This window comes from Gossypium raimondii, chromosome 7 (genome assembly GCF_025698545.1).
Source record: "Gossypium raimondii isolate GPD5lz chromosome 7, ASM2569854v1, whole genome shotgun sequence".
NCBI lineage: Eukaryota > Viridiplantae > Streptophyta > Magnoliopsida > Malvales > Malvaceae > Gossypium > Gossypium raimondii.
Genome location: NC_068571.1, coordinates 32072870 through 32144958, shown reverse-complemented (window position 1 = coordinate 32144958; position 72089 = coordinate 32072870). Strand labels below are relative to the sequence as shown.

The following is a 72089-nucleotide window of genomic DNA, read 5'->3' as shown; positions in this document are numbered from 1 at the left end:
GTCTATAGTATATCTAAAATACATATAAAAGAATGTATATTTAACTAATACACATAAGCAGACATATGTATAGACATTATATGCATATAATCAAGTTACCAACATAATCATTAATCGCATATCTTGATTTCTAGTGTATTTTTCGTTCGCACTTCATCGGATCCATTTATATATAAATTTCCAAATACATATACCAATAACATATTTTTATACTTATCAATTACAAGTGCCGAATACACTTATACAATTATAATCCACATATGTCAAATGCGTTCATATATATATATCCAACAATTTCATGACAACCAATATATGCACATACTCAATAATCACAAAGATTCAAACGTTTATACACTCATCAAACACATTGAAACAAATGTTCATATATTTGTCCATTACATATAATCAAAAGCATATATATATTTTTATACCCAATGCATATAATCACTTAATTTAAACAGATTCACTAGCAATTCATCTACTAGGTTTAAAGTCTAATTCAGTTCACCGGCACTTAGCCTGCTAGGCTTATAGCCTGATTCAGTTCACCGGCACTTAGCCTACTAGACATATAGTCTGAATAATTTCACTGGCAATAAATCCGATTGATACTGAGCTTTAACAAAAGAATCTCAATTCACAGAAGTTGTATCTCTTATTTGTATATAAAATCCACACAAAATTCAGCTCAATATTCATAACTTATATCTTTAAAAACACACGGATAAATATAAATTCCAATCATCAAATCTAACTTAAATAACTCAATAATTCAACCAAAACACATTTATGTATATATAACCTCATACTTTAGATTCCACTTCTAATATCATAAAATTTAACTTATAATATACTAGGTACCTTTAACATTTGAATTCCATATATACCCATACAATTTCATATACCATCTCAATACAGACCTTATACATGTACATATATGCATATTCGAATCTAACAAACATATATTACTCTATACTTATATTCAAACAAGAACATATACCTATGTACTCATACATATTCAATTTAACATATATATATATATAATTTCATACTTATACTCAATATAAATATTTATTCATAAGTATACATACTTATTCACTCCAACTTATACAACTATTTTATACTAAATCCACACCTTATTCACACACACATACATATGTTCAATATATCTCATACCTTTGTAATTTCATACCTAATCTCAATACAACAATTTTTATGTATATACATGTATATTCGAATATAATTTGTACATATATGTTCATACCTAAATTTATTTCAAGGACATTCATATGCATATTTACATATTCATAGTCATTCGAATCTAGCATATATATATAATTTCATACTTTTAATTCCAATTTTTATACTTTTAAAATCAACTCAACACACATACCATTGATATACATACTCATATGCTGATTTAATAAAATTAAATAGCTAATAGACTTACCTCGGACGATGGAAAATCAAAATCGGACGATTATTCGACTAATTTGGCTTTTCCCCGATCTAACTCCGATTTCTTTGGTTCTCGATCTAAATATATTCAAAATAAGATAATTTATTTATTAACACATTCAATTTAATCTAAAAACACATAATTTGGCAAATTACTATTTTGCCCCTAATATTTACACCTTTTTGCAATTTACTCCCTATTGCATAAAACACAATTAATACAAAATTTGCCCATACCACACAAGGGCTGAATATTCATGGTTCTCATACAAGTCCACACATTGCATTTATTTCACATTTTAGTCCCCCAAAAATTTAATTTCACAATTTAGCCCTATTTACTCAATTTCACTAAAAATTCCAATACAAAACATATTAATCTATCATATATCTTTCATTTTTCATCATCAACTATCACAAAATCCAAGCATTCATCAATGGCACATTTAAAAATCATCAACAATTCACAAAATTAAAACATGGGTTTTGAAGAACACAAAGCAACGATCTCAAAAACGTAAAAATTATCGAAAACTGAACAAAACACATACCCGAATTAAGCTCCCAAAGGTGCCGAATGTTTAAAGCTTCCAAAGCTTTATTTTTTTCTTCTTAGAATCGGCCAAGAAAGATGAACACATGCATGACCATTATTTATTTATTTAATACATATTAATATACATTTTACAATTTTAACCTTAATGATTTAATTAGAAAACTATTTAATGGTTGTCTATTTTTGTCCATGCATAATTCTAATGATTAAATTACAACATAAGGACTCCATATAATAAAAATCATAGCAAATAGGTACCTTTGCATATAGCATGCTAATTTTTCATTTTACACGATTAAATCCTTTTAATTAAATCGAGCACACCAATGATAAAATTTTCACACGAAATTTTCACACATATAAATTAACATACTGTAGACTAAAAAATAATATTAAAATATTTTTCTGACTCGAATTTGTGGTCCCAAAACCACTATTCCGATTAGGGTCAAAACCGGGTTGTTACATTAGGAATACTTTATCACCCACCTGAAATTCAATCTCTTTTCGTTTAAGATCAGGATATGACTTTTGACGATCGGAAGCTGCTTTTAGACTATCCCGAATCAGCCTTACTTTTTCTTCTGTTTCCCGGATCAAATCAACCCTATGTATCTTCTTTTCACTAAGCTCTGTCCAATATAACGGTGTTCTACATTTTCTACCATACAAAGCTTCATACGGAGCCATTTTAATACTGGATTGATAACTGTTATTGTAAGCAAATTCAATCAAAGGTAGATACCTTTCCCAATTACCTTGAAACTCTAATATACAACATCGGAGCATATCTTCCAATACTTGAATTACACGTTCAGATTAGCCATCTGTCTGAGGATGAAATACAGTACTAAAATGCAACTGAGTACCCAAAGCTTCTTGTAATTTGTCCTAAAAATGAGACGTAAATCGGGGGTCTCTATCTGATATAATGGAGACAAGCACTCCATGTAGTTTGACAATATCAGATATGTACAATTCAGCCAATTTATCTAAAGAATAATCCATACATACCAGAATAAAGTACGCAGACTTTGTCAATCGGTCGAAAATTACCCAAATGCCATCTTTCTTCTTCGAAGACAACGGTAAGCCAGATACAAAATCCATAGTAATTCTTTCCCATTTCCATTCCGGTATAGTGAATGGCTGAAGCAACCCTGAAGGTACCTGAGGTTCAGCTTTAACCTGCTGACATACTAAACACCTTGATACAAACTCAGAGATATCACGTTTCATACCTGGCCACCAATACATCTTTCTCAAGTCATTATACATTTTATTACTCCCCGGATGTTTAGACATAGTATCGCTGTGGGCTTCATGTAGAATCTTCTGTATAAGCTCAGAATTCTTCGGTACACATACTCTACCTCTGAATAATAAACAACCATCAGCCCCAATTTGAAATTCTGAATCATTACCTGACTCACATTGTACCCGTTTAGCTTGTAACTTCTCATCATTTTTCTAAGCTTCACATACTTGTTGACAGAATATCGATTTAGCTCTCATTTCAGCTATGATTGAACCATCATCAGTCAGTGACAACCAGGCATTCATAGCTCGTAAAGCAAACAGAGATTTTCAGCTCAAAGCATCAGCTACCACATTAGCCTTACCCGGATGGTAATCAATAACTAAATCATAATCCTTTATCAATTCAAGCCACCTGCATTGTCTCAAATTCAAATCTTTCTGTGTCATCAAATATTTCAAGCTTTTGTGATCAGTGTAAATATTACACTTTTCACCATACAAATAATGCCGCCATATTTTCAATGCAAATACAATAGCAGCTAATTCGAGATCATGTACCGGGTAGTTTCTTTCATGTGGCTTAAGTTTTCTTGAAGCATAGGCTATTACTTTATCTTCTTGCATCAAGACACAACCTAAACCATTTAATGATGCATCACTATAAATAATAAATTCCTTACCCGATTCAGGCTGTACCAACATAGGTGCTTTCGTCAACAACTCCTTTAATCGGTCAAAACTTTGCTGGCATTTATCTGTCCATTCAAATTTAACATCTTTCTGTAATAAACGGGTCATCGGAGAAGCTATCATAGAAAACCCTTGTACAAATCTCCGATAATAACCAGCTAAACGCAAGAAACTTCTAACTTCAGATACATTCTTCGGTGGACACCAATTGACAATAGCTGAAATTTTACTCGGATCTACCCTGATGCCTTCTGCGGATACAATATGTCCAAGAAAACCCACCTCTCGAAGCTAGAATTCACATTTACTGAATTTAGCATAAAGTTTCTTTTCACGCAGAATTTGCAGCACTATTCTCAAATGTTCTGCATGCTCATTTTTATCTCGAGAATATACTAAAATATCATCAATGAAAACTACTACAGACCTGTCTAAATACAGTCTAAATATCCGGTTCATCAAATCCATAAATACTACAGGTGCATTAGTCAGCCTAAACGGCATAAATAGAAACTCATAATGCCCATACCTGGTTCTGAAAGCTGTCTTTGGCACATGTGACTCTTTTACCCGTAACTGGTAATAACCCGATCGGAGATCAATCTTCGAGAATACTGTAGCACCTTTCAGCTGATCAAATAAGTCATCAATTCGAGGCAGCAGGTATTTATTCTTTATAGTTACCTTATTAAGCTGCGATAGTCAATACACAATCTCAAGGACCCGTCTTTCTTTTTCACAAACAGAACTGGAGCACCCCAAGGTGAATGACTTGGACGAACAAAACCTCTGTCAACAAGTTCCTATAGCTGTGTGTTTAACTCTTTTAATTCTGTAGGAGCCATACGGTACGGAGCTATGGAAATTAGGGTAGTTCCCGAAATTAGACCTATTGAAAGTTCCACTTCTCTTTTTGGTGGTAACCCCGGTAACTCCTTTGGAAACACATCAGAAAATTCACATACAACCGGCACTGCTTGTATCTTTGACCAGATACCTTGGTGTCTAACACATATGCCAAATAAGGATCATACCCTTTCTAACACACTTCTGAGCTGTCATAACTGAAATCACATCAGATAATTCATCTGTCTGATCAGATTTAACCCGAAGTAATTCTCCAGTCTGGCACTTCAACACAACATATTTTTTTTACAGTTTACTACTACATCATGTTAAGTTAACTAATCCATGCCCAATATCACATCAAACTCATCAAAAGGCAATAACATCAAGTCAACCGAGAAACAAATACCTTTTACCATCAGTGGACAATTTTTACAAACTTTATCCACTATCACAAACTAGCCCAGGGGGTTCAAGACTTTAACCACAAATTCAGTAGGTTCAATAGACAATTTTTTAACAAATACTAATTTTGTGCATATGTATGAATGTGTAGAGCCAAGATCAATTAATGCAATAACATTAGTGTCATAAAGAGAAAATGTACCCGTAATTATATCAGGAGAGGACGCCTCTTCACGAGCACGAATAGCATATGTTCTTGCGGGTGCTCTAACCTCTGATCTAACTGCTAAATCTCTGGATGCACCCCTGTTACTCACTTCCCCTCTTGGGTTTCTCTGTGGTCTACCCCTGGTAGGTGCATTTCTTGATCTCGCAGTCATTATCTATTCTCTTTTAGTTGTTTCAGGACAATCTCGAATAAAGTGATCTGACACTCCACATCTAAAACAAACATTTTCACCTGTTCTACACTCTCCGGGGTGGCGTCTCCCACATTGAGGACATTTCGGCCTAGGAGGTCGAGTACTGCCCGTGCTTGCAACTGTATTGGGTTTAGTTCTAAAACCCTCGAATCTTCTGCCCCTGCTTCGGCTAGAATATCTAGCTGGAAAATGTGATCCGCTAGAGAGCTCCTTAGGCCTCTTAAACGTAGACTGAAATGATTTACTCTTTTGCCTCTTCTTTGTATCCTGCGCTTCAGCTTCAGCTTTGCCTTTCTCTTTTTCTTTTATCAAATCTTCTACTTTACAGGCTCTCTCAACTAAAACAACAAAATCTCTAATTTCCTAGACACCCACTGCTAATCAAATATCATCATTAAGCCCTTCTTCAAATCTCTTGCAAATATTAACTTTAGTGGACACAAATTCCCGGGCATACTTACTAAGTCTGACAAATTCGCGTTCATATTCAGTCACGAACATCTTACCTTGTTTTAGCTCAAGAAACTCCTTCCTTTTCTGATCTATAAATCTCTGGCTGATATACTTCTTTCGGAACTCCTCTTGAAAGAAATCCCAGGTAACCTTCTCACTCGGTACTACTAACACAAGGGTCTTCCACCAATGGTACACTGAATCTCGAAGAAATGAAACAACACACTTCATACATTCTTCCGGTGTACAAGATAATTCTTCAAAAACCCTGATGGTATTCTCAAGCCAGAATTCTGCTTTTCCGCATCATCATCTTTGGTAGCCCGAAATTCTTCAGCCCTTTGCTTCCTAATCTTATCAACAGGTGGTCTCTTCCTGATAACTATACCTGCAGCTGGGAAGCTACATGGGGAACCTGTGAATCATGAGGGGGTGGAGGTCTCACAGCCGGACTCGTACGAACTCGGCAAACCAATCATTCATGGCTTGGAAGAAGGCTTCTCTAGCTCCTCCTCCCTGACTAACTGATGCAGGCCTTTCACTAACATTAACATCTGGTGATGCTGTCCCTTCTGCGGGAGTTGGCGCATTACTCTCTACTTCATCTGTACCAGCTTGTTCAGGATCCATAACTATAAAATAAAACATTTTAAAATCATCAGGAGTCGTCACACTATCAAAATGTATGACATGTATAGGTAGACTCTTATTCATACTACGTATTTCTGAGAACCGACTAAACTGGCTCTGACACCAACAAAATGTAACACCCCTTACCCGAGACCGTTGCCGGAGTCGAGCACGAGGCATTACTTAGCTTATCTTACTAATTTGGAGCATAAAAACTTGTTTTGAAAATTAATTTCACTATTTACAGTAAATCTGTCCAATTGAGCAGTAGTTACTAAATTGATTATAACTCGACATACGGGACTTGAAATTTAATTTTGTAAATTTTCCCTGAAACTAGATTCATATATATTCCTACCATAAAATTTTTAGAATTTTTTGTTTAGCCAATTAGTACAGTTTATTAGTTAAAGTCTCCCCTATTTCACCACTTACCTATCCTGACCTCTTGTCACTAAAAATAAGTTTTCTCACTGTAGGATTTTCATATGAAGTTCTTACTTGTTTCTAAAAAAAATAGACTCAATAAGGAATCTAAAAATGTAAACTATAACTCATAAAATTTTTTTTATAATTTTTAATAATTTTCTAAACTCAGAACAGGGGACTCCAAAAACAGATCTGACCCTGTCTCACTAAACTTCACATATCTCAAAATATAAAATTCCTTTTGTTAAACCGTTAATTTTCCATGAAAATAGACTCAATAAGCTTTCAATATATATATAATTCATCTTCTAACTCATTATATACTATCCTAGGTAATTTTTAAAAGTCACATCACTGTGCTGCTTGAGTTCTATTTCTTTGCAAAATTTTACCCCTTTCATGATTTCCATGCATAATTTATCACCTAGACTCTTATAACAACAAACACCTTCATACTTAACCATTTTAATAACCATTCATCATCAAATACTTACACACCATTCTTTAGCAAAATCATAATTACAAACATGCAAAATAACTAAATCCCTATACATGCCATAACTCAAACGTGTTTGATAGTGTGGACGATCTCCGACTTCTTTAGGATCCTTGAAGTAGCTTTGCAATACTATAAGAGAAAGAGAAATAAAAGAAGTAAGCATAAAGCTTAGTAAGTTTACTAGCAAATAAATAACAATATTAGACACAAATAATTAAACTCAAGTGTCTATATCTCTAGATTACTCTTTAGTTAATCTCATTCTAGTTCTCTTGCTTCATTACTTAGTATACTTGTGTGCATAACTTACTCTTGTTTTGCTGCATCGTTGAATATCAATTATTAATTTAATAAAGTCTTAACTCTTATAACTCACCTAAGCTTGCCATTTTTTCTTTTAACTGAACTTTCATGTATATGATTCGTTTACTAGCCCGTTGAGCCACATTGGAATAATAAGGATACTTGGGTCTCTTCTGATCATAACATGCCAAAGTCATGTCCCAGACATGGTCTTACATGGGATGTTCTTATATTGGTGCCTATGCCATGTCCCAGACATGGTCTTACGGGGGACCTCTCATCTCGGTGCCAACGCCGTGTCCCAGACATGGTCTTACATGGGACCTCTCATCTCGGTGCCAACTCCATGTCCCATACATGGTCTTACATGGGACCTCTCATCTCGGTGCCAACGCCATGCCCCAGACATGGTCTTACATGGGACCTCTCATGTCGGTGCCAACGCAATGTCCTAGACATGGTCTTACATGGGACCTCTTTACCCAAATGTCATGATATTTGTATCCGATACATTTCTCATGTTTCAACGGGGCTTTTTAACACCAATTCTCTGTCATCTCATACTTGAGTCAACATTAAATAAATTCATAAAATAAATGTCTAATTGCTGGAAAATAACAATATTTATAATAATTATTGAACTATTTTATTTATTTACCGTAAACTTACCTCGGTACTAAATATCATTCAATTCACCAACTTAGTCTTCATCTTTATTCTTCCTTTTGTCTAACCTCGAGTTTCGTTCTTCTTGATCTAAAATAGAAAATTTAACTTATTTAATACTCACATTCATCAAAACAGCCCTTGACTCTAAATTTGTCAAAATTATGATTTTACCCTTAAAATTTTACATAATTACATTTTTGCCCCAAGGCTTGGAAATTAAACTTCATCTATTATTCTTATGTTTTATAACGTGGTGAACATTTTTCTCTTCTATGACAACATCAAATTCCCACTCTAACATGTATTTATGAACATTAGGTATTTTACCGATTTTGGGATTTTACTCGTTTTTGCTTAAAATCGACTAGCAAAAGTTGTTTAACATAATTTCTAGCTTCATATGCTATCATAAAACATCAAAATAAACACTTTTCACCTATGGGTAATTTTCCAAATATAAACCCTAGGTTAAATTATTGCTAGAATAGGCTAAATTAAGCTACAGGGATCTAAAAAACGTAAAGAACATTAAAAACGGGGATTAGAATCACTTACTATGAAGATTGGAACCTTGAAAAATCCTAAATATGGCTTCCCCCTTGCTGATTTCATTCACTATGGAGAAGATGATATTTTTGGCCATCTTTTTCCTTTTTTAACTCTTTTTATTACTAGATTACCAAATTACCCCTAAATTAAAAATTTCCTATTTCACTTATCTCATGTCCATTTTTGTCTACCAACTTAAAAATGGTCTAATTACCATATAAAGACCTCCAATTTAAAGTTTCATAACAATTGAAAACCTCGAACATATAGAACTCAACTTTTGCACTTTTTACAATTTAGTCCTTTTGACTAAATTGAGTGCCCAAATGTCGAAATTTTCGAACGAAATTTTCACGAAATCAAATTTGTTGTCCCAAAACCATTGTTCTGATAACCTTGAATTTAGGCCATTACAACCATGATCAGAATGAATCAAATGCTCCTAACTAGACATGTATGAATGACATTTGAATGAATGCAGAATTTTATTTATTTATTTTTTCGAGAATGATCCTGCTTAGGTAGCCATTAGTCAAAGTTTATTATGGTTTTATCACTAACGTGCTACAACGCCTTCTTACTCGGCTGGCTTTTCTGAAAAATCACCTAGGCAGATTGCCCCCACTGTAAACCTCCAAGTTCAATCCACTGGGATACAAAATTTCTTCCATCTTCCTCCCGCTAAAACCCAAGGGTAGAAATATATGGCTTTTCCTCAATCCTCTCCTATCATAATTCAAGGATACAAGATCTAAATCTATTTGGTCCCTTACACCATTCCCAAGGTGTCGTACCCAAGGCTTATGCACAAATGAAGGCTTTCTTCTCCGAGGAAACCTCTTCCTATTGCCTGGTGATCATTGTTTGCTTGTTTATTTATGCTTTGTCGTCAACACGACATCTTGTCATTTTGTTCAATCAATGTTTTTGACAACAAAATCCAAAGAGAAAGTCCTAATTTAGATTCTTCCTTTTCAGATTTCCAACCTTTAAACTTTGTGCGTTCTAAACAATAGTTCTGTTTCAGGTTTCTGTATTATTTAGAAACTTCTAGAGTAATATGCAAAAATTCCCTTGTGAAAGTTTTATTAGTCCATTAATCATTATTCCAATGCAACATGCTTGCAAAAAAGGTCATAACAATGGATAAGAATAAAGTTGGTTCTGAGCATAGCTTGAATGGAATAAATTACCAAAAATAGTAAAGAAGGATAACAAAGAAATCGATTGGGAATGTGTATCTTGGAAAAGAATAAAGTATTCCAAGAACAACAAATTCAATATAAATAGTATAAAAATTAGGCGCCCCAGATATCGCAGCTTGAACTTCTCTGTACAAACTCTCTGAAGATCATTTTGAGTTTGACATGTGTTTAGGAGACCTACAGTACTTTGTCGATGCCCCAAGAGGTCGCCTACCCTTTCTTGTTGATTCAAGCATAGCAAGATCACCACATGCCCCAATCTAATCAAAATTCAAGTTGCTCTGATCACTTCATACCCCATTCTGATCAATATTTGAGCCGCCCTTCTCGAGTTTTCAACTCAAATCCCCTTTGGTCTCAAGGCACCCTTTACGGGTTTTCACCTTGGCCTCTCCATTTTATTTTTTCTTTTTGGTTTATTTTTTATTTTTTTGGACTTAAAGTGCCCTTTGTGGGTTTTCACCTTGGTCTTTTTCGTTATTTAGGAATCAAAACGCCCTTTGCGGGTTTTCACCTTGGTCCCTTCTCCTTCAAGTGAAGTATTTCTTGACTGAATCTGAGTTTACAGGATTTGACAAGTTTTTACCATCCATCTCACTTAGAATTAAAGCTCCTCCGGAAAAGACTTTCTTTACAACATAAGGACCTTCCCAATTTGGCATCCATTTTCCTCTAAAATCTTTTTCTATAGGAAGAGTTTTCTTCAACACCAGATCCCCTTCATGGAATTCTCTGGGACGAACCTTTTTGTTATAGACTCACATCATTCGTTTTTGATACATATGACCATGCTGAATGGCTTTTAACCTTTTCCCTTCTATTAAGTTCAGTTGATCGTATCGAGATTGAACCTATTCTGCTTCATCCAATTTTAATTCAGCCAATACCCGGAGGGAAGGAATTTCTATCTCAATAGGTAAAATGACTTCCATCCCATAAACTAGAGAAAAAGGTGTTTCCCTAGTAGAGGTCCTAACAGATGTTCGGTAGGCCAAGAGAGAAAATGGTAACTTCTCATGCCAATCCTTGTAAGTTTCAGTCATTTTTCCCATAATTTTCTTAATATTTTTATTGGTCGCCTCCACTGCACCATTCATTTTTGGGCGATATGGCGACGAGTTATGATTTCTGATCTTAAATTGACTACAAACCTCCGTTATTGTGCTATTATTCAAATTCAATGCATTATCGGATATGATCCATTCAGGCATTCCATATCGACAAATGATCTCCTTTTTCAATAATTTGCTAACCGCTGACTTCGTGACATTTGCATATGAAGCAACTTCCACCCACTTGGTAAAGTAATCAATGACCACGAAGATGAAAAGATGCCAATTTGAAGCCTTCGGCGATATTGGCCTAATAACATCCATGCCCCACATGGAGAACGGCCACGGAACAGTCATAACGTGAAGAGGTGAAGGAGGTACATATATTTTGTCTCCATAAATTTGACATTTATGACACTTCTTGGCAAATAATGCAATCTCCTTCCATGGTGGACCAATAGTATCCAAATCTCATGATCTGTCTGGTCATCGTGAAACCATTTGCATGAGTTTCGCAAAAGCCCTCATGGACTTCTTCTAGGATCTTTCTAGCCTCCACGGCATCCACGCATCTTAGTAGTACTTGATCCTTCCCTATTTTGTATAGCACTTCCCCATCCAAGACATATTCAATAACTATTCTTCTCAATGTTCTCTTGTCATTCTCTGTCGCTTGATCAGGGTACTCTTGACTCTTCACATATTGTAGGATACTCTGATACCAAGGATGATCATCCTTTCCCTCCTCCTCAATACTGTAACAATGTGCCGGAGTCTCATAGATGCTCATCTGAATAGGCTTCATGACCTCTAACCTATTCACCTGAATCATCGAAGCTAGAGTAGCTAATGCATCAGCCATCTAGTTTTCGTCTCATGGGAGGTAACAGAAAGAAATGTCATCAAACTTATCAATCAATTCGAGAACCATCTTTCTATAACTGATCAACTTAGGGTCCCTAGTTTCCCATTCTCCTTTGAGTTGGTCTATCACCAATGCGGAATCCCTATATACTTTTAGCACTTTGATTTTACGTTCAATAGCTGCACGAATGCCCATAATACATGCTTCATATTCTGCCATATTGTTTGTGCAATCAAAGTCCAACTTGCTAGCAATAGGATAATGATCTCCACTTGGGGATACCAAGACTGCCCTAATTCCATTACCCATAGCATTTGAAACTTCATCGAAATTTAGCTTCCATATGTGATCCATTTGGGGATTTTCTTCAGTGTTTGCCACATAGATCAAATTCTCATTTGGAAAATCGAAGCTCAAAGACTCATAGTCCTCTAAGGCTCTACTGGCTAGAAAATCAGCTATTGCACTTCCCTTTATAGCCTTCTGACTTACATAAACTATGTCAAATTTCGAAAGCAGAATCTGCCATCTAGCTATTCTCCCATTTAAAGCAGTTGATTCCATCATATAATTTAAAGGATTCAACTTTGAAATCAACCAAGTCGTATGATATAACATGTACTGCCTTAGTCTTCGAGTTGTCCAAATCAAGGCACAATACAACTTCTCAATAGATGAGTACCTCATTTCACAATTAGTGAATTTCTTACTGAGATAATATATTGCCCTTTCCTTCCTTCCTGACTCATTGTGTTGGCCCAATACACATCCCATGGAATTATCAAACACCGTTAAATACAGTATCAAGGGCCTATTTGGACTAGGCGGTGAGAGCATCGGAGTATTAGCCAGGTATTGCTTTATCTTGTCAAAAGCCCTCTGACATTCCTCGTCCCATTCACCTGGATTATGTTTCTTCAGAAGACGGAACACTGGATCACATTTCTCAGTCAACTGTGATATGAACCGAGCAATCTAATTCAGTCATCCTAGGAAACCTCCGACTTCCTTCTGAGTGCGTGGTGGAGGTAAGTCTCGTATTACCTTAACTTTATCTGGGTCAACCTCAATCCCCTTCCTACTGACTATGAAACCTAGCAACTTCCCTGATCTAGCTCCAAATGTGCATTTTGTTGGGTTGAGCTTGAGCTGAAATTTTCTCAATCTTAGGAATAATTTTCTCAAGACTCGAACATGTTCTTCATCAGTTCTAGATTTTGCGATCGTATCATCAATATAGACTTTAATTTCCTTATGCATCATGTCATGAAACAAGGTCATCATGGCCCTTTGATACGTTGCCCCCGCATTCTTCAATCCAAAGGGCATTACTTTGTAACAAAATGTTCCCCATAAGGTAATGAATGTGGTTTTCCCCATATCTATAGGATGCATCTTTATTTGATTGTATCCAGAAAAGCCATCCATGAAAGAAAATAATGAGTAGCTTGCCGTATTATCTACCAAAGTATCAATGTGAGGCAATGGAAAATTGTCTTTTGGACTAGCCTTGTTCAAGTCCCTGTAATCCACGCACATTCGTACCTTCCCATCCTTTTTAGGAACAGGAACGATGTTTGCTACCCATTCTAAATATTTGACCTCTTGTAAGAATCTGGCATCGAATTGCTTTTTAACTTCTTCTTTTATTTTTAGCACGATATCGAGTCTCATTCTCCTGAGCTTCTGCTGAACTGGTTTACAATCTTCTTTTATAGGAAGACAATGCACCACAATGCTAGTACTTAGCCCGGGCATATCTTGGTATGACCATGCGAAAACATATTTGAATTCTCGGAGTAACTCAATGAGATCTTATTTTGTCTTTGCGGTGATATCAGTTCCAATTTTCACCTTTTTTCCTTCATCTAGGCTCACAATTTTGAATGATTCCTTATGAGGTAAGATTTGTTTATCCTCTTGTTCCACCATTCTCAACAAGTCCGGAGATACGCCACATTCTACGTCATTTTCAAAGTTATGAGATCCCTCTAAACACATGTCTTGCTCAAAATAAGATTTCGTATTTGAAGCAGCATCACTCATGTCATTGATATCTGAGGACCTATGGGGGGTACACCAAATAATATACAAAGAATATATAAATTTATGGATAATTATAAGGTTATAAATGTAATGAAAGAATAATTTGGAAGACAATCTCAGTCAAATGAAAAAGATATTTACTTGCATGAAAAGAATAAAAGAATAATTGCTCGAAATGAATGCAAAAATGTATTTTATTAGAATAATGATATTCAGACTTGAGCCTATTTCACAAAGGATTTCCTATCATTTTTAGGCTAAAAACAACAAGAATTTTCTGAATATTACTCTGAATAAGCTCTAAAGACTACAGAGATTTCTTCCGCAGTCCAATTGTTTAGCTTGCTCCCAGGTTCGTAAGGGCGGATCTCCAATAAGGTCCTTCCTTCAGTTGTTTCTATGGCATTGATATGAACATTTTCCAACATTTCTTCAATGCCTTCTTTTCCGAACACCCTTCGTTCAGGATAAATAAACCCTCTTGACACAAAGGTTTTAGATATGTGGGGAAAGGTCAAAGGCTCCCATTTGACTTCATCTCCGCTAAACCGTGCCCTTCTTCTCACCTATCTTTTTTCCACTTCTTTCCTCTTCTGTTTCATATCTAACTTGTAACCTAAGCCAAAACGATCAAACTTGTCCCTCAGCATTGGTGCCTCAATTCTTCCCTGTAGATGTTTTCCCAATCTTTTCCCTGGCAAGACTCCTCTTCCTATCATCAATTGCAAACCCATCTCTGTGGTCTTGGATATTTTTGGTACCGGAGTTCTGTTTCTTTCGGCAATAAACGTTGCGTTCACAAACTCTAAGGGTCGGAAAGAGCATTCCACTGCCTCATCATTGGTCTCAACATAAGGTGCATCACCAGCTACCATCGCAATGATATCCTCCTCCGCACTTATTGTTACCAATCGACCTTCTGATACTAACTTCACCTTCTGATGTAGCGATGAAGGTACTGCCCCTGCCGAGTGTATCCACGGTCTCCCCAATAAATAGTTGTAGGAATACTTAATATCCATTACCAGGAAGTCCACCTCATAAGTAGTTGGGCCAATCATTAATGGTATTTCAATTCTTCCCATAACCCTCCGTCCTATTCTATCAAATGCCCTTACTATATTCTGGCATGTTATCATATACGAACTATCCACAGGTAGTCGATTAAGAGTGGATAAAGGCAATACGTTCAGTGCAGATCCATTATCAATCAAAACCCCCGGCAGTGTGTACCTTTTGCATCGAGTAGTAATGTCCAAAGCTTTAGTGGAGCCCTTTCCTCCAAACGGTATTTCATCCTCATTGAAAAAGATAAAATTATCGGCACTTATATTATTGACCAAGCGATCCAGCTTATTGACAGAAATATCATTGGCCACATATGTTTCATTTAATACTTTCATCAATGCACTTTGATGTACTTCTGAGCTTAAGAGCAAAGCTAATACAGATATGCGAGCTGACTGTTTGTGTAATTGCTCCACAACACTGCATTCACTGTGTTTCAAGAATTTCAAGACTCTTTTGCTTCTTCTTCTTTTATTGGCTCATTAACCAATGGCTCAGATTCAACTGCCTCCTCCTTCCTCTATTCTACTATCAAAGTTTTTTCTCTTGTCAATTCTATTTGGGTATCATAACGCTTCCCATTATGCGTATAAGAACCCGTTTCCTAATTTTCTTTTATAATATTGACCGCAACTTCTTTTCCCGAGATTGTCACATTGCATCCATAATTCTACGGGACCATTTTACTATCCTTATAAGAGAAATTTGATGGTTTCTGAATTATAATTTTTGGTGTTACCTGAACCCTAGCCTCATTATTCTTAGGGCGTGAGATAATGACCACAGGATGATTTATTTTCGGGGTCCTTGTTGTCGAGTCCGATGCGCATATACTTCTTTTTTCTTCTACTTCTTCATAGAACTTCATCTCTTTGTTATCCATCATATTTTGGACCAAAGCTCTGAATTCTTCACATCTCTGGATTTCGTGTCTCGTTTCATGATGGAATTCACAATAATTTTCATTCTCCCAACCTTTCTCGGAACCCGTAATGACTAACCCTCTTCTTGCCATCTCTTTCCAAACCCATTTCAATGGAATTTTTACTTCAACAATGTCGGTCTTGACTCATTCTCCTATATTTTCACTCATCATATTCACTCCCTTATCAGTATGATTGGGTAGCGAATTTTCTGTGCTAGATGAGTCATCCAATTTGACAACACCCACACTGATGAGTCTTTCAATTTCTTTCTTGAAGTCAGTGCAATTCTCTATTGAGTGCTCCGTAATTCCCGCATGATAGTCACATTGTGCATTTACATCATACCATTTGGGATACGGGGGTTGTAAAGGGTTCAAGTAATGAGGAGCAACAACATGTACATTAAATAAATTTTGATACAACTCCTTATATGTCATTGGAATTGGCGTGAACTGGGGCTTCTCAGTATTTTGCCTCACTCCTAATTCTTGTTTCGATAAGCCTTGTTGATTAGTAACCACCTTTCTTGGTTGATTTACTGTAATTGACTTGTTGTATGCGCTCACATTGTCCACTTCGTTTTCTTTTTTCTTTGGGGTTGACCTTATATTATTCTCCCCACCATTTATTCTTCCACTTCTAATAGCATTTTGAACCATTTCACCGTTCATGATTATATCTGAGAAATTCTTTGAAGCACTTCCCAACATGTGTGTAATGAACGGGGCCTTCAATGTATTGATAAAGAGCATCGTCATTTCTTTTTCTAAGAGTGGCGGCTGAACTTGAACCATAATCTCTCTCCACCTCTGTGCATACTATCTAAAACTTTCATTCGATTTCTTTTCCAAATTTTGCAAGGTGATTCTATCAGGCATCATTTCTTTTACATGACTGTACTGCATTATAAAAGCCTGCGCCAAATCCCTCCAAGTATCAATTTTGGTTCGACTCAACTGATTGTACCATTTAGATGCCACCCCAGTGAGGCTATCCTGGAAACAATGTATTAATAGCTGATCATTGTTTATATACCCAGTCATTCTCATACAGAACATGGTAATATGGGCTTCAGGGCAATTGGTCTCACTATATTTCTTAAATTCTGGCATCTCGAACTTATAAGGAAGCACCAAATCCGAGACCAAACTCAGATCTTTAGCATCTATTCCATGATAGCTTTCAGTGCTCTCCATTACCCTAAATTTCTCTTAAATCCATTTCCACTTCTCCTCAAACTGTTTTGGCAATTCTTCCTTTACTTTATCCTTCTCCGCTACTTCATCGAAATCTGGGATAGCAAGATTAATCGGGTTATCCCCGGGGTTAGAACCTGATCCAGCCTGGAAGTTCATCGGCATTGAAACACCAGCTTGAAACTGTTGAGGCCTAATTGAAACAGAGGATCTGTGCGGATGTACCTCAGCCTGAATTTGCACATGTGAAGGCGTAAAGCCTAGAGGATATAGAGGTCCATCCTTGTCTTCTTCTTCATCATTACCCACAGGACCCTTCCCCTTCTTTACTCCACTAGTCAGTAACTGTGTCAGCTTAGCCATCATATCCTTTTGAGACTCTAGCATCCTTTTTGTCATATCCTGTTGAATTTTTTTCCAATTGCTCCTTCATTTGCATCTGGAGCTGATCCTGCATTTCCTTTTAAAGTCGCTCAAGCTTTTCCAATCTTTGATCCATAATTTTCGACTTTGCACGGGTACCGTAACGATGCTTGGTTGGTAAGTTTTTGTTGGTTTCCAGATTAATTGAGGCATAATTTTAACCAATTAAAACCTTTTAATAATCTTGAATGCATATGATGTTATGTAATGCACATGCATGAAATGAATGCAAAAGGGTGTCGATTCTGATCCAATTTCTTTTAGAAAACTTTATTGATAAACAAAATTCTTTACATAAAATGGATTACAAATATGGCTTTGCCCTAACGCTCAAAGTTTTAACTTCCTTCAACAACAAAGCTAACTCCTGACCCCGATCTGATTCCAGCTCATACTTTACGCTTAATACGTCAGTCTGAATTGCCAATGTTTGCAAATGATCAGCTACCTCCCGAATCTGAGCCACAGCCTTGCCCATAATGTAATCTCTTTTCGCGATTTGATTTTGCGAGTGATAAATTTGTTCCTTCCAACGCTCCTCATTTTCTTCAAGGAATTCAATCTGGTGCTCACAGCTTTGTAATGTACACTCTACTTCTTCTATCCTCTTCTTTATTTCCTCGATCTTGCTCAAACTTGCCTTTAATTCTACCAAAGAATTACGACTTCTGTACAGAGCAAGCGATCTCTCGAGTTCTGCTATTCTAGCTTTTAGTTCTTCTTTACGGCTTTGGGTTTCTAACACCTGTCGTTCTAAAGTCTCTTTCTGCACTTGGGTCTCTTGAAATTTTCTTTCCCACTGATCGACTTTGTTTCTTTCTTCCTGGATCTCTTGTCGCCACTGCTCTGAAGTCTTTCCCAGCCCAGCTGCTCTCATCGATAGTCGTAACTTCTTGTAAACCATCTTTAAACTATCTAGGTCCTCCTCTGCTTTATTCTTTCCTTTCCTTAATTTTTCAACCTCTAACTTTTGAACGTCAACATCTAACCTCAAATGCATCTTTTCTTCTTCCAATCGCTTTATCTTTCTTTCAAGCTCTAAATTCTTTCTTTCGAAATCTTGTTTTATAATTTCCAGCTATGATGGGATCACTACTTGTAAGTATTCTTCCATTGATCGAACATTTTTTGAATTTCACTCCGGAATATTATCATTAATTTTCTTGCTTCGCCACTCGCCGTACTCAGGTGTCGTCACTAGGCCCACAGCTAGCCTTTTCATCCTACGAGCCTGATTCCAAGCCTGGGAAATTTCTTTTACTTTCTTCTTATAATTATCTCCTCGGTACGAGAACTCACACTGAGCTAACCCATGTGTTGCCGGTACAAACTATCTTGAACTGTATTGCCTTAGTACAAGCAAAGGTGCATACCCAACGGCTCCTCAAATTCTAAGCAACGGAACCCAATCAAAGCTCCCGCATCGGTAAAGAATCCTGTCAGGAATCAACCAAGGAGCTCTCCACTCAACATCCTTTTCTTGGAGATTTTGAAGAATTGCCATCCAATTTTCCTCTAATATGTCGTCCCTTCTTGGCGTGGCCACTATCTCTTTTAATGGGGAGTAATGTTCGGAGAAAATTCGGTATGAAATTTTATCCACCTTCCAGAAATAACTATGCAACCAGGCTAACACCAACTGTGCACATCCTACAAATCTGCCTTCGCCATCTCGTCTACATGCGTTCAAGGATCTAAACGTTTTAGCCAAAATTGTAAGAACAGGCGTAACCCCTTTATCCAGTCGGTCAAAAAGATCTAAAACCGCTTCATCAACATGCCCTAATGCCCTAGAGAAAATCACCAACCCATAAATACTCAAGGCAAACACATCAACTTTCTTTTTCCCATCTGGATGCGCTAGAATTAAGTCTCGTAAATTCTTCCATGGAATACATTTACACTCACCCTTCTGCTTGATCCTGGCCATGATCCATTGCTCACTCATCCCCGTAATGTTCATCAATTTCTTCCAAAAAGTTGGGACATAAGTGACTTTAGAATATGCTTTATCAACTTAAAACCTCGGGCAACGTAGTAAAGCTGTATATTCCTCCACTGTAGGCACCAAATCCACCCTCCCAAAAGTAAAATAGCTATATGCAGGGTTCCAATATTGAGCAAGGGCCCGAAACAATTGTTCATCCACCCTAATATCGAATAAATACGGTAAGTCCCCATAATTGGAGTAAAACAACTGCTTAGTCTCATCATTCCACCGATCTCATATCTCCTTTAACTCTTGAAGGCTATTTTGCTTCACACTAATACGAGTGTAATCCCATAGCTCTGACACATACCCCTTAGCTAAACTGTCTCCTTTTTCCAATTGCACTTTCTCTAACCATATACGGACAATGGCATTGTCTTCCACTTTATCAAGAAATTCGTTTTCCATGAAAATTTTCTAATTTAGTAACCGAACTTGAATCGACACTCTTTGAAATATGCAGTGACATGCAAAAAATACCAACAAAACACAAACAAGTCAGTATATCACATGGACAAAATTCAAAGCAAGTACAAGAAAATCAAGCACCTACCTGGGTAATCACTAAAGTTTGGGATAATTCTACTTAAGTTAGGCTCCTAAGTCCTCTATATGTGCTTTGGTTCTAAAGTCAAGGTACCCAAACCAGCAAATTCCTCGATCTTCACCCATTATAGGCTCATACAGATTGAGTTCGGTTCAAGGGAATACATTTCCCTATGGCTGCACAGAGATGAAAATCTCACGAAGACATAGGTACGGATGTATCTTGGAAGTGATCCACTATCCTTCATGGAGGTGAAAACCTCACGAAGGAGTAGCTTCTCACTTAAAAGGGTAAGACTAAACAGTCTTTATGCAATATGATGGCAAGATATAAAACTCAATTTACAGTAATCATACCACAAACAAATGCAATGAGAGGATCGTAATTTTTAGATCAAATTTTCAATTTTCAAAAATAAGACAAAAAAAATCAATTTTATGGCTTGACTCTCAAAGGACCCCAGTGGAGTCGCCAAGCTGTCGAAACCATTTTTTTGAAAACAAAAATTAGTAGTCGACTTGAAAACAAATATTGGACTCGCCACCGATCTTTTCTTTTGGTGTGATTGGGTCACCTTGAGATTTTAATAAAATATATTGATTTACTAAAATAACGATTTTGGTCTTCGAATTTTGAGAAAGTAGGTTCGGGAGTCGGTTGCGCACGAGGAAGGGTTAGCACCCTCGCAACGCCCAAAAATTGGTACCGAATTGATTACTTAATGTCTTAGTGTTGAAAATTTGAAAAGATTTTAAAATACGATCCTTTGAAAAGAAAACTTGAATAATCGAATTGGAAGATAAGACATACCCATTTCAAAGAAATAAATTGTCACACTTAGTGAGTTAGGGTGCAACAATCCAATCTTTGAAATTAAGTTTGTCTTTTTAAAATTTAAAATTCATGCCTTTTGAGAAGGATATTTAGTTATTTGGGTCAAACGAGAAATCAGAATCCAGTAAGTTAGGGTTCCATTTCTTGAAATTTTGAAACACCAAATATTGCCTTTATTTTAAAATCCTTAACTCGAGATAACAAAATGTCATATCCAGGGAGTTAGGATTCAACATTTTGAAATCCTGAAAAACTTTATTTAGAATTTGTGTGGTTTTATTGCAAAAGAAATAATTGGCTATCTAAATTCATCGAAAAAAATCGAAGCCCAGTAAGTTAGGGCACAATCCTCTCTAGAATCGCAAATACCGAGTATTTTGTCAATTTACGAAATAAGATGATTTTAATATTTGTAATGAAACACGGTTTCTTTTAAAAATGTAGTGTGATTAAGCGGCAACGAACCATGCAAAATTCGAATATAAAATTCACACCAATGAGTAAAGAACAATAAATAAACATAACCAAGTATAGCAATAATTTCAATCATACATTATGCAAATATCAACATCAACATTTAAAACTATTATTCTAAAGAAAAATAAAATGTAACTCATAAAAACAATAATGAGTGAAAAGAAATTTGGAATTAAAAAAGAGTATGTACACAAAAGTTTACATAAAAAAATAAAACAATAAGTAATTAATGTGAAGATTTGAAATAATTTAATAATAGAACTAAAATGAATAAAATGTTTAGATGAATTTTAAAGAAAGAATTATGAGAAAATAAAATGAATCAATCTTAAAATTAATATATATATTAATCTAGACAAGTAAAACCTAATGTAAATAATAATATAAATATAATAATAAATATAATAATAATAAACCAATTAATTTAATAGTAAAAAAAACAATACAATAAATTAATTTAGAACTAAAACAAAATCTCAGGGGCGAATTTGAAACAAATGTGTAAATGACCAAATTAAGAACTGTTTAACATCAGAGGGACTATTGCAGCAATTAAACGCATAAATCCTCTTTGGCGTACAGATTAATCCTTCCAAAACGGCGTCGCTCTATTATGTATTCAATTGAAACCAAAACCAAATATAATGTATAAATTAAAATAATGATAAAAATTGAATTAAAACAATATAAAAGACAGATGGACCTATTGCGCAAATGGACCATTGAGACAAAACGCGCGGATCCTTCCCTTGGATCGGGTCACTGCGCGGGTCTGAGCTCACTACAACGCCGTTTTGAGGTCACCTCAATCAGCCTCAAATGACACCATTTCTCAACGTATATAAATGCAACATTAAACCCTAATTAGTAACTTTTATCATTTTTAAAACAAAAATTAAAAAAAAGAAGGAACCTTAGGCCCTTTTCCTTCTGCCGTAAAACTACTCACCCCCTCTCAAACTTCGATTTCAACGAAGCGAGCGAGGTCCGGCGTCCAGATAAGCCTTCTAACCCCTTCTCTTCTACTATGTTTGAAGAAAAAAGAGACGAAAGAAGAAAATGAAGAAAAGCTTAGAGTTTATTCACCTTTCGAATCTTTTCGTTTTCTCTAAATTTTTGTTTTTTGTATTCAATCCGTGAATCCTTTTTACAGTGCCTTGCTTGGGCTTTTATAATCACAAAATAAAAAATAAAATAAAATATTGAAATACAATCTGTTATCTTTCATTTTGTTATTTTGTTATTTCGTTTTTTCTTTTTTTGTGTGTGTTTGTTGGCCTATGCTTGTTTGTTAGTTGCAGGTACAGTTGGAGGTGCGTGGTGGAGGCTCGGTGACTGCTGGCATCCATGTGCGAAAGAATCTGGTTTCTTCATGCGGCGGCTGAGGCTCTGGAACCCTTAGGGTTTCTCAAAATGAAAACAATCTGGGCTGGTTTTGGTTATTGGGCTAGGTGTATTGTAATTCGGGTTAGGTTTAGTGGGTTTTGTATTGTATTGGGTTTGGGCTAAGGTAATTTTGATTTATCTGTATATAAATGGATAATGGACTGAATTTTATTTTATTCATTGTTTTTATTTATTTGTTTATTTAATCTACATGGGCCCAGGCTAAAATTGGGTATTAAAATATATATATATATTAAAATAACTTAATTGAAATAATAAGTTGTTAAAGTGATCTCTCTTATTGAAATTATTTTGTTTTTAAATATAAAAGGTAGTGTGCATGTAACTTAAGTTACGTTAATATTGTTTGGTCCAAAGGAAGGTTAATGTTTAATAAAATTACATGTGCAACTGTGGTAATAAACATGTGACGATTATTCAGTTTTACACATGAGCAATAAATCAGCCCAATGGAAGATTTATTGTTCGACATGTGTTTATTGTCAGCCTTTGATTACTACAATAAGATATCACATACAAGTTTATATTTTTGTCCAAAGATGAAATATTAATGGAGTGTCCGATATATTGAGATGATATTTACCTTTATTCAAATTATTTTGATTTAAATTTGAAATATTTTGAAACAAATAAATTCATATTTTGGCTTTGGGATTTAATTAAGGATGTCTAATATTTTAAACAAATTAGTTTAAACAAAATGACACAAAATTGACCTCTTTTATGTAGATTATTTTGTTTAAAATATCAAGATGATTATATGTTTTTGTAATTCATGCATTTATAAATTGACCCAAAGGTAAGTTAATATTTTGCAAAATTTCAAAGACATTTGTGGTGATAAATGTGTGACAATTATAAAGTAATTTATGTGAGAAATAAGTTAGTCCAAGGATTGATTCATTGTTTGAAATAATTTATTGTCAATGTTTGATTACTACAACAAGAATATCGCTTCTCATTAATATTACTATCCAAAGACTTGATATTAATGTTGTGTTTGGTGTCTTGAGATGGGGTTAGCCACTATGTTTCAATTTATCATTTACTTATGAATATTAATATGAGCTTGCTTTTATCTATTGTGTTATATATTCAACTAGTTCATCTTCTGCTACCATAATATTGGCTAATATAAATTATATACCCATACTTAATGGGACTAATTTCAAGGAATGGAAAAGATACTTACTTATAGAGTTTGGTTGTATGGATATAGACCTTACACTAATGGAAGAACAAGCTACACCTCTCACTGCGGCAAACATCCCTGATGCTAAAAGGGATTTTGAGATGTGAGATCATTCAATCCGCATGAGTCTAATGATCATGAAGCACAACATTCTAGAAGCATTTAAGTGCACAAAATATAAAGAGATTACTCAGGCCAAGTGTTTACTTGATGAAATTGAGAAACATTTTTGTCTCGAAAATATTCAATTGATATGCAAGTGTACACAATCGTTGACAAGTAATAAAGTAGTAAGTAAAAGTTATTGTCTCCACAGGGACTGTTTAAGCAAATCAAGAATTGCAAAATCAATACTAAGCAAATTGGTCGGTGATGAGATAAATTTAAGTGTGATGAATTTCTAATTAAACTAAGATTAATCTAACTATGGTCAAAATTAAAAATAAACACAGAAGAAATAAGTATGCAAGTTTTTTAAAGTAATCACAATGTGTTAGAATAATATTCCTTCCTAACTTAGAATTATTTGAACAATGTTAAAAGATGTTACGAGAATTTTGTGCAAGTTGATAATTTACTAACCTTATTTAATTAATTTATAATGTTAAAATTATTTAATTATTAAGTCTATCTAACATATTTCGTGTTTAATAAACTTACAACTTTATAAGCAAACATTATATAAGGTTATGTAAGGTAATAATATTTTGGTATTATTACTAATTTAATCCCTAAATGATCAAACATACACCATACAGTCTTGTGTCAACTAATTACAATTTTATTCAATTAATTTAGTTGTTTCCTTCATTTATAATGCATGAGAAATATATTCATGATTTACTTGCATGTGTAAACAGATCAAATGCACATAACATCTTTAACAAAATTAAATAATCTATGTCACATCTCAAAAACAGATTAGAAGGAATTGAGTTAGTGAATTGAGAGAGTAGTCACATCCTATTTTTGAGTTAAGATTTGAGAAAATTTTGTAAAATGATTAATTTGATTAAGTGATGCATTGTGTTTGTTTATGAAAGGTCTTGTGTTCAAATCCCTTCCATTGAGTTTTTTTATTTTTTTTTATTTTTACACCTGACTAGTCACATGTAGGTTATATTTTGTTCTTGTTAGTTTGTTAACAAGAATGAGTCTATTGGTTCAGCAGTAAGGTTTTTGTTAGCCTACTCGTAGGTCCCATGTTTAAATCTTGTGTGTGTGAAACAAAATTAATTTTTGTTTCATTAAACTATCCCACCCAGTTCAGTAGTATGTGGGTAAAATTCAAATTTTAGTAACCAGATAAGTGAATAATAATTGGATATTAAGGGGTTTTGGTTAGGATATTATTTTGTTTTGTTTTTATTTAAAAATATCCCTAAAAATACTCTTTAATTTTTGTCGTTCAATGTTTCCCATTATCTCTACATTCTCCTTTCTTCCTTTGTTTCCTGTAACTTTCACAATCTTCATTTTCTCTTCTGTTTTTTTTCCAATAAATTTTGGGTTGTTAAGAAAACTGCTTTTACTAGTCCTTCTTCGTCATTCCTGTCTTGCAGCCACCTTTTTTGTTTTCTTCCTTTTTGGTCATCTCTTAGTAAGTTGTGGTCGTTATTCTGTTGTAGTAACGTAGTTTCCTTCTTTGGTTCACATGGAGTTAACTGAGCTTTTAATTGATTTTAATGTTAAGTTTGAATGTTCTCGTATTGATAAGGGAATATCGTGAGAAGTACAACGATCTTCCAACGAGTTTAGTTTTGTTAAAGGCTGATGCTCTGTTTCAAGGGTAAGTGTTAGTATCTTTAAATTAAAGGCTGGTTTTGTTTGGTTTATAGGAATCGATTGTTTAAGTTGTATCAGTATACGTATTCGTTAATTGGTTCGGTTTAGATTTCATGTGTAGATGTTGTAATTGCTATTGTTGAGATGACATATCGGAAGTGTTTAGGTGTATGTTTCTAAACTGAAACCACAACGTATAATCTAAAACTTATGGAAAAAAGAAGAAGAAAAATCGAAACTATTCTGCGTCACATGGCCGTGTGGCTGGCTGTGCGCATCACACAATCATGTGTCTAGCCGTGTGTTAGGCCGTATGGGGTCACACAGACGTGTGTGGTTACACGGGCAAATCAGTTAGGCCGTGTGGGGCATAAGGGCGTGTACTACACACGGGTAGGATCACACGGGCTGGTCATCTGGGCCGTGTCATATGACCCATTTTTCTAAAATTTTCATTTAGGCCCGATTTAATCTATAGTTTGTAATTAGACCCTTCGTAGGGTCTAGTTTCCTTAAAAAAGACTCGAAGTGAGGTATATGTATTGATACGTTCGGTAAGTGAGTCACATGTAGATTATATGTGTCAACAATTTTTGAAAGCATAACTATTTTTGTAAAGCATGTTTGACATCCCTATTTTGCTATCTATTCTAATATGATATCTAATTCGACTATGTGATATGTACATATGTTATTATGATTTTGCACTTGCATTAGGGTGGATTTTGATATGTTAGAGGAGGTGTTTGTGGCAGTTTTACTACAATTTTGGTGGTTAAACCGCAATATAAGTTTGGCAGCTCAATTGCACCATTATGAGTGGCATTCGGTGTGATTGGATGGATGGAATCATGTAGTCTTATTGGAGTGATTGGTTGGACGAAGTTGGTGTGTAGCAGATGAGGGTAGTATTTGTTCTGATATGATATGACATTTTGATATTATATACGTTCCTAAAAATATGACATTCTGATTTGGTATATGTTTTGAAAATATGACATTCTGATCTGACATATGTTTCTGTTAATGTGGTCATCTTAAGTAAAGTTCTGTGTTGGTATTTACATTTTTTATGTTATAAGTAAAAATTCTGTTTTGTGGGCCAAGTCACACACTGGGGTTCTAGCTTACTCGTTGGTTTAATATGTTTAAGGTAATCTTCTGACTTAGACTGGATGACGTATGGGAGCTCAAATTATTTTTTCAGTTAATTAAAATATGGAGATTTTCATAAACATCTATTTTGGGCTTTTGGGACTGCAAAATGTTTTTGGGCTTTGTTGGATTTTTGTTTAGTTCGTTGATAATTGATATTTTTTGAACGTGATACTGCAAAATCACACGAGTTAATAAAATAGATTTCAATTTTTCAAAACTAAAACTCTGAAATTTTTCGCTGCAAAATTAAGTAATTTCTTAAATGTTTTTCTATAAACTAATAAATAGCTTTTAACGAATGTTTGCCATATTTATATTTTCTAAACATTCATTGAAATCAAAAGTTATCTTGTAAAATAAATAAGACTTGTGCGTAATTTCCAAAATAACATATAAGTGTTTTGTTAAAATATTATTATCGAATTCTTGGTTTCTAAAGTTAGGATTTAACTTCTAGGTTTTTAAAAAAAACTAATGTAATTTCTCCAGATTCGACTATAATGTCTAGGCCTGGTTTGAGTTGTTACAATCTAGTTATGAAATTTAAATCATTCTAACAATAAGCAAAATTAAACAATCGTGATTGTATTAAAAGCAAAAAACTTAGTTTCAATCATGTTTCTTGAATTGAACAAAAATAAAATATTGAGGGGAAATGAAATGCTAAGCCGTTTCTGATGGTTCTCCAAGGCACAACTCATTTTGTTCCTCCTTCCTTCTTCGCTTTTTGCCATGACTACCAATCTTAGAAGCTTTTAATATGATTGAATGTGGCTGCTCTCAAAACCTTACAAACACTCTTTGAAGAATGGAAAATGGAAAGTGAAAGAAAAGAGAAAAGGGAGAAGAGATGGTGAATGAGGAATTAGTGAAATGGAGAGCAAATGCCTCTTTATTTATACTAGTGAGGAGCCCCTTGAGTTTTTTATTTTTAGCATAATAATCCCCCTTATTTCTCTCATGAATGCTCAACCCATTGTGTTAAGCAACAAGGGTGGATAAGTTTGCTAAATTTAGCTAGTTTCATGCTTATTTAATAGGAAGGCACGCTGAAATAGGGAGGGGAGTTTAACGGTCACATAAAAAATCTTTATGGTTGGTTTTTGAAATTTTACCAAGTCTTGGGTGGCTAAATTAAATACTTTTATAGATGGTTGTGCTGGGAAATGTGCCCATATTGTACTAAACATGTAATTATTTTCGATGTATTTAAACGATGAATAAATAAATTTCACATTTCATTGTTATGTCTTTTGCATTTCTGTCTTTCATATTTTGCATGCATAGCAAAAAATTGTGATAAGCAAATATTAGCTCATTGATTGTCTAAGTTCAAACTGATGATAAGTGGCATTCTAAGAACGTTTACATCGCAAGAAAGACAACTTACTTCAGTAGATAATCTAAATGAGTCCGCAATCCCGTAAAAAAATCAAAGTGAGCATTTGATTCAAATACTGAGAAGGATTATCATGTCGCCTACAATTCCAGTTGAGGAGATGGTTAGTCTTGGCTATCAAAGTAGTTGACTCCACAGGTAGACACATAAATGTATGCATTGGTAAAATGATACATTGGACTAGACCCAAGATGAATTAATTCTGAATCTATTTGTGAATTAATTCATTTGTGACATTCATGGTGTGATTTACCTAAATCCTATGTTAGTCATTGACCATGCATATGTAACTCATGTGCTTTGATATAAGTAGAAGCTTATGCTCTAAAGATGATCGAGCCGATAGCCGATATGTTGGGTAAATGACTTATGTATGGCATGGTTTTACCAGCAACAATAGAATTCATACACTACAGCAAAACAAGCTTTTAGTGGCCTTTTTTTCGGCCTATAGCGGCACTATTTAGCGTCGCTAAAAGTATTTGCGACACTTTCACAAGCGCCGCAAAAAATGCCGCTATAGACAATGTCGCTAATTTTGGCGATGTTTCTTTCACATAAATGCCGCTAAAGAACATGACCTTTAGCGGCTCTTTTATCACGAACACCGCTAAAGAACATGACCTTTAGCGACGCTTTTTTCACAAACGCCGCTAAAAGTACCATTTTTTTAACGGCGTTTTACAAAAAACGCCACTAACTTTGGCAAATTTTTAGTACCCAATTTTCATCCATATGCAACCCTTCCTGTAGCATAGAATCCAACCAAAAATAGCAAATATAAATGATACTTCAAATTCAACAAATGATATATGATATAAATTGATAAATGAAGTATAATTCAAATTATTCTTACAATAATTTTAAAAGTTAATATGTTAAAAATATTCATACAATAGTCTAAGATGGCGGATTTTACGATTGCTGAAACATCATCAGCATATTCTGGAGCTGTAGCTAGAGTGCGTCGTACTTTTTGCTCTGCTTTGCTTCCCTCGCTGCTACCTCTGCTTTAAGTTGTAGCTGGAGTTCTTCATATTTTCTTTCAGCTTTCACTTTAGTTGAGCAATTCGCTCATCTGTGCTCGCCTGCATCTGTGCCATCTGGTCTCTTAACCTTTGAACTTCAACTTGAGCCTGACTCCCCGAAGGCACGTGTTGCTGTGAGCCGGATCCAAAATATTAGGTTAGGTTATCAAAAGATCCTTGAAATCGAACCCGACCATACCTTTCAGGACCCAAAACTTTAGTAATAATCCGGTTATCAATGTCGTCAAGATGAACAGAACTATCACTCGAAGAAATCGCTTCATACTCTGCCTTTTTATCCTTTAGTTTCTCCTAATAAATCAATCAAAGAGTTAGAAACGCAATATATATTATAAAAACAAATGCAACATAAGTTAAAATTATTTGCATTACAAACAAAGAATTAAACCATTATAATTAAACACTATAAATATTTAAAATAATTCAAATTTTATTAAGTAAACATACCATAATTTCTGTAGCTTCAAAAGTCATAGGAGATCCATCTTTCTTCCTATGTGTAATGTCAAAAAGCTGAAGGCGTCTAACTTTTTGACTAGATGACAGTTCCTACAATGTAGTAGTAAAAATATTATTTAATAGAAAGTAATAAATATTTGACACTATTAATAAATTCAAAATACCTCAGCCTCAACTACAAAAGCAAAACTTTTCGACCCAGCTGTGTGAGTGAATTTCTGTTTTTGCCTGCTGCTTGTTCCAACTCGTTCACGATCCTACATTATGAAATTATTATTACGTATATAGTAAATACTATAAACCGAAATAATTATAAGAGTTTGGAAGTACGTAATACCTCTCCTTTTTTTTGAATTCCAAAATCTAACCGCATCTTCCCATTGGTACCTCAGCATTCCCGGCGGGACATTTCGCAATTTCTCTTCGAGGGTTATTTTTGTCTTAAAATATTCTTTCTTTAAAGTACTTTTATGGTCTCTCCATCTTTTTCCCAATGCCTTCTTGACATAATTATCCGAGACCTCTGAAGCAAACCTCTCTTACAAAAAACACAAGTTTAGAAAGTAAATATAAATGAAACTTAAACCAAAGTATTATAAATTACATTCAGGTTTTGTTACCTTAATATTTTTGAGAGCTTGATTTTTGTTACTATCAGGCATTTGATGCCATGGCTCATAGTTGATAGGCAACATATTCGCATTTTGTGCTATAATGCCCAAATATCCTGCTAAAAGTCGAGCATCTGATCCAACAGGCTGACCAAGATTGTTTCTAGATACTTTGACACGCTCGACAGGATTTAACTCGTATAAATCTTTAAGTAGCGTACGTCCTCGACCTCTGCGGGTCCATCACTTTCAGCTAAAAAATGGTATATTATAATATAAGAATTTGAAAAAGAAATATATAACAAAAGTTTACACGCATGTAAATTAAATTTAACATTACTTTGAATTTCTGCAGGTTCGTCAGGTGTATTCGGAACATTCGAAGATCCAATAGCAGTTTGTTGTTCACTATTTGTTTCTTCCGAATTTGGAGTATTTTGAACAATACTTAGATCTCGCAATCTGCTTCTAGGCATTTTATCTGCAATATACATAAAATAGTTGAAATTTTAGTAACTAATTACAACAATAATAGTACATATAAAATAGTTGAAATATTTAATAAGACCAAGATTTATATGTTATGTGGAAATTAGTATTTCAAGATTTGTATTTAGATTTTTAAAATAATGTAAATTGAGTAATTAGTAATGAATTTGAAATATAGGTGTTTCAACATCTATAATTATGTATAAAATTTAGATTTGTATTTAGTATTTCAACATTTATAATTATGTATAAAATTTAAAAGTTATTAGTAATGAATTTGAAATATAGGTTACATATCCATACTAATATAGGTTATATATTAAAAATATAGGTTTTAATATTTAAAATATAATATTTATAATTATGTTTAAAATTTAAAAAAGTTATTAGTAATGAATTTGAAATATATGTAATATATCCATACTAATATAGGTGATATATTAAAAATAGGTTTTAATATTTAAAAATATAAATAAATAATTATGTTTAAAATTTAAAAGTTATTAGTAATGAATTTAAAATATAGGTTATATATCCAAACTAATATAGGTTATATATTAAAATATAGGTTTTAAGTTTTTTAAAATATAATAATTATAATTATTTTAAAATTTAAAAACTTATTAGTAATGAATTTGAAATATAGGTTATATATTAATAATATAGGTTTTAAGTTATTTAAAAATATAATATTTATAATTATTTTAAAATTTAAAATTTATTAGTAATGAAAATCAAAGGAACATAGACCAATAAGAAAAATTTTGAGGAAGAGCAAGGAATAAACAACAACAGATTATTTTCTTCTCTTTACTGTAGCAAAACGAAAGGAAGAAGGCAAAGGAAAAATGAAAAACCAACGTGAGAGAAAAATGAGAAAAAAAAAAAAACTAAGTAAGTTGCATACTTTTGACTTTTAACTTAAGACTCTGCCTCTGCCTGACTGGAATATGGATAAAACAGTGCATGAGAAAGCAGCCATAGCAAATCGCAGTAACAAAGCCAGTGAAGGAAGCCTATCATTTTGCATACAACTAAATGTGGTATATATTAACTAAACACGCATGCATGTATATATATATATATATACGAGGGACTGCATATTAGAAAAGAAAGTGTAACATATATTAAAAATAAAAGAGAAAATTACTTGTAGCACAAACAAATTAAAAATATATTTCAATACAAAATAGATTTTAAATTCGAAAGCATAGATTTTATTGTCAAAAATCTAACAATAAATGGTTAATAAAAAGGGATTCAGACTAAATTGCTAAAACATGAATTAAGAGAGAAGAAAATAGTACCTTTAGGAAGATGAAGAGAAATGAAATCACTTCGGAACAGATTCCACAAGTAAAAGGGTGAAATGCGAACGTTTTTAGGGATTGAAAACCCTAAAACCAAAGACGATTCGACTGGATTTCAAGGTCAATAACAAATTATAAACAAAAAATTCACACAAACAAGAAAAACCCAAACCCTAAACACACAAAAAAAAGGAAATGAACCTGATTGAAGCTTGACCAAAAAACAGAATAGGAATGTCCTTTTCCTTCTTCGTTTTCTCTATCTTTGTCTAAATGTTGAGAAGAAACTGAAACAAATATTCTCGTTAAGTAAAAAATGAAATGAAGAATCGAAGAAACAAAAATGAAACCAATGCTAGTAGGGGAGGTGACGTCTCTGTGAATGAGTGAAATTAGGGATTTGGAAGGGGAATTAGGGGCTGGGTGAGGGAATGGGGAAGAAAAATAATTCGTGGAAGAAAACTACATCGTTTAAGTGAAGTTCGTATTGCAATATTTGCGGCGCTAATAAAAAATGCCACTAATTTTATAACTTTTGCAGCGTTTTCAGCAAAAACGCCACTAAAAAATTAATTTCCTATAACGAAACAACACCGTTTTGCACAATTTTTAATACACAGTTGCGGCGGTTTTAGACCAAACGCCACTATTGCTTACCTTTTGCGGCATTTCTGAGAAAAACACCACTAAAAATTTAATTTCCTGTAACTAAACAATGCCGTTTTGTACAATTTTTAATACATTGTTGCGACGTTTTTAGACCAAACGCCGCTATTGCTTACCTTTTGCAACGTTTTTGAGAAAAATGCCACTAAAAATTAAATTCATGTAACCAAACGGCGCCGTCTTGTACAATTTTTAATACATTGTTGCGGCGTTTTTTGTCCAAACGCCGCTATTGCTTACCTTTTGCGGCGTTTTTGAGAAAAACGCCGCTAACGATTGACTTTTTAAATATATATATGTTTGAAATAATATTATTTAAAAATTTTCAAATATTTAATAGTTTTATAAAATTAAAATTTGATACATTACTATGACATTATTTTTAATTGTTAAATTTTTATAAATTTTAATATGACATTATTTAAATGTTCAAATTTAAAATTGAATATAATGATGTAAGATAACTTCTTAGGTTAGGGTACTATTGGCTGGCTTATTATGGAGAAGGGGAGAAGGACAGCATAGAGTTTGTGCGTAAGTGTAAGTAGTGTCAGACTCATGGGGATTTCATCCATGCCCCTTCAACGTCTTTCTTTCACACCCGGTTTCGACCGTCCAATTCTTCCTCTAGTATTAAAAAATAATTTAATTTGGGTATCTTAAAATTTTAATAATTCTATTAATTATTTTAAAATTAGTTTTTTTTAAAGTACAAAGATTAAATTCTAATGAATTAAAGTAGGGGTGAGCATTCGATCGAATCGAATCGAATCGAAAATTTTCGAGTTAATCGAGTTTTCAAATATCATTTTATCATCCTAAGTTTATTTGAAGTTTTCTCGAATCTAGTCGAGTGAGATGGAATTCGAATTGAATCGAATCAAATATATTTGTTCGAGTTAAATTTTAAAAAATAATTTTGGGTCCTTGTAACCATTGTCACTCATCGTAATAAAATTTTTCCACCTTAATCAGTTTTTTTATTAACTTTCATCACCTCATAATTTATTTATTAATTTTTTATATACTGGTTAGCTTATTTGTTTGCTTAGTTGTTTCAATTATCTTGATTCTTGTCACTATGTATTTTGAAATTAAAAATATATTAAATATAAAAATATGATTTTTTAATAAAATTATTTTAAAAATAAAATGTGAAATTGATACCAATATAAAATTTTAACACGAATATTTTATGACATAATTAAGAATTCAATTTTAATATAAATATTCAATATGTCTAAACAATTCAATAATATAAATAATATAAAACGTGAAATTTAATTTAATAATATAAATAGTATATGTAAATAAAATTATTACTATTTATGTTTAGTGATTTTTTTTGGATAATTTTGATTTTTTATTTGAGAGTAAAGGGTGAGAAGTAAAAATTTAGGGGCAAAATAAAAAGTTTTGAGGAATAAAAGTTTGAGGGAAAGTAGATAGGGGGAGTAAAATTTTGGAGGGAAAATATTAAAAAAAAATTGGAGGGGGGAGGGTTTGGGGTAGATGGGAGGTGGGATGGGAAGAAAATAAAAGGTTTTGAGGGTTTTTGGGAGTAAAATTTTGAGAAAAAGTAAATGGAAGAGTAAAATTTTGGTGGGAAATGGATTTTGGGTAGATTAGGGGTTGGGAGGGGAGGGGAGTAAAAGTTTTGGGGGGAAAGTGAGAAGGAGTGAAAGTTTTGAGGGAAAAGTAAAAAAATTTGGGAGTTTAGGGTAAAAATGTAAAATATTATAGTTTGATATTTGAATTATTCGAATTATTCGAGTTATTCGAATTCGAAAACTCAACTCGATTCGAACTCGAAATTCGAAAAAAAAATTCGAGTTGATTCGAATAACTCGATTAACTCGAATAACTTGATTCGTTTAACTCGAAATTCAAATTTTTTTCGATTTTTTTCAAGTCGAATCGAGTTTTGCTCACCCCTAAATTAAAGCAAAAGGCTTAACTTTTTTTTTGATAATATAGAAGGATGAAATTCATAATTAGAAAAAAACCTCCTAAACCCTAAACCTAAATCGTAAACACTAAACTCTTAACACTAAATCATAAATCCTAAACCCTAAACCTTAAACCCCAAACCATAAATATACACCCTAAACCTTAAATATATATATTACAAGGGACAAAAGTAATTAAAAAAGAATATTAAATACTAAACCCTAAACCCCAAACCCCAAACCCCATACTTTACACCATAAACGCTAAACTCAAAATTATAATCCAAAAATAATAAACATTATATTATAAATCCTAATACCCTAAACCATAGACATTAAACCTTATATACTAACCCTTAACCCCTAAACCTTAAAATTATAAACCCTAAACCAAAAAGTCTAAAATAAAATGATTTTCTTGCGGCGTTTCTTAAAAATCGCCGTTAATGCCGCTAAAGCTCAACAAAAAAAAATGACATCATTTTGCTCAACTTTTTTATGGTGTTTTCCAAAAAGCGCCGCTAATGCCGCCAAAGCTCACCAAGAGAACGACGATGTTTTGCTCAAATTTTTTGCGGCGTTTTCCAAGACGCGCCGCTAATGCTTGACCTATAATGGCGTTTTACATAAATCGCCGCTATTGATCGATCTTTAGCTGTGTTTCTCAGAAAGTGCCGCTAATTCTCGATTTATTGCGGCGTTTGTTAAAAAGCGACGCTAATACCACTAAAGCTCAAAATAGAAAATGATGTCGTTTTGCTCAACTTTTTTGCAGCCTTATCCGTAAGGTGCTGCTAATGTTTGACCTTTAGCGGCGTTTTATAGGAAGCGCCGCTAATGATATTTAGCCTCGTTTTTCAAAAAGCGCCGCAAATTTTCAATTTGTTGCGGCATTTGTTAAAATGCGCCGTTAATGGCACTAAAGCTCAAAAAGAAAGCGATGTCGTTTTGCCCAACTTTTTGTGGCGTTTTTCGAGTAGCGCCCCTAATGCTTGATCATTTACGGTGTTTTTGAAACGCCGCTATTGCTTACCTATTGCAGCGTTTGTTAAAATACGTAGCTAATGCTCGATTTATTACGGAATTTTTTGTTCAAACGCCGCTAAAAACCTGTTTTGCTGTAGTGATAGCTCAATTAAAGAGTTAACGATACCCTCTCATTGACATTGTGTTGATTGATAAATATGGAACGTGGCCATGGGTTGCTCATTCTCAAACGAGCAATTTATCACAGTTATTTGTTGACAGTGATCATATTAATCATTAAAAGAACACAATGGTGATAATGAGATAAAATAGAATTGTATTGAGTGAATGAATGAATTTAACTCAAAGAAATTAAGGATATCATATGAGGGTAACACACACATGACTAGGTTATTAGACAAAATAGTTGGATGAATTGCTTTCATAAAAAGTATACAATTAGGAATTTTCAATCAGGGTACTTCTTGTGGATTGACTCCATGATTAATTAATATCAAATTATTAGAACAATACTTCTGGACATAATTGCAATTACTAGAGCCTAATTGTATATGTCCGATTGGTCCCTCTGCTAGATCAACAATAGCTCGATCAAATTGCATTTGAATTAGAAGTAAATCCTACGACTTTGGAAATAATTTAATTAAGTCAATTTTATTTTATGTGAAATTAAATGAAATTAAATTGGGTGGTCGTAAGAATTGTTTAACTAGAGAATTTGATTAAAGAATTTCCTTGAAAAATTAATTTGGAAAATCTAAGAGATTTTTGGGAAAATTAATTTTGATAAAGTATTATTAAATTAATCAAATTAATATGATAATTTTGTAAATAAATTTTCAAGTCAAACAATTGCCCTAATGGGTAATTGAACTTGAAAATTGGACCTGAGATCGTAAATGGGGCACGGGAGTCCAAAACCAAGACCAAGACCCAAAAACTAGTCAAACCGGGCCTGGTATGTGAAACCGGGCCTCTTGGGACTATACTAGAGAATTTGATTTCAGATTAATTATTTAAAAAATAATATTATTTTGATTATCTTAATATCAAATTCAATTTAATGTTTATCTTATAGATAAATTTTCTATTAATTAAATAAGATTTAATATTAAATTAATATAATATTTATCAAGTTAATTTAATATTAAAGTGATTAATTTAATCATAGTTGAATTCTCTAAAGTCTCCCTATATAAAGAGAGCCATGGGTCATTATTTTTCACGCATTTGAATTCAAGAGAAAGTTGTAGAAAGAAAATTCTCTAAAGAAATTATTTCGAAAAGTTCTAGAGATATTTTTCTTATTTACAAATTGGCCTAAAATTTTAGAGAAATTGAGTAATTACCCCACTGGTAATTTTTGTGAAAAATTTTCTAATTCGAAGCGAGACCACACTCGGGAAATGTGAGTTTGAGGATAGCGGAGAAGATTACTCGGTCGAAGTGTTCATCCTAGACAAATAAAAAAGGTATAGTTTTGATTAAGTGTTTATTACTTTAGATATCACAACCAAGTTCTTGTTTTGGAAAAAAAATTTAAAACTCTGATTTTCCCTAAATTTATTTTCCGTTGCATTTTTGAAATCTGATTTTTAACCGGTTGGACTCCCCATGAGCGAATTGAGATTTTTCCTCCCTTAGTGGACAGTTTCGACTTCATATTTGGTAGTAGACTTGTCCACTTCAGTGACCTAACTGAGAGTTGGGTCAAAATGAAATAAAGAGTCCAACAAATTAATTTAGGGCGTCCCATGTTGATCAACTATCAACCCACATCTGCATAGCTTCTATTGCAAGAATGTTACAGCATCAAGCATTAAATAGGTGAGCTTCAAGACTAACTTTTCTTCTTTTGCACCAAACTGCATCAAAATGACAAAAAAATGTAAAATTAGCATGTAAATAAGTAAGATTACAAATTTCATGTAAATAAGTAAGATTACAAATTTAACTTTAATTTTGCCCTACTTTAAAATTTTGTAATAAAACTACAAAATTTTCTATCAAAATACTTAGAATTTGCTTCAATTACTAGTCAGAAAGTGTTGTAAAAGTCTATATATTTCAGAGTAATCAGTCTTGCCAAAAACAATAAGGTTGAGATGATATCATTTCTGACTTCTTTGATGTTTACGAAGTACAAGGGTCAAGGAAATGTGAGGGAGTACATTATGGAGATGTTACATATTGCTTCAAGACTTAAGACACTTAAAATCTTCAAGACTTAAGACACTTAAAATCGAGCTTTCTGAGGAATTACTTGTTCTTATGATTTTGGTATAGCTTCTTGCATAGTTTAACCAATTTAAAATTAATTGCAACTTTCAAAAGCATAAATGGATTCTAAATAAGCTTATTTCTCATTGTGTGCAAGAGGAACTAAGTTTGAAACATGAGAAGTTTGAATCTACTCATTTGGCCAATGCTTCTAAACACAACAGCTTACATTTTGAATAGAGTACCCACTAAAGCAGCTGCAAAAACACCTTATGAGCTTTGAACAGGTTGAAAGCCTAGTCTAAACCACTTTCAAATTTGGGGATGTACAACTGAGGCAAGGCCTTATAGGCCACATGAAAAGAAATTGGACTCCAAAATAGTAAGTGACTACTTTATTGGTTATTCTGAGTGATCTAGGGGCTATAAGTTTTATGATTCCACAATTAAGAATATTTTGAGACAAGAACTGCAATATTTTTTTAGGGAGAAATAAGGTTAGAAACATTACTTTTAAAGAGGAACTAGATTCTAACTCAGTTTCTCCTTCATTTGGCACATTCCATGTTGATACCTTCAACCATACTGGCTTTTCAAGCTTTGTTAATGTGCTACAAGAAAATCTTGCATCAGTTCTAGTCACCCCTTCCAATGTGGCTGATCAAACATGGTACCTGAACAGTGGAGCAACGACACACATAACCAATGACCCTACCAAGTTCGTTGAATGTAGTTTGTATATTGGGTCAGGTACATTTACTGTAGGTAATGGTCATCGTGTTGTTATTTCTCATATTGTTTCATCATTTTTTTCCACTTGCTCTAGTGAATATTGTTGTATGATCTATTATTTGTTCCTGATATACACAAAAATTTGTTGTCTGTTGCAAAATTTGCTAAGGATAACAAAGTTTATTTTTAATTCTATCCTCATTATTGCTATATAAAAGATCTGAAAACTCACAAGATTCTACTCTTAGGCACTGAGTTAGGTGGGTTGTACAAGTTTTTGCCAGTAACACCTATACATGCTTTTAACACTACACATAAAGCCACTAATGCTGCTGTGTCTTTTTAGAAGTCTGATTCAAATTTTCAGTTTACTCGCTAACATCAACGACTCGATCATCCTTCCTTTGCTGTTGTTGATCAGATTCTGAAATCTTGTAATATTATAATTCCCAAAACTAAGTCATTTTGATTGTGTCATACTAATGAAATAGGAAAAAGCCATAAGCTATCATTTTTTTCTTCTACAATAGTGTATTTTGCTCCCTAGAGCTTGTTGTTGCTGATTTGTGAGGGCTAGCCTCCTGTTATTCATCTAGTTTTCAATATTACATATAATTTGTGGATGCTTTCTCTTAGCATACATGGATTTATTTTCTTAAAAACAAATCAAATGCATTTCAAGCTTTTTTATCGTTCAAGACTTCTGTTGAGTTACAATTAGGTGTTAAGCTTAAGCAGTTACAAATAGACAATGGAGGTAAATTCAGAAGCTTAACTCCCTATCTCAAGCAAAATGGTGTTACTCATAGACTCTCATGTCCTCACACATCTTAGTAGAAAGGATTGGTCGAATGACGTCACCAACACATTATGGAAGTTGTTCTGGTTTTGCCTGCTCAAGCATTACTGTCATTTTCTTATTGTACTGATGCTTTTCATTTTGCAGTACACCTAATGAATATTTTGCCTACAAAGGTCTTGAACGACATATCTTCAGTTGAAAGGTCATTTTGTATTCCACCTAATTACAAGCTACTCAAGGTTTTTATGTGTTTGTGTTATCTATTGCTTCAACCCTATAATAGGCATAAGTTGTAGTATCGATCCTCTTCATGTGTTTTTTTAGGCTATGCTTCTAGTCACAAAGGGTATAAGTGTATTGATCGTATTGGCCGCGTTTACATTTCTCATCATGTTTGATTTGACGAGAGTGTGTTTCCATTTGCCAAAGCTTCATTCTCAAATACTGCTCCAATCAAATCCGTTACTGCCAGACTAGCCACAACACTACCAGTGTTTATGTCTTCTCATTCTCTGACTCCACAACCAAATCAGCATGCATTGTCATCCACCGCTATTACTTCTGATTCTTCTACTTTTCTCACACCTACCTCTACTATTAATTCTGCTTAGTCTGCAGTTAGTATCTCTTCTAGATCATCTGTTGGTCCTACTATCAGTGTATCTCATAGATTTACTACTACGGTTTCTGCTGCTGCATCTTCTAGTACATCTATGGAGCAACAACATGGTTTTGTACTTGGTAACACACATCCAATAATCATCAGGAGTAAAGTTGGCATCTACAAGCCAAAGGTTTACACTGCTGCAGTAACCTTACTTGAGCCAACTAATATACATGAAGCTATGGTTGATCCATTCTGCCAGCTTGTTGTTCATGATGAGCTTCAGGCTTTGTCCAAAAACAATACATGGACATTGGTAGTACCACCTTCTGGTCGAGTTATTGTTGGATACAAGTGGATTTTCAAAGTTTAAAAGAATCCGGATGGTAGTGTAGTCCGCAACCAAGCACGTCTTGTGGCACAAGGGTTCTCTCAAGCTATTGGACTAGATTACCATGAGACATTTAGCCCTATGGTTAAAGAAAACACAGTTTGAACGATATTGCCATTGGTAGTGTCACAACGATGGAAACTAGGATAGGTTGATGTTAACAATGCATTCCTAAATGGTGATCTAACTGAAGAGGTGTACATGACACAACCTCTTAGATTTGAAGTTTCTTACGCAAATTAGACTTTTCTGGCTTGCAAACTGAACAAGGCACTATATGGTCTTAAACAAGCCCCGAGAGCTTGGTTTGAAAAGCTGAGAGATTTTCTGGTTCAGAAGTAACAATTTTAGCCTTCTCATGCAGATCCATCATTGTTCTTCAAGAAAACTACAGCTGGATGTGTCCTTTTGCTTGTATATATCGATGACATAATTGTCACAGGTGATTCAGACTTGGAAATTGATCAAGTAGTGTAGTGCCTTGATAATCAGTTTTCTTTAAAGGACTTAGAGGATCTCAGTTATTTTTTTGTACTTGTAGTCTTTCGCAAGGGTGATTTTATACATATTTCCCAGTACAAGTATGCTCGAGAGCTATTGGATCGATGAAGTATGGAAAATGTTAAGCCTATTAACACTCCTATGGTGAGTTCACCTACATTGACTTCTCTGGTTGGCACTCCACTTGATGATGGTACAAAGTAAAAACAGATTGTTGGAGGATTACAGTACTTGTGTCTCACCCGACTAAATATTGTCTTTGTTGTCAATAAGGTGGGCTAATACATGCATTAGCCACATGACATTCACTGGGGTATTGTTAAGCGTTTTACGATATGATTGAGGGACACTTGACCATGGAATAATTTTTTATCCTTCAAGGTTGCACTGACCGGATTTTCTGATGCCAATTGGGCAAGCTGTCTTGAATATCGTAAGTCCAGAGATAATCTCATTGGCTGGACATATAAGAAACAAAGTGTAATGTCACAATCCACTATAGTAGCAGAATACAGAAGCTTGGCAAATGCAGCTTTTGAAGTAACTTAGTTTCATTCTCTACTTGATGAAGTTGGGATAAAACTTTCGGGACCTCCAATTGTCCGGTGTGACAATTCCAGCACAGTGTCATTGGTTGCCAGCCCAATGTTACATGCTTGAGTGAAACATGTAGAACTTAACCTGCATTTCGTTCAGGACAAGGTGTTGAGTGGCAACATGCAGATGACCTATGTTCCTGGTAGAGATCAAATATCATATATACTCACCAAGCCATTGACCATAAGGAGTTTTGCTGAATGTCGTGATAAACTTAATGTGATTTCACTTACTGTTTTTCTTGTTTCTGCAGGGGAAATATCAACATATGTTAACAAAAACTATTAACAGAAGCAACTAAATAACTATTATTAGTTAGCCTCAACCAATTTATAGCTATTAACTAGTTATAGTCATAGCTATGAATTAGTTATAGTCTTTTTGTATAAATAAACAAGTCTTATATCTCAAAAGAAGGCTTCAATTCAAGATTTCATTCATTTCTTACTAGACTTCTAATAGATATATGTTGTATATGAGGTATGCCTTTAACATGCAACAACACTACTACCACATTATTGGTTTAAGAGTTGCACAATAATTTATGTCATATATTGCTTTAATATTTCGCCATAATGCTTGAATTGTTTGAGATAGTTTTAGTTATGAGTGAACTAAACTGGTTTCAGTTTGATCTATTTAGTTGTCTTGATTTCTAAATATTTCACAGGGATGATAGGGTTTTACATTTGCATCTATAATTTGCTTATGCATTGACTTTCTTTCTTTCTTTCTTTCTTTTTTAATGAAGTGTTTTACCATTTCTAGATATACATGCTTGGTACTAATCAATATTTAAAATGAAAACTGTCACATTTATTTATATAATTTTTTTACTACGATCTATAATATACTTATCAAACCCTCAACTTTGTTTGTAGAGTCTAAAAACTCCATTAACGGTATATCAAATAATTTTCTAAAACAAAATAATAAATTTATTAAAGGGTATATAGGTCATTTGAATATTTTAATATATTTTGATTTAACTTTTCTTTTAAAAATATATTAAAGAGCATATTTGTCATTCAACAGTTTTTTTATGCTATTACTAGAACTATTTTCTTAAACCGAATACATTAATATTATTACCATATTCATTCTATTCCATCTAGAGGTGTTCATGGGCCGGGCCGGGCCGAGCCCGGAAAAAAGTTTCGGCCCGGGTCCTAGGCCCGGGCCCGGCCCGGCCCGAAATATGGGCCTAGAATTTTTCCCAGGCCCGACCCGGGAAAAAATTCATAAGCCCGGGCCCGGCCCAACCCGGCCCGTTTTTTAAATAAATACCAAAAATTTATTTTAAAAATTAAAATAAAAATTAAAAAAGTATTTTAAAAATATTTTAAAATTAAAAAAATTAAAAAAAGTATTTTAAAAAAATTTTAAAATTAAAAAAATTTAAAAAAAAGTATTTAAAAAGTATTTTAAAGTTAAAAAATAAAAAAAATAAAAAATATTTATTATTCGGGCCGGGCCGGGCCCGGGCCAAAAAATTGGTGCCTGAGGCCCGGCCCGTTTTTTAATCGGGCCTCGTTTTTTTGCCCAAGCCCATATTTCGGGCCTATATTTTTACCCAAACCCTCCCATATTTCGGGCGGGCCGTCGGGCCGTGCCGGGCCGCCCGGCCCATGAACACCTCTAATTCCATCCAATCAAACTATTATTACATTCATTCTATTCTATCACAACTCTATTCTATCTTGAGACAATAACTATTCCATTAGAGGCAAACCACTGTCATTGATGATATGGTTTGCTGTGTTTTAGGCTTAGGCTTTGACTAAGGCCTCTGCTCTCTAGTGTCAATAATTCATTGATATCAATATCTACTAAGCTCAGGGATCTTGAGATCTAGGCTTAAGGACCCTTCTTGTGTTTTTTTTTTCTTAGCTTGTTGGAATGTTTTTTTTTTTCTTCCTTTTGCTAGTTATGTAAAGGGTCTAATGATCTCCTTTTGTACTAAAAAAAATTAGCCAACTTTCAGGATGCAGTTTGATCCATGACATCTAGCCCATGTTTTTCAAATGGCCTAAAAAACAAACATGGCTAAATTTGGGACACCTGTAATCATTCCAATAGGTAAGAGTATGGACCTTGCTTTCGCACACACATTCCTCGTTGGTGCCGATATCCATTATCCGGTATACTGCCACAGCCACAAATGTAAATGTTATTCAAAGACTGACATGGACAATAGTTATCCACCTATCCTCGGATGCACTAATCATTTATCTTATTACCAACAAATCTTTGAACAACCAACTTCCTGTAACACACACACACAAAAAAAAAAAGCTAACTTTGATTGGACCTGTTGTATCATCCCCTCCCCACTCATTTCCTGCCATGTTGCCCCGTTAGCAGCCTTTGTTGCGACTTTAATCTTGCTATTGTGACAATATGTGCTGACTTCCTCCAGTAAGTTTAACTCCATTCACGGTTCAACATCCTCTCTTTAACCCTAATTTTGAAATTAACCCAGCGGACAGATATATGATATATACAAAATAAAGAAGTTAAGTGTGTTACCACTCATACAAAACTCTCGTTTCTTCCCTCTTTGTTTTGTCTAGTCTTAGAATATTTAATTAATATACTGTGTTGCTTTTTCCAAAGCAAGTTGAATTTTGATAAGGGTTCATTAGAAGTGTTGATTTAAGAAAATAATAAACGAGGAATTGGAGGCTCAGTCACACAATCCTCAACGTCCAATTGTGGAGAGATACGACTATTTGAGTCAATATAGTTTGCAAATCAAAATCTTGGTGAAAGTGTCAAGCAAAAACAAAATAAATAAACAAATATAATAAAATACATTAGCAACATTCCCTCAAATCACACACATGAGATATGATTATGACCTACACCAATGGGGTACATAAAGTCTTTTGTCTCATTGGCTTAGCTTCATTAGAATAGTCAAAAATAATCTTTGTAGATAATATTGATTTTACTTATTAAAAATATTTGTTATATTTTTTATAAACTTGAAAAGAAATATATAGAAATGTTATTATTTATAGATTTCGCATGTCATTGTTGATATTTATTTGAATTAAAATTAAATTAAAAGAATATATATATTCGACTATGTTGCAGTTGGTACTTTGAATTCTTCTTTACCAATTAAGACATAAAGGAAAAATAAAAAATTATGGTTGCAAGAGAGGGTCGTAGGAAGAAGCTACGTATGAGAGACACCTGTACTTTGAAAACAAATAAACTACGATATTAAACAAAGGCTGGGGCACGTGTCCTTATTTCAAATCAACTTTTTCAAAGTTGAACCACTAACTTCAAATAAAATGACTACGTAAGATACTTAAGCCAAGTGGCAAGTGTCCATTGGTTGACGGGTGACAGGTGAAAGATACTTGTCTCAAGGCATCCGTTCATATTGGGCAAGAATAATAGTGGGAAATACTGCTACATCAAAATGAATAAGGTTTTGGAGATTAATGTGGAGATTCAAAAATTATATAAAACGACTTGCTTTTACTCTTGAGACACCCCTGAATGTTTTTCCAAAGACATAATCAGAGATGGAATTCGATATTAACCGGTGGAACATGATTCATGTGTCTGATACTTTATGATTAAAAACAAGTCTAGATTCAGACATTATAATTTTTTAATATTAATATTTGAACGATGACATTATGGAATTAGAGATCTCTAAAACGACAAGATCATGATGTTAAATTACTAAACATGATTAAATTATGATAATAAATAATAGTTAAGCTAGCCACAATGGCTAAGAAAATGGACGGCTAGCTAGGACTCTTGATGCCGACCTCTAAGCCTTAATTTTATTTTTCATAGCTAAGGGGTAATCAAATAAAGATTCGAATGGTAATGTTTCAAGGGCAGATAAAAGGGTTATAAATACACGCACTTGGGTTGCTTATGAGCTTTATAAAGACTATATAAGCATATTCTGAAGCACACAAGTCCAAATTTGTTCCCTTTTGTTGAACACTGCTTTGTAGAACTTAAAAGCTTGTAAAGAGTGATCCTAGAAATGATGTTTGATGGGGGAGATAATTATACTCAGGAGATGATGTCGGTGACTGGAATTTCAACAACCAAAACGAAGAACAATAACAAGAGGAGGTTCAGCGATGAACAAATCAAATCGTTGGAATTGGTGTTCGAGTCCGAAACCAGGCTTGAGCCTGGGAAGAAGTTGGAGGTGGCTAAAGAGTTGGGGTTGCACCCAAGGCAGGTTGCAATCTGGTTCCAGAACAAGAGGGCTCGGTGGAAATCGAAGCAGCTTGAACAAGATTACAGCATCCTACAAGCCAATTATAACATTCTAGCTTCCAAGCTCGAAAGTTTAAAGAAAGAAAAGCAGGGCTTGGTGATTCAGGTACTACTTTCACTTTGCATTTGCATACAAAGAAAGCAATGAAAAGATTATAACATGTTAGATGTTTTTAAATCATATATAATATAACAGTTGCAGAAGCTGAACCATTTGCTTAAGAAGCCAGAAGAGGAAGGCCAGTGTTGCGAACAAGTGACATCAATGAACAGCATTGACGGAGAGTCAGATCAGGGGGAGGGTGTCAAGTCTGATTCTGAAGGGCAGCTCAGTTTATCAATGGAAAGATCGGAACACGCACTTGGAGGGTTCTCAGATGATGATAGTGGCACAAAGATAGACTGTTTTGGACTGGAAGAAAAGCTTAACTTTATAAGCATGGCGGAACCAGCTGATGGTTCTTTGACATCTTCAGAAGAGTGGCAGAGCTTTGACTCTGATGCTCTCTTTGATCGGTACAGTAGTGGTTATGAGTGGTGGGACTTTCGGTCTTGAACAAATGAAATAACAAAAAAAAGTACGGAGGAAAATGTATGAAAATAATCTTCCTTGTATAAACAACCAAGAGGAAATATAAGAGAGAATTGAACGAGGCATATATATATTTACCGTCGACTAGTTCTTGTAAATCCTCAAAAATGGGAAATTCATTGAGTTGGTTCAATTCTGAAAAATATGATCAAACCAATAAAAATTAATTTATGCTTATTCTCTTTTTAATTTTATATTAAGAAAGAAATTTGTAAACCAGAAGTGGCGGAGGAAAGATGAAGTGTTCCACAAAAACATCCACATGAGTGTAGGAGCACGTGGCCAGCGACTGATTGGTCAGACCACTGCCGAGTAAGATAAAACTGCGATTCTCCCACACGTTTTATTACAGCCCTGGCCTCAAATACAGGTGCTCAGGCCCGGATTCCTGACTTATTTTATATTTGTACCAAGTCCCATGTTTATATTTTTTTTCTAAATTTATCTATATTTTAAAAATATTAATTTAAGTCATTTTAATATATTATTTTAATATTTAATATTTTTATACATTCCCATTTATTAAAAATTTTTATATTATCGTCTTAACCTTATTTCAATATTTGTATTAAAATGATATTATATATTTAGTATATATTTTTTAATGTATTCTAAATTATATAATATACAAAAATAACATAATATAAAGTATATAAACTTAAAATGAGTTGGGTCAAGCTGGGCTCAAGCCTTGAATGTTAAAGCCTGAGCCCGACCCATATTTTAAATGAGCTTAATTTTTTTGCCCAAACTCTTTTTTGAGTCTAATATTTTTGCCCAAATCCTCTCAAATTTTAGACGAACCTTCGAACCTAAACAGATAACCCGACCCATAAATAAGTCTAATCTAAAATTATTTTTAAACAATTGATCTAATTGGTTTAGTCTATTCAAAATTTTAAAAAATTAAAAAAAATCTAATTCAACCTTATTTATGGTCTGATTTAATTTTTCCATACCAAATCTTAGATTTAACTGATTCAAAAAATCTCTTTAAATCGATATTCCCACCTCCCGATCCAACCCGCTGGTCTAGTTCAAACTCACCGATTTTCACTCCTTTAGCTTCCTCTCTAACATGTAAGAAAATCCCTCTCTATTTATTAATTTATTCCCCAATTAGCTCCCATTGCTCTCTCAACTTCTGGGTTTTTCTTTTCTGTAGTTGAAGAAATGGATTCTGGAGAACAGGTTTTTGTTTTTGAAGAAGTGGCAAAACGCAAGGAAAGGGATGATTGTTGGCTTTTGATATCTGGAAAGGTTGGTTTTCCCCTCTTCTTTTGTTGTTGATTTATATTTTATAGCTTAATTCTAGAATTTGAAAGGCTATATTGAATTGAATGTTTTCTGTATGACAATGAAATTATTAGATTCTCCCTTCCGATTTGAACTTTTACAAGTATTTCCATATATGCATATCCACGTTTTCCAATGATTACTGGTACTATTCAAATTAGTAGAAACTTAATTAAAAATGATGCTGAATCCTTTATCTGTCGAATTGCTGACATTTTCGGTGAAATCAAATTCGGGTTTTTGCTTATAAGTCCACATTAGATAATTCCATCTGAATACTACAATGAAGCCTTGTTTCATGTTCATTTAAACCTATTTTCTTTTCACCCTAACATATCAGGTGTATGATGTAACCCAATTCTTGGAGGATCATCCTGGAGGAGATGAAGTCTTGCTAGCCGCTAGTGGTAAGATGATTGTATTGTTATCTGCCAATAATTAACCGGCGGATCGTATTTCTTTATCCCGGCTTGATTCATCTTTATTCATGTTGGTACCACTATGAACTACTTGTTCCGCAGGAAAGGATGCGACACAGGATTTCGAAGATGTTGGTCACAGTGATGATGCAAGGAACATGATGAAAAAATACTACATTGGTGAGGTGGACAGCACCACTGTTCCTCCTTCAAACAAGATCAAACCACAGACGTATTCAGTGACTCAAAAAGATGACGAACCTGGCTTTCTGTTTAAGATATTACAGATCTTGGTACCCATCTTGATCTTAGGTTTGGCATTTGGTTTCCAGTTCTTGGGCAAAAAGGAAAAAAACTGAAGCTTAGATTTTCTACTTTTCCCACATTACGGTTGCTTATAAATAAGGTTGGTGAAAGCTGTCTTTGTTGTTGTTGTTGTAATATTCAATCATCTACTATTGGTTGCTAATAATAATGGCTTAGCAATCTCTTGCAATTATTCCGGACTTTGCTGTCAAATTTCTGTTGTTAATAATAAATCAAACATGAAAATACCACATTTTCAAACAATTATAATATTTAATTTAGAAATATTAATTAATTTGTAATAAGTATAAAGTTGCAATAATTACACATTTAATAATTATTATAATTTATTTTACCATTATTAGATAAAAAAGTTTAATTAAAAATAAAAGTAGTAATTATTTACAAATTGTTATAGTCAACTTTTGAATGTTAAGAAAATAAAATAAAAATCAAATAGTAAAAGGGAAGATTATGTTGAAAATAGTACAAATATTTATTATTAAAGAATTATTGATCTACAAAATATTAATATTTTAATATGGTATTTGAATTGTTAATATATTTTAATTAGATTTAACAATAGGAATAATGAATTAAAATATATTATTTAAAATTAATTAAAAATTAAATACGTAAAATCACATGTAATGCATGTGACATTAGAATTTAGTAAATATAAAAACATGAGTTTGGAAAAACTTTTAAATTAATTTTATACTAAATTAACATTCTAATAAAAATTTATTAGTATTATTATGTAATAATAAAAGTAATATTAATGAAACATGATAATATATTATGTGAAATCAATTAATTTGATTATATTTTTAAATGTTCTACTTAAAATATAACATAATATATTATTAATTAATAAAATTTTAAATTTATAAAATCATGGAATATAACTGGATAAATTACAAAAAAAAATGTTGTTATATTAAGCTTGTTCGATAATATGTTTTGATATAACAAACTAAAATATTTTTGAATAAAATTGATAAAATTATATCTTCAAATGCAGTCTAAGAGATATAATTTTGAAACTACTACTTTGAACTCTTAGAAAAACTTTTTGAATCAACCTTTAATCAAGTTAAAATGGTTTCAATCAAGTTAGAATTTTTCAATCAAAATTAAATTGTTTTAAAACAAGTCAATATAACTCCAGACCAAGAAGTATCGATAGTTTCTAAAATATCGATACCCCTCCAAAAAATCGGTACCAATTTGACATTCTGTTTCTCGAACATTTTAGCCAAGTATTGACCTAGTCTCAATATTTTTCATATGGTATCGATAAAAGTTCACTGGTATCGATATTTCTAGCTCTAACGGTCACTGAATTCTACATTAAATGCTAAAAATATCAATACCTTGTTACAAGTATTGGTACTCGTGATTGCTAGTGAATTAAATCCACTTGTTATTTCATCCCCAACGGCTCCATCCATTTCTCTAACAACCACAACGGTTGGAAATCAATTAGGGAGTATAAATATTAGCTTCCAAATGTCTTACAACAACTAAAGAAATTATCAAGCTTAAAGATCAATCAAAACAACCTTGTGCTTATAATTCTCAACAATTTTCTTTAAACACACTTGTAAGCTTTCATTGTATTCATTTAGCTCAAGTGTTTCTCTTTATAATTGAGTTTAATTTGCAAGCATTTTGATCTTGTTAGGGTTTGTTCTTAGTTTGCTTATTTGTTATTCTCTTTGAGAGGGTTTTGTTAAACCAAACTTTATTTGATAAAATGTTTTGATATAACAAATAAAGTGTTTTTGAATAAAAGTTAAAATTGAATAAAATTGACAAAATGATTTTTCGATTTGAAGTCTAAGAGATAAAATTTTAAATATTTACTTTGAACTCTTAGCAAATTTTTGAAACAACTTTAAAATCAAGTTAAAATAATTTTAACTAATTTTAACCAAGTTAAAATGATTTTAACAAATCAAACTGTTTTTCAAACAAGACAGAATTGTTCCAGGCCAAAATGTATCAATACTTTTTTGGCCAAGTATCGATAATTTTGAAATATCGATACCCTTCAAATAAACGATACCAAAATGGCATTTTGTTTTTTTTTTATAAAATCAACAAAGTATCGATACGGTATCGATACATTTTCCTAAGGTATTGATAAAAATTGTTTTGGTATCGATAGTTAAACTCCAACGGTCATTGAATTTAACATTTATTGCAATAAATATCGATACCTTCTTATTTGATATCGATACTCGCTGTTGTAGGTGTATTAAATGCTTTGATTTTCACATCCCCAACGACTCTATTAACTACCACAACAACCTCAACAGTTGGAAATCATTTAGAGGTATAAATATCAGCTTCTAAAGTTCTTACAATAACAAGAAAGCATATTCAAACAAAATCATCAATCAAACAACCTTAATTTGTGCCCAATACTTCTATAATTTTCTTGTATACACTTGTGATCCTTTACTTTCATTCCTTAGTTCAAGTGTATCATAGTTTATTTGTGCTCAATTAGCAAACACTTTGATTGTGTGAGGATTATTTCTTAGTTTCTTTCTTTGTAATTCTTTGAGAGGGTTTATCTTAAAATTCGGGTAAAAGTCTTAAGAGAGTTGTAAGGTTAAATCTTGTCCTCAAAGGTTAAATAAATTAGTGAATTTGGGAAAATCCTTAGTTGTGGAAAGCTAAGATAGTGGAGTAGGTAATTGGGGCCGAACCATTCTAATTCTTTGGGTTCATTGTTTCATTTTCTCTCTTTGCTTCCACCAAATTTTTAAAAGGGCAATTCACCTCCCCTCTTGGCAATTTCGGTTTGATTTATCGAGCTAACAGTTTTGCCTTAAACCCAAACCTTAAGGAGGTTTGTAAGGTTAAAAATTGTCCTCAAAGATTGTCAAAATTTTTAATTATGGAAAGCTAAGGTAGTGTAGCAAGCAATTGGGGTCGAACCACCATATATAGACGTGTCTCTATCTTTTTCTTAACAATCACAAAATTTTTAAAATGCCAATTCACTCCCTCTTGGTATTTTCGAGTTGATTATTCGAGCTAACAAAATCCATTTTTTTAATTAAATTGATATTAGATATGATTAATTTAAATATGATAATAATTAGTAATGTTAAAATTTAATTTTATATAATTAATAAAAATTAAATGTGTGAGATTAACATTATTTATATAAATAATATCAATATATTGATAATCTAATCTAAAATGTACAGATTTATTTATTCTTAATTTATTTGTAAAAATAAAAGAAAATAAATATATTTTATAGTTAAATTAGGTTTTTTTATAAATATTAATTACATCTAATCAAATCGATTTAATCAAATGCGTTCTCGATTCGACAAATAGTATGACTCATATTTATTTAAGAAATTAAGATGAAGAAAATCGATCAATTAGTAATTAGTACTTTGTATTATCTATGTTTCCCATATTTTAATTATATAAAATCAATAATATAATATAATATATTTATAATTATAAATATTTTCTTAGTAATGTTTTTTTATCAAATCTTGAATATAAAATTACATTAGTAATGAATTATTAATACAAAATGATTATAATTATAATTAATATGTTTAATTATCAATGTAATAGTTATTGTATCAACAATTGGTTGGAAGAAGAGGAAGTGGGCTTCTTTTCCCCGAGCATTTGAATCAAGTTCAAATCCTGAAGTCGTCTTGGTTGGGAAGGTTTTACTTAAATACCACATTCGGCCCAAACAGCACACTCTCAGACCACAAAATGGATAAAGACACTTGTAATTATACCAAAAAAAGTAATAGTTATTATCACTTAATTAGACTTTGGATTCATGTTAAATTCCACTTATTATTTTATATTAATTAGTTTTACACTTATATATCAAATAAAATTAATATTTAGCACTATACATATATGTATTAGCAAGTCATTTTCATTCAAAATAACATATAAAAAATTACTGGAAAATCATATTTTAACATTATTCAATATGTTTTGTTTCCATAAAAAGAAGTTTGATTTTATTATTATTCGAGATGTTTAGGTGTTATTATTATTCAATATTCAATACTTTTACTATTATTTAAATTTAATAATATTTACTTAATTGTGAATGTTGTGTTATTAAATATTATGTTAAAGGTAATGAAATATTAAAGTGATGGTTTTTGTAGATGAAATTTATTTTATTAAAAATTTTGATTAAGATGGTGTCAAACATAAAGTGATATCGAGAAAATATTTTTTAAATAAAATGGAAAATAATATTATTTTTGTAATTTACTTTAACCAAATAAATTTAAATAAAAAAAACTTATCATTTGAATTTTATAGGTTGAGAATGAAGGGCCAAACCGAATCTACATCTGAAAGATCGACGGATTTAAGATACAACTCTAAAGGGAAAATTTCGGGAATACTTTATTCCCTTTTTATCTTTAGGAGAAATTCCCATGGATACCAAATAGGGATGACCCGATCCGATTTTACAGACTTGGAGATTCTTCTCTAAAATTAGAACTAGACAAATCGAGTCGGATCGGGTTTAAAATAAATTTACCCCACTTATAAAATTATCTCTCTTTTTTTTTTAAATTTTTTAATTACAATTTAACCTCTTAATAATTTTAATAGGAAAGCTTTTAGGCCTTAAAAATTACATTTTGGGTTTCTATTATAATTCAATAAGTTAATATATGAGGTTTGCCTCGTTATACACATACCTGTAATAATAAAAAATTTGTTCTACCAGCTTGATTTAATAATATATTGGGAATTGACTTTAAACTAATTGATTTAATTTCTTTTATAATTAAAAATTTTGTTTGATGCAATAAAATGAAATAAGTTTGGGTCGGATCAAATCGAATCGGGGTTAGATTTTTTATAAAATTTCAAGGTCAAGGGTCGGAGTGGGTTTATTATTTTTAATGTCGGGTATGAAATTTTGGGTCGGGGTCGGGGTAGGAAAAGGAAAAAATCCGACTTGTCTCACCCCGTTGCAATCCCTAATACTAGTGGCGAATCTAGAAATATGACTTAGGGGGAAAAAAATTTTAGGAGACGAAGTTAAAGTATATATTTTTATGATAGTAAATATAATTTTGCTATTTTAATAGTCTATATTTTTATAAATTTTAGAGAATTAAATCAAAATTGTGGCTAAAGTGTAATTTTTCTATTACTAATTTAAAACTTTATAAATTATAAAGGGTTAAATGAAAAAAATTGATTTTAAGGAGGTCGGCCCCCTGCCTAATACCAAGTGTAATGAAAGGTAAAAGTTGTGTGTTAATCACATTATGGTATAAAATAGGGAGCAAATGAAACATGAGTCTAACAGCGTATAAAATTGCAATACTGGCATTTGCCAAAGAAAGTTTGAAGGATATGTCAAGGCCAATTGCAAACACAATGGTTTTATCCGCCATTATTATCACACTCCAAATTTAGCATATTTATATTCCCGTAATTCTAAACTCTAAAGGGCCTGGACTTGGATTGTCTTCAATTAGACACCTTGAAGAGTGGTATCGAAGAACCCGAACCCATCTACCCTTTCCTCACTCAAACAACTCACATATAGTATAATTTATTCTCAAAAACATTTTAAGTGTTGTAACCTAAATTAATTCAAACAAACAAAACCACTTGAAACCCCTTTAATTTGATGTTTTGCTTTCTCTCTAGCTGTTGTAGCCATTGGTGTGTTCCTTGACATGGAATCCGCCAAGGGTTGGTTTAGTGTTGAGAGCAAGGTGCACACCAGGGTCATGCTGAGTGCATGAAGAACTGTAGACAATTGAGTTATTAATCCCTTGCACATTGCTGTTAATGAATGCATTCGTAGGCATTGCCTTTGATAAGTTTCTTTTTGCCTTCATCTTGCCATCAGCTGCCTCACCTCTGCCGCTAGAAGAATTGGCCTTCTTTTGGCCCTGAAACACATTTTTATGGGGTGATTGGAATATCTTCATGAAAGCACCTTTATTATCACCAGTAATTGTTATGATCCTCATGCCCGCATCTTCAGAATCAGAAGAATACTTATTCCCACGACCTTTCTCCTTTGTCTCACCTTCCTTGAATGGTTCTTTGTGTCCATTCAGCGGACTGCTAGGCTTGCGAGTGTCACCAAATAGCCATCCCTTTGGCTTGTCAATCATCTTTTGAACGAGCACGGTCTTTTGGTCGGCCTCAGCAGGGATCTTTTTTTCACGCTCTGCTTGAGCTTTCATCTGGGAAAGTGGGAGAGTTAAAGGAGAAGTTGGTCGAGCAGTTGGCAGTTCGGTCTTCGGTGATTGAATTTGATTTTGGATTGCAGGTTTGACTGCAGTTGTTGTTGATGCTTTGGGGCTAGGCATTCGAGACGTGGTAGTCACAGGGGAGGCAGATTTTTGGGTTAGGGAACTTGTAACTGGTGTTGTAGTTGGGGCATTCTTGGCAGGAGAAATTTCCGTGGTGGTTGGCTTGGCTGGAGAAGTAGTTGACACAGTCTTCACTAGGGAACCAGACACTGAAGAAGTCTTGGCAGTAGCAGGAGCCATTGTGGAAGTTGTAGGTTTTTTATCGGCTGGCGAAGAAGGTTGAGAAGCTCTACCAACAGGGGATGTTGTAACCGAAGAAACACCACCAGCTGCTGGTGGTGAAGCAGCGGCATTCGGTTGAGTAGCTAGAGTTGGTGGAGGCCTGAATGCAGGTCCAAGAGTGGCTGGTCGTGGCGGAGCTGGAGCGGGTTCTTGGGGTGGTGACCTTGATATGGATGTCAATCGAAACCAAGGTCGAGTTGGTGCGGGTTGGTTTGACATAATGCGGACTGGTTTGAAAGATCAAAGGCTTAAATCTAAATGCACAAGAAATGATGATATAAAACGTCTAGCAGGATAGATTTATATACTAGTTTTGGTTCATGCACAAATGCCCCAAACCATAATCCACTGAGAAAGAAACGCATCCAACCAATTGCAATTGATACTGCAGATTAAGGGCAGACAAAAGTCAAATAGGAATATAATGGTGTAATTTATAAGGGGTCAAATCCGATTCTAGTAAAATATAAGTCAGATAGTCAGAGTTCCATGTTATCAACGTGCAATAAGAAATTCATTGCAGTCAAAATTTGAGCACAGGTGGGAATAAAAAGAAGTTGGTTCTTTTCAATTAGAATCCTCGGCCGATTGATCTGATTGGTCTACTGCTCATCCAGCAACAGAAATGGAAATGACTTTTAGATGCTGGAAATTCCAGAAATAGTATTAATTTATGGAAACAGCTGGAGGAATTTGCAGTGCCGATCGTGGCTCGCTTTCTCCCACAATCATAACCGTTCCTTTTTTCTTTGAATGAGGTGGGTGGCGGCTACATTGCACTTTATACATATTCTTAACCAATTTACAGATCACAAAAACTTGGTTCCATGATTCTTCATATCTCTCTCTAAGATCTTCACACCCCAAACTGTGACAGATTCTTACAAGAGAAAACTGATGCCGTTGCTGTCTGTTTCTTGCTTCTTACTTTGCCGGCTGAGATTGATTTGAAGGTTTAGTTAAATATTTTATATAAATGATTGCTTACCGTCGAAACTTGAAACATCTAATCTTATGTTTCTCTTTCTATTCCCACAGGAATTCTTAAGGTGGAACCTGGAATATTACTATTTTCATTTCTTTTAAATTTTACTTCCTGTGTTTTAATTTTCGTCCCTCCATCTGTTTTATTCTTAGGATAGTTGACTCTATAAAAAAGTAAATTAACTCTTTTTTCTTTTTTCTTTTTTCTTTTTACAATCGTGTCAATTTTGTTATTGCTATTTAAAAGTATATAAACAAGAAAATTTTTTTTTTTTGTATTGTTAAAAATAATTGAAAATTTATTAAAACTATAAACAAAAAATCTCAAAAACTCAAAAAAATGTTATTTACTCAAACTTATCCATGGATCAGGCCATGGCCCGAGTCCAAATAAAATTTCAAACTCAGAACTATTTTTTATCCAACCCAAGATATAAAACACCTTGTCTGAGCCCGACCTAAGTCGTGTCAAGCCTACCACGTTGAGCAACCTGCTTGGCGCGTGGACAAGTCTATTAATTTAATACATGAATGGCAATAAAGCCTCTTCAAACTTTGAGTTATTCATTTGGTCTATATTAAATCAAATTTGAACAAAATTTTTTATTATTTTCAATTAGATTAATTATATATCAAAAATATTTTTATGTTAATTTAATTATAAAATATATAAAGTATCAGTATAGAATCAGTTCAAATTATTTAAATATTATTTACTTCCTAACTGATAAATAATCGATTTTAATTATTTTTATACATAAATTATCTGAATTAAATTTAAATACACTGGGTAAATATTTCTTCAAAATATGCTATATAAAAATTTAAAACTTAAGTTATTGTCTTTGCAATTTACCAAAATGATGTCCTTTTATATAAATCTTTTTAATATAGTGTATTTAGAACCAAAAATATTAAAATTAATTTGAGTTGATCCAGAGTTTGTATTATTACTTAAAATTAGTTTATACCAATATTTTATATACTTAATAATTTGTTTCACAAAATATTAATTTTGATATATAATTAATCTAAATGAAAATTAAAACCTTGTTTAAATATAATTGAATATGGATTGAACAAATATCTCAAAGTTTGGAGAGATCTTATTAGCATTAATGGAATAAATTAATAGACTTGTTCATGGTCGGAAAGCTTGCTTGGCTCGGCCTAAACAAGGTTTTTTAAATCGTAACCCTGCTCGATCAAAATTTAATTTAAAATATAAAAATATTTTTAAAATTAAATTAAATTATAAAAAATATTTTAAATATTTTATTAATTTTTGAACAGTGAAATGAACTTTTGGGCAGACTAAAAGTGGGACTGGACTTTAAAAATTTTTTTGGACATTGGCCATGACCTGACATAGCCTAACCCATAGACAGGTTTAAGTAGATAAAACTTTTTTTTTTTTAATATTTGGAATGTTTTAAAATTTTCATATATTTTAAATTTGAAGAGTTCTTTTTTTATTTTTCATATTTTTTAAATATTTTTTATGAATGTTTATGTAGTTTTGAAAAGTAAGGACCAAATGGACTCAAAATTGTAAATAATAAGCATTAAAAGAATTATTTTAATTATTTTTTATAACAAATTAAGGACAAAATTGAAATAGGGACCAAAATTTTGAAATGAAGAAAATGAAAGAGAAATTAGAAGGGGAATTGGTTTGGCAGGCTAAAAGGAAAGGGTAGTGAGAGTTGAAAGGGTTTTGAGTAAAGTGAGATGTTGTGATTAATGTTGAAATGGATGGGACATGGGTTTGATTTGAAACATCAAAATTGACCTCATTTTGGGAGTCAAATGCTCTACAATTTTTGCCATCATCAACATTTTAGTTCTCATTATAAATTATATTGTAAATCATGCTTACATTTTTTCTATCACTTAATTATAAAATTAATATTGTTCTAACATCATTCAAATAACAAATAAAGGATAGAACTTAGCTATACCTTTATTTATATTCAACAATCGTAAGTAAACAAGTTAAGAATACAATCAACATTCTGAAACAGCATGATAAGAGCTTGAATTAAATTCATGTAAATTTTATTTCTTTTTTAAATGTATTATCTTGAGAATATTTTAGATTTATAAGAAAATTTAAGTTTAATCCTTTTTAGAATTATGATCAAATTGACGGACTAAATTTGTTATTACACTAATTAAAAAACTATCGCGTCATTTCACCGTTACAAAGCAGCGAACCAAATTGGATTAAAAAGACAAACACGATTAGCTAGGTCATCGTCTTGTAACGTTTTATAGTTGAATAACGAAAAGAATATTTAAACATAGTTGTATGATCTATAATGTAATTTCCCCTAAATAATAAGCTCCCTAAGATGAAAGTTACAAGATTTGTGTTTAGAGGTTGGAGCTGATTCACTCAATCTAAAATATGAATAGGTTGAAAATCGTATGTGATTGAGTTGAGGGAGGAGAGTTTATGAAAAGCTCCATAAACCTAGGTTGGAGGAGGAAGAAGAGGGAAACCCTGTCCTTGAGAATGTAGATCAAAGGGTTTTTGGTAGGACCCCAGTAATAATACCTTATTAGTAGGGTAGCGCAGCTGTAGACTTATGTGAATGTGGTAGAAATACATACTTATGTATAATAACTGTCACGTGACATAAAAATTATGGATGAATTTGTTGTGTTGTGGGTTCAACTTGATATTATTTGTAATAGCACTGAAATTTGGCTAGTAATAACATATAATGCCACGTATAATATAAATAATTATGCATCCATTATACTTAGTAAGGCACTCAAATATATAAATTACCTTTCTTGAACTGCACATCATTCTTCATCAAGGTTGAGGACAAAACTTCAATAAGAGGACAACACTTTTCATTGAAGGATTTGTTATCTCTCAAGCAGACGACACTTCGAAAATTTTTTTCAAACAAGAATTTAACCTTTCCTCAACAAAATTAATGTTGTAATCAATTAAACAATGATAATGCTTGGAAAATAAGCTTGAATACTACTGCAACTGCAGGTGGAAGCATTAGTAATGAGTATGGAAATTGGATTCATGGCTAGAGTAGAAATATTGGTATTTGCTCAGTCACACAGGCAGCATTTGATGGATGGTAAGTGATTGTGGAAAGCAATAGCTCTTAGGAGCAACTTCAGTTTAGTTACAAGTATGCCATACATACCATGAAGCTAATTTCATTAGTGAGTCAACTTCTTAATATAAGCTTGTCATGAATTTCCATAAAAAAACAAAATTTTTAATCGATTATTCTCATAAATTTTTAAAAATTCTAACCAAATACTAAAATTTTTATTGGAAGATGTTAGATATGTTGCTATATATTATAAATTTTATTATCCATATAAAATGTTGTTATATAAATAGATATGTTGGTATATATTATAGATTTTAGTATTTGTATAAAATATTATCATTTAAGTAGATATGCTGTTATAATAAGATTTTGGTAGTTATTATAAAAATGTTGTTATATATTTAGATATGTTATATATTATATAAATAGATTTCGGAACCAGTGATCTGGCATGTTGAACCCCGACATTGATCGGTATATCTAATTTTGTAACCAAATACTAAAATTCCTATTGAAATTCCAACTTTGTAACTAAATACTTTGTAATTGTGCGTAGGTGTACCCAACTTTATAACCAAATACTCATTTATATGCGAGTGTACCCAACTTTGTAACCAAACAGTAAAATTTCTACTGAAATTCAACTTTGTAACCAAATATTAAAATTCTTATTGAAAACCCAACTTTGTAACCAAATACTTTGTAAATTTTTTTAAAAAAATTGTTAATTAAAATATATAAAATTATAATGCCAAAAAATAATTTTATAATTTTTTATTTTTATATAATAAATTGTGGTATCTCTTAAAAAAATTGTTGAATAAATAGATATGTTGTTATGTATTATATAATAGATTTTGAAACCAATGATGTGGCACATTGATCTCAGGCATTAACCGATTAACACTGGCTAACATCGATTAACGTCTAGGGTCAACATGCCATCAGCTCCAAAATTTATTTATATAATATATAACAACATATCTATTTATATGACAACATTTTTATAACGAACTACGAAAATCTATAATGTATAACAACATATCTATTTATATAACAACTCTTTGAAGGGATATCAAAATCTATTTATATTTTTAAAAAAAGTTATAAAATTATTTTTTTGGCATTATAACTTTTTACAATTTTTAAGAATTTTTACAAAGTATTTGGTTATAAATTTGGGTACACTCAAACACAATTACAAAGTTAAGTTTCCAATAGAAATTTTAGTTTTCGGTTATAAAGTTGGACACAGTCACACACAATTACAAAGTATTTGGTTACAAACTTGATTTCCAATAAAAATTTAGTTTTTCGTTACAAAGTTGGATACACTCACGCACAATTACAAAGTATTCAATTACAAAATTGGGTCTCCAATAGAAACTTAGTTTTTTTGTTACAAAGTTGGGTTTCCAATATGTCAAACATTCAAAGTATAAAAATATAGATTTATCAAATTCAAAAAACATTTTAAGGTTTTTAAATTCATTACTGAACAAATTTCTAACAAATCCATAAATTTTAAAAATAATCATAAAGATTATTACACTATTTTTTTTTTGAATATCCACTAATGCTTTTATTTGATGGGAAACTTGACCCAAATACAAATGCAACAATTAAATTAACTTACAATTGTCCTACTCTAATTGGCACCCAGAACAGTGCATTGGAAAACGAAAGGCAGAAATAATTAAAGAACACAAGAAATCAAAACTTGTAAAAGGAAACAAAAGAACTTAAAACTTAACAGAAATAAAAAACCTAGGTCTGAAATCCCATTTTCCTTAACGCTGTAAACAAAATCTCATTGTGCATCAACCGCTGCAGAGACCCTTCACCCATGAAACAAATAGCTTCTGACTTTTCAATCTCCAATCCCTGTTATTTTTTGCGAGTTAATCAGACCGATCCGTCGTTACCAACTCCAGACTCGTCAATATCAGTTATCTTCCATCACCGTTGCGATTTCTGTCGCGGTTTACAAGTTCTTCCACTGCGCATGGTACCACTTCCATCCAGTATTGTGGTCCATCATACTTCCATCCTTCCAACACCAATCCATGACCCGTTTTATTGGCTTCCCTTGGTACGTGTTTGAACTGCAAACTTCTAAACTTGGAGGTTCTCCCCTTGATTTCTTGGATCAAACTTCAATGCATGATCTATCTTCAACTGCAGCGATTAGTTTCCTAATAACAGTCAACGTATCTCTCTCAACACATATGTCTTGGAAACCCATTTCTTCTGCCATAGTAACAGCCTGTAAGCACGCCTCGCCTCGGCCATTGTTGGATCTAAAATATTCTTTCATGGGTAAGTGCATGATGCCATCACCAATCCTTCTTTATTTTGTGCAATGATTCCTGAAATTGATTTGTGACAGTTTTGATTAAATGATGCATCAAAGTTAATTTTTATAACATTTCCCCTAGGTGGTTGCCATGTAACATCACGGTTTAGACCCTAGTTGGAACAGTAGTTTAGGGACCATAAATCTGAGTCAAAATAATATTTTAATATTATTTTCTATGTTTACAACATGATAGGTGATATGTATGAAAATTTTGTGTGAAATTTTATCGTTTATGTGCTTAATTTGATAAAAGGACTAAATCGTGTAAAGTGTAAATGTAGCACACTATAAGTTAAGAGTGTTTAATTGCTATAGTTTATTAAATGAAAGGTCTTTATAATGTTATTAAACCTTTTATAGTGGAATTTGGCATAAATGGGCATGTATTTGATGTTTTAAATGATAATTAAATAAGGTCATTATGGTAATTAGTAAAATAAAATATGGTTTAATAAAGTCAAAGTTGAAAATTCATTTATTCTTCCATCTTTTAACCAAAAATAAGAACAAAATTAGGGCTTGGAGAGCTTTGAATATTTCGGCACTTCAAGGTCTTGATTAAGGTATGGTTTGAGCTCAGTTTTTGATGATTTTTACGTTTTTGAGATCATTGCTTTGTGTTCTATCAAGCCCATGCCTAAATTTCTAATTTTGTTGATGATTTCATGAGATGCCATTATTGAATATATGAGTTTTATGATGTTTGATGATGAAAAATAAGTGTTGAATGATAGATGAACATGTTTTGTATAGTGATTTTTGGGGAAAATATGTTATTTAGGATTAAATTGTGAATTTTGTAAATTCAGGGGTCAAAATATGAAATAAATGAAATATACGGGCTGCTAGGGACTCACATGAAATTCGACTAAGCTTGGGTGTAATGAAATTTTGTGTAATTTGTGATTTTTGTGAATAAGGACTAAAATACAAGAAATGTGAAATTTTAGGGGTTAATGTGTAAAATACCTAAATTGTGTGTTTATGGATTTAATTGAATACATGAATGATTAATTAGTCAATTTTGATTTTATTTAGATTAAGAAAAGTGAAATATGAACTTAAATCGAGGCAAGAACAAAGACTCGATTAATCGACTCATTTTGACATTTTAGCATCCGAGGTAAGTTCGTACGATATAATTGTTATTTTAGCAATGTTTATTTGTTATGAAATGAATGGAAATGTGAATGAAAAGTACAATTATGCTCAGAAATGATTCTATGATAAATGGCACTAAGTGTGCGGGAATGTATTAACTAAGGCTAATAAAAGGCACTAAGTGTGCGAGACCGAGACAATTTCGATATAATGTGATGGCACTACGTGTGTGATATCTTTATAGATTCAGCTATATGTTGGCTAAGTTTGTGATATCATTACAATTTTGAGTATTAAATTGGCACTAAGGGTGCTAGTTCTTCGAATGTTTAAAGACTACAAATGAATTAGTGTATCGAGTTATGAAATAGTAAAGTGATAGATAAATACGTAATGGTACAGGTATGTACGAAACTTATGTCGTTGGTGATATTGTATATAACGTAGATGGGAGATTATGAGAATGAATAATGTTTATTGAGTCGGATTGAGTAGTAATATGAATGCTTGTTTACAAATTTAATGAAATGGTATGAAAGTGATTAATAGTTATGACAGAGTTTGAGTATTGATATGAATTGTATTAAGTGTTGGTTAATTGATAAATTTGCATTTAATTGTTGAATTAAATGTGTTATATTACGAACTTACTAAGCTTTATAGCTTACTGTGTGAATTTTTCTTTGTTTATAGTGTATTAAAGCTAGCTCGGATCTAAGAATCGTCAGCGACTTAATCACGCTATCGGATATCTATTTTGGTATTTTATTTTTGAAGTTGTATATATGGTATATGGCATGTATAGGCTAGTGTCTTGATGATGTATTTTGTCTTGGGACTCATGCCATGTGATGTGGCTTGATAATGATGGAAATGATGAAATGGTTTTGGTTTATGTTATGAGATGAAATAATTTATATGTGATATATATATATATATATATATAGTCATTTTGGTATGGTTGTCTTATTGGTAAAATAATGTTGTATTGATAAATGAGAAAGGGCATATCATAATATATTTAGTAGTTGATTGAATTAGGGAATTGGTATGATAGATGAGGTTGAATTGATGTGGAATAGATGTGAAAATGCTTAGTTGAATATAAGTAGAATTGGTATGTTTTGGGAGTAGGATTTGTGTATTGAAATGGTTGAGATTGATAGTATGAATTATGCATGAAATGGTCATTTTTGAGTTCCCTAAATGATGCAAATTTTGGTACCTTTTGACTGAAATAGGAAGCATGTTTTAGGTCTTGTAAACCATTTAAAAGGACACAATATGTATGAATGACTATGATATGATGATGTTTGAATTATGTTTGTGCTATGATTGTTTAATGATGTGAAATATCCGGTAATGCCTTGTAACCATAATCCGGCGACGGATACGGGTTAGGGCTGTTACATGCCACACATTAGTGTTAGTCTCATTTCTGGTCTTCAGCACCTTGCCCATATGTTGTATTTCTGTGCAATATGCATTGAGAAAGCCCATAATTTCATGCATTCGGTCCATTTTCCCCTCATGATAAATTCTATTCCAGTTGTACCAAATAGCCCATAAAAAGATAGTTCGGATTTTGCATTCTTTATTAGTATGATTTTCATATTCAACTGCTAACCTTTTTTCCAACTTATTTCTCTATTGGTTTTTGAATTAAACACTCCCAATTCCCGTAATACTTATCGAGTAAAGTTGCAATCCCGAAAGAGATGGCTCACCGTCTCCTCTTCTTCTTGGCATACTAGACAAAACATGTTAGTCACCAACTTGCGGGTTCTCAGATTATACAGTACAGACACAAATTCTTTATCAACTTTCAACAAATGTATTTGAATCTTGCTTGGTACCTTAAGATCCCATATGTTTGTAAAAAACTTAGATAGATTATCATGTTGTATGCTAGTTTCCTCCGTTGTATTCATCCATTCATAACCAATTTTAACTGTGTAAATCCCTATATTATCGCTTCTCCAAATTAACACATCTTGTGGCTCATTGCTCACCAACAAAATTGAGAGCATTCTCTGCATTTTCTCATCGCCAAATAATGAACGAATTTCCTCCTGCTTCCAAGTAACAAAATCCCTTTTAATTAAATCTGACACCATAGAATATCGAATATCAATGTGCTGACATTGTACTCTTCCTTTTCCAAGACCCGGTAACTATGCGTCATTCCAAATATTGACATTCTTGCCATCCCGATTCTCCAGCCAATCCCCTCCTCAATAAGACGTCTTGCTCCCCACATACTTCGCTAGGTATAGGAAGAGTAAGATCCTATTCTTGCAGTCATGAATTCCCCTCTTGAGAAATATTTTTCTTTTATTACACATGCGAACAAATAATTAGGCTACGTAATAATATTCCATCCCTGCTTAGCCAATAGGGCCTTATGAAACGTTGATAAATTCTTAAAACCCAACCCTCCCTTCGTTTTGGAGATACACATGTCACTCCACTTGCACCAGTGTAAACTTTTATTGGTTTTGGGATTACGCCACCAAAATTTACACATAATATTCTCAAGTTCATGGCAAAAAGAAACTGGTAATTTAAAATATTACATCACATAGATCAGAATAGCTTGTAAAATGGATTTAAGAAATACCTCTTTACCTCCAGCCGATAAGTAGCGTACATTTTAGTTGTTCAACAGCTTGCTAAAACATTCTTTAATCTCAATAAAAGCATGCTTTTTCCTTCGACCAACCATTGTGGGTAGTCCTAGATACTTCTCTGGATTATTAGAAATTCGTACTCCCAAAATATTACCCACCTGTTCTTGTATTTCTTGTTCCACATTACCACTGAAGTAGATCAGAGATTTGTCAAAATTAACCATTTGTCTCGATATTGCTTCATACTCATTGATTACGGTTTTTATGGCATTTGTACCTTCAGTCAATGCCTCTCCAAACAACACACTATCATCAGCAAAAAATAAATGCGTCACTAAAATATGACTTCTCCCTACCCTTGCCCCTAAAAGCCTCCTCTCTTTCCTGGCCACGTCGATTAAACGTGAGAAACCTTCGGCACAAATTAGAAATAAATACGGACTTAGGGGATCTCCTTGCCTTAATCCTCTTGTAGGTTGAAACTCTTCCCCACTTTTTTCATTGATCACCACTGTATACGAAACACTAGTGATACGCCTCATTATAAGTGAAGTCCACTCCTCGCAAAACCCCATGCTTCGCATCAGTCTCTCCACAAAACACCACTCGACCCTGTCATATGCTTTGTTCATATCGAGTTTTAAAGCAAAACCTCTATTCAAATTCCCTCTTCTTTTCGTGAAAGAATGTAAAATTTCGTAAGCCACAAAAATGTTATATGTTATTTTTCCTTTCTGGTACGAATGCCCCTTGACTATCATCAATACAAACATGAAGTGCTTGGCGAAATCTGTTGACAATCACCTTCGAAATTATTTTATAAATCACATTGCAAAGACTAATGGGTCAAAATTGACTCATGTCCTTCGGTGAAATCACCTTAGGAATAAGAACTATGCTTGTATGATTCACCTCCTCAATGTCTCGTTGACCATTAAGAACATCCAGACAGTACCTAGTAACGCCATTCCCTACTATATGCCAATACTTTTGAAAAAAAATTACAGGAAAGCCATTTTTGCCCGATGCTTTAAGAGGGGCTATAGATTTTATTGCTTCTACAATCTCTTCTGCTTGAAACTCCATCATTAATTTCTCATTAAGCTCTTCCGTAATACATGGTGATATAGCCGAAATTAAATTGTCACTGTTTCTTACCTCTTTTGACGAAAACAGATATTTGAAATATCCTGTAGCTGTTTTAGAAATTTCGTCAGCATCAGTAACCCATCTCCCGGAAGCATTCTCTAACTCATTGGTCATGTTTTTTTCCGATGGTAAGAAGCCCACCTATGAAAAAATACTGTATTTCTATCCCCAATTTGAAGCCAATTGACTCGCGCCCATTGTTCCCAAAAAAGTTCCTCCTTATCAGCTTCGAGTTTCATCTCCAATTTAACCTCTGTAATCTCCGCTAAAACCTCATCATTGATTTCTTCAGTACTCAATTCAAGCATTCTAGAATTCAATTCTTTTGTTCGACGTTCTCGTAAGCCTTTTTCCTTTTTTGTCCATTTGCTCAATCTTATCCCCCAACTCATTTAGTTTCACCAAAATATCCTTCTCATTCAATAACCACTCATATTTAACTTGCTCCTCAATATCTTTGTCCAGTATCCAATCGACATTGAACAGAATTGCCTTTGTTGGTCTACAAACTGCATTATCCCATCCCCATTCGTATCCACTAACACTGGACAATGATCAAAAAAACCATGTTGCAAATGATTCACCGAATACCCTATTAAAAGATCCCACCGTTCTTGGTTAGCAAACCCTCTGTCCAATCTTTCCCTAATATTATTTCCAACCAATCTACCTCTTTCCCAAGTGTACCATTACCTAGAAATTCCTAAATCACCCAGCTCACAATCTTCTAGCACCTCTCAAAAAGCAATCATCCGTCTTTCCTCCTGTATTCATCCCCGTTGTTTTTCAAAAGAAAACAAAATTTCGTTAAAATCTCCCAAAATTAGCCATGTCTTATTATTTCCACGCTTCAAATGCCGTAATAAATTCCTTGACTCTTTTCGATCATTCTCCACAGGCATTCCATAGAAACCCGTGAATTTCCATACAATCTTTTCGTTCCCTTCATCCACCTTCACATCAATATGAGATTTCAAAAAGCTTTTTAAAGTTAAATTCATTCATTCTCTCCATCCTAACGATAATCCCCCTCGTTCCTTCTGCTTCAACACCAATTCCATGTTCAAATCCACACTTCCTCCTTATTTTCTCCATATGTTTACTAGCAACCTTTGTTTCTATAAGAAACAAAATATGGGCCTGAATGTGTCTTAACTTGTTTTTGAGACAACTGACTGTTCGTGGTTGCACCAAACCACAAACATTCCAACTGAATATTTTTATTGTGCCCGGTCGGCCTGCTTGGTAATGGCCGTCGATATTGTATTTTCAAATTCTCCCTCCAGCAATCCCATCCTGTTATTAGAACCACCCACTTCTAGATTAAATCTTTGCCTTTTCTTCCCATCCACAAATTCTATAGGCATATCTTCTAACTCTACTTCATCTCCCCTTCCCTCAATTTGTCCCATATTATCTTCATTCCTCAAATCCATAGGCTTTCTTGTATATCGCCTAAACCGCCCCACCAAACACGTGCCTCCTTTATGTTCACTTTGATTGGTTACATCAGCACCAAATCTTCTTGTCGTATTCTCCCCATCGATATCCATATTTGCCCACCTTTCATTCTCAGATTCCTCCCACAACCATTTGCTCATCAATTATTCTCCTCTTCTTGGCGTAGCCCTTAAAGATAGATCCTAGCCAAAATCCACTTGTTAATCCCTTAATGTTAATCGAACTGGGTGGAAACTCTCTCCATGACCAAGATGGCCACATAAAAAACAAAATAACGATAATTCTTCATATTGAAACAATGCATATATAAATTTATTTTGCCCAATACCAATCTGTTTCTTCCTTTTAAGTGGGATCCTAGTATTCATTATAACTCAAATCCGCATATATTTACTAATCCCCTCGTGACCACCGACGCGTCATACTCCATAAATTTTCCAATAAAATCCCCTAATTGTCGCGCCATCCCTTCCGTTATAAGTCCAGTCGGTAAATTGTTGATCTGCACCTAGAAAACTGTAGTCCATAAAGAAACTGTTGATGGATCCTCACCCCTTATTAGCCTATGAAAAACTATTAGATGTCGGTTGAAAAACCATGGCATGCCATCCATAACCCGTTTTAAATCAATTTCACTATAGAATCGAAACAAAATACGCTTATCTTCAATTTCCATAATAGATACTCCTCTTAGTGGGTGCCACAAGTCCGCCAGCGTATTTTTTAGAGATGGGAAATTCATAATACTATCTGTGAGAACTAGCCCTACCAAACATAACCTATATTCTGGATCAACAGATATATCATCCCCTACCACCACTAAGGGACCTTCCTCCTCATCCATAATATTGAGATTTGCCAGATCTACCCCCACAATATTAAGATTAGCCATAACGCACACTTGAATCTAAGATCTAACCTTTCTGTAGACGACAAACCCTAACAAAATAAACTCAATATGCAAACTCGTGCAACAAGGAAAACAAAAAACCCTAATTCGTTCCAGAAGGCAGACTTTAAATCGTACTAGATTATTACACTATTTTTGAAATTCAAATTTAAATTCTCAAAAGCTACCTTGACGAATAACTTGTATGAATGTTAAGACATTGTTAGGCGAACCATCTTTGTACGTTGAATCACATCATAGTATGGAAAAATTCTACAAGGACATGTGCACCGTGAGGGGTTTCCATGATAAACGGTATTCCCTACTTGTTTAAATCCTACTTATAAAGACAAAAGATGACCCAGAACTCCAACCATGTAAATTCCAGAACATAACATAGAGATACGAACTATAATTTGAGATATCATTGGGCCCATCACGTGCGTGTATAATAGGACCCATTTTATATTCTTCTCAACTCAATCTCTAGTGATGGCTGTGAAAGGTGCCAATGTACTTTCCACGTTTTATAAAGATAACAACAATCTTTACCACCACCCACCCACCCATTCTTTTCTTATTTTTAGATTTGTAGGAATTTATTAATGCAACTGGACCTAGCATTTTGGATGTACATATCCGGTTCAGAATATTAGGCCTGCCTAACCAAGCAGTCAAAGCTCCTTTTTGAAATCTCAAAGGGCCAAATGGCGTTAGGTTGGGGATCTAAGTCTTGGTGGTGTGGCATCTGTTTACAACTCTAAATCACATACTCAATTCATTTCCTCGATTGCTTTACACAATCAAAGCCATGCATCATCTTTCAACTGAATGCTCCGATTACTTCTTTCATATGAAACACTTGTCTTGTATTTTTTATTTCAACTGGGTGTTTCTTTTGGTAAGTATTGCACGTTGCAAAGTACAGCATATATCGTGAAAAAATAATATTGTAATAAAATATCCAAACCATATAATTTATTTTTATAATATTACTAAATTCACATTTAAAATAAAAAGTTTAAAGCAAATAGAAGTTGTGATAATTATACATTTAAAAATAATTATAATTTAAATTTACAATTATTAGCTAAAAGGTTGTGCTAATTTCAAATAGAATTATTATTTGAATAGAACTCTAGGCATAAAATATAAGAAAAATTATAATTTAAATTACAATTATTAATTTAAAAATAAGTTGTGCTAATTTTATTGATGTAAAATAGGGTTATTACTTGAATAGAATTCTAAACATCTTAATTATCACTTAATTAATATTAAAATTAACAATGTTAATTAGTTATTTGAATAATGTTACTCTGTATTAATTACATAAAAGTAAAACTATATTATACGTTAAAATGCTTTGATTGTGATTTGAAGATTTTCTATTATAATATTTGAATTGATAAGTTACTATATTTCAATTATATTTAAAATTTAAATAAAAATATTATTTTAAAATTAAAATATAAGATTTAAAAGTTGATTAAGTATTGTGACATTAAAAGTTAATGAAATTAAATGCATAATTATTATTTAATTGTTTAAATAAAAATACCTATTTTAAGAAATAAAAGTCCAATTTCTCATATTCTAATTTTATATAAAGAAATTTGACGTTTGAGACACTGAAAAGTGAAAGAAATCTGAAAGTGTTACTTAGCCAAGCAAAACGCTGACCTATTAACAAATACAAACTCACCAAGTTGATCCTTCAAATTTGTGGTGTCACCTATTTTCTTATGGGATTAATATACGGTTATCTAAGTCAATTACTACTATAGTTTCCCTTTTATTCTTCTACTTAGTTGACTTGATCATGTTTTAGGGGCTTGAATTAGTCTAACCCACCCCTTACCTAAGCTAACCACAACACAATCATACATAAGTCCACCTTACATTTTTGTTTCTTTACGTAATCATTGATTATAAAAGAAAACTATATTAATAAATGAATAACTTGTACCCTTGATGACATATTTTCTTTGCTTACACAATATTATTTTATGATGAGGAAGAGTTGGTCTAATCATGCTACGTACTAGACTCATTCGGGTTGGTAATTATTATTTTTTAATTGAAAAAGGAAAATAGTATCGTTTAGAATTGAATTTAATGTCTCATGTCTATGACATAATATTTTTATCATTAAATTAAATAGTGTAACACCCTAAAAATTTGAACTTTTGTTTGTTAAACTCTGTCAGTAATTAAGTATCTGTTTCTAGGGTCTAGAGTCTTAATCATGTGTTTCAAATCAAGAGTTCAGATCACAGTTTTGTAAAACTTTTGTTATTTGTTTTGTCAAACATTTATCATTAAACTCTCGACTTAAATTTAATTCTATACAAAATTATATTAAGAATGAGCTTATTGGTTCAATAGTTAAACCTTTGTATACCCTTTGGTCTTGTGTTTGAGTCTCAGCATAAGCAGTGAGGAATTATTTTTGCACCATATGGTAATTAGTTTATTTTTATTAATTAAATATTTTTTTAAAAAAAATTTCCCTTTTACGTTTTTTTTTATTTTTCTTGAACTTTCTTTCTTTTTTCTTCTTTACTATCGTTCTTCTCTATTTTCTTTTTGCTTTTCGTTTTTGTGATCTTTCGTTCTGTCTTGTTGTTATGTGAATTACTGAATTGTATCATTCTGTTGGTCAATTTTGGTTTTCAAAGGTGAGATTCTATTGTTTTCTTTATGCTCGTTTGGTGTTTCGTTTGTTGTGGGTTTGGAGGTTTTCTTCAAACTTCGAAGTTGGTGTTTAATCTGTTAATCTGTCATTGTGTTGTTGTTATCCCGAATTTTAGGGGAAAATCAAAAGACGCCTAAGGTTCTTCCTC

General features: G+C 33.0%; 3 protein-coding genes and 1 long non-coding RNA gene across 4 annotated transcripts; 3 read left to right on the top strand and 1 right to left on the bottom strand.

Moving 5' to 3' along the window:
• The first annotated feature begins 45963 nt into the window (after window positions 1-45963).
• Window positions 45964-47141, top strand: LOC105795702 (homeobox-leucine zipper protein ATHB-12). The gene is made up of 2 exons (XM_012625373.2): window positions 45964-46478; window positions 46569-47141. The coding sequence occupies exons 1-2, from the start codon at window positions 46131-46133 to the stop codon at window positions 46926-46928; spliced, it is 708 nt and encodes a 235-aa protein (XP_012480827.1). The 5' UTR covers window positions 45964-46130; the 3' UTR covers window positions 46929-47141.
• A 755-nt stretch (window positions 47142-47896) lies between these two features.
• Window positions 47897-49178, top strand: LOC105795717 (cytochrome b5). Its single transcript, XM_012625385.2, has 4 exons — window positions 47897-48044; window positions 48130-48224; window positions 48601-48667; window positions 48782-49178. The coding sequence occupies exons 2-4, from the start codon at window positions 48138-48140 to the stop codon at window positions 49036-49038; spliced, it is 411 nt and encodes a 136-aa protein (XP_012480839.2). The 5' UTR covers window positions 47897-48044; window positions 48130-48137; the 3' UTR covers window positions 49039-49178.
• A 5497-nt stretch (window positions 49179-54675) lies between these two features.
• Window positions 54676-55797, bottom strand: LOC105795711 (flocculation protein FLO11). The gene has a single exon (XM_012625379.2). It carries the CDS (start codon window positions 55795-55797, stop codon window positions 54676-54678), a length of 1122 nt encoding a protein of 373 aa, XP_012480833.2.
• Window positions 55798-61674: 5877 nt separating this feature from the next.
• LOC105795726 (uncharacterized) lies at window positions 61675-64038 on the top strand. Its single transcript, XR_001134292.2, has 2 exons — window positions 61675-61973; window positions 63808-64038. It is a non-coding gene; the product is annotated as an uncharacterized LOC105795726 (long non-coding RNA).
• Window positions 64039-72089: the final 8051 nt, after the last annotated feature.

Coding starts and splice junctions, on each gene's coding strand:
- LOC105795717 (XM_012625385.2), top strand. CDS start 48,138: ATGGATTCTGGAGAACAGGTTTTTGTTTTTGAAGAAGTGGCAAAACGC. Junction 48,225..48,600: donor GGCTTTTGATATCTGGAAAG/GTTGGTTTTCCC, acceptor CTAACATATCAG/GTGTATGATGTAACCCAATT. Junction 48,668..48,781: donor AGTCTTGCTAGCCGCTAGTG/GTAAGATGATTG, acceptor CTTGTTCCGCAG/GAAAGGATGCGACACAGGAT.
- LOC105795711 (XM_012625379.2), bottom strand. CDS start 55,797: ATGTCAAACCAACCCGCACCAACTCGACCTTGGTTTCGATTGACATCC.
- LOC105795702 (XM_012625373.2), top strand. CDS start 46,131: ATGATGTTTGATGGGGGAGATAATTATACTCAGGAGATGATGTCGGTG. Junction 46,479..46,568: donor AGCAGGGCTTGGTGATTCAG/GTACTACTTTCA, acceptor ATAATATAACAG/TTGCAGAAGCTGAACCATTT.